Source organism: Primulina tabacum, chromosome 12, assembly GCF_025594145.1.
Source record: "Primulina tabacum isolate GXHZ01 chromosome 12, ASM2559414v2, whole genome shotgun sequence".
NCBI classification, from domain to species: Eukaryota; Viridiplantae; Streptophyta; class Magnoliopsida; order Lamiales; family Gesneriaceae; genus Primulina; species Primulina tabacum.
Window position 1 is genome coordinate 33,465,062 of NC_134561.1, and position 69,039 is coordinate 33,534,100.

Below are 69,039 nucleotides of genomic sequence, written 5' to 3' on the forward strand. Positions count from 1 at the left end.
AAATTCGTTGTACATTCAATACAGCCCAAACCCATTCAAAATCTCAAGGATTGGAGGAGGTGGGGGACATTTGCTCCTTGAGATCATTTTATATATACATTATAATACATTTTGTGTTCCTCATCTTCTGAAACTTCGAATTTTCTGAAAAAATAAGAGCACAATTCATTAGATAAATCAAACTAATTACATCTAACTATTTGACAAGGGATGATTTCCATTCTGATCTCGGATCCAAGAGAACTGTCAAGTGCATACCAGTAGCCCAAAACTTGATGAAAAGTTGCAATCTTTTACTGCTGTCATTGCCAAGAATCAAAAAATTTCTTTTTCATTTTACCATTTTAGACAATATAGTAAGGAGTAGAGCAATCACTTTCACAAGTACTATTTACTGGGATATTGTTTCTTGATGGGATAGATGCATAACATGGCCATACATTGACAATCACGCCACATCCTTGGTGCTCCTATCCTATTATTCCATTTTTAGATCCATTAAAATAATCCATTGGCTTAATTATTTAATCCCTTTGCCACGTTATAAATCCTCTAATTAAATTTTTTTTTTTTAAATTAAGTGTGGCCTTTCATGGACATATACAAACATGGCATTAATGACATCTTTGGATTCCTAAGGCAATGCACATGGCCTTCTTTCACTAAATACAGAAATGGCGATGTCAAACTTGGTTTGGAGAGCAATTATGCACATGGGCTTCCAATAATAGACTCTTAAATTATTTTTTGTAAGCATTTGTTAATGTTTGTATAGTTTTTGTAAGCATTTGTTAAATGTTTGTATTAGCGACTCGAGCACACGCGTATTTAATCAGTATGGATTATGTGGGAATCGACAAGGCCGATGATCAACGAGCTCAAGTAGCTCATGACTAGCTGGTTTACCTGAACTTTTGTTGTGCCAATTGATGTTTATCCTATGACAAATTTTGAAATGATCCATAAATTTGAGGTTTTGCTTTTCTTTTTTCGAGTTTGAGATCTTATGTTACATTCGTTGTCTAAAATTTTTTATTGTGTTGAAAACTGACATCGTTAACTGGGAGATCAAACAAAAGGATGACCATCAGATTGTGTTGAATAATGCACTCTGAACTTGAGACGATTGAATCTTTATCCGCTATCTTTTGGTGTGTATTGGGTAAAACATATTGGCTGACGCAGTAGCTTGCCAACAACGTTAGTCATGTAAATCGCACTACACAATTCACGTGTGACAAGCTTGTCCGAGAATTACTATTACGAAGAATCAAATATGACCCAAATAAGATATCTGTCTAACAAAATATGACCCGTGAGACCGTCTCACACAAGTTTTTGTCTTTATAATAAGATCACTATATGTATAAAATAGTATAAAAAATAACTACAAATTATTTTACCAGCAATGTCTTCTAAAATCAGTACGTGCACCTGCTCAATATAACAACTCCAAATTATTCCACTCTGTACATCTGTGTGTGTGTGTATATATATATATATTTATACATATATATAGCAGACACCGCATTTATCTTTCCAATCCTCTCCATGTGAAGTATCTGAGAAAAAATTATCACAGCTTTCGCTCTCAAAAATTAAAGTGGCCCCCCGAACTGATCCTGACACATTAAATTATCAAATTCTGAATCCCATCCACATGCCACCATCCAATTGGATTCTTGTGTATAATATCCAGCTCTTCAAATACCTGACATTTCCATGCATTTTTTAACTTTTGGTTTAGATTTACGTATTATATTTTGCTTACATGTACACTGATTCGTTTGATTAAATTACTCTGAAACATCTGGAGAAATGACAGACTTGTGACACTAAAATGTTTAGCAGCGATACTGGAACTCTTTCAAAAGATTCCTCTGTGAGTAAAAGATGTCAAGGTGAGTTTGAACCCACCCCAGTGTGGTTTTTCTGCTTTTGGTGACAAAAGGGCTGCTGCGTTTGTTAATTTTGGAGTATTTTATTGTCAAGAATCGAACTTTGTTTCTTACTACCATGCATGTGTTGGCACAGTGGAATTAATTAATGGTTTTTTTTTTTGTTTTTGTTTTGGCAGTAGTCGGTGGATCTGAACTACATTTCCCAAGTCTGCCATCCTCGAAAGTTTCTTGTTTTCTCGAGTTTTTATTCCCTGCACCATTTGCTTTGCCTTGCTGCTTTTCTTAGATGAATCCAATGGGAATATCATATGAATGAATGACTCACAGAATGTGCAGAGTTTGTTCCTTCTTTAATTATTTCTACTTGATTGGTTTTGTTCTTTTTTGGGTTCATCTTGAAGTGTGGAGGTTGTTTTGAGTTAGATTGATTGAGTACTGTGAAAATGAGAGGTGTGGAGGATAAGGGATGCTTGAACAATGGCACTACACAGGAGATATCCGGTGGGAGTTGCATAAGTTTCGATTTTCACAAGAGAAATGGGCATCATCATCGGACGGCATTGGGAAAGCCGACGCCTTCGAAATGGGACGATGCTCAGAAGTGGCTGGTGAATCTGTCCAGGGGGGAGAAGAATCAGGCCAAGGCCTCGCCACGTAATTCGAACGCGGATGACCGGAGATTGATTGTGCCTGTGCCGAAGAAAGACTACTCAAGCGGTGAAGAGGAGGTCGAAAACGACTGCCCTGGCTCGGAGAGCATGAAGCGAGATGAAGTCGAAACCAAAACCATGGACTGCGATGAGTCGGTATGGCGAATCAGCAAGCCTGTTGACAGTTCTAAATCAGTTGTGAGATCTGTGTGTGTCAGAGATATGGGCACAGAAATGACACCGATTGCTAGCCAAGAGCCATCCAGAGCGGGTACCCCGATTCGGGCCAATACCCCGGCTCCAAGGAGTCCTATAGCATCAGAGCCATCCAGTTCTTTGAGGTGTCAAAATGGGGGGGTAATAGTGGCACCCGAAAGTGAGGCTAAAAACGAGCCGAAAAGGGCAGCAAGAAAAGCTAATGTAGAAGAACAAGAACCCGATAACATCGCTGAGAACATGAGCAAGACTACTGATCAATCAAGAAACCTGAATGCTCTGGAAATTCGAGCAACAGCTTGGGACGAGGCCGAACGGGCAAAATACATGGCAAGGTGATGATTGATTTCATGGATTCTGTTCCAAGTTTTAATTGTTTAGCATATTTTTTCACCGATGGATCTTTTTAGGTACAAGCGCGAAGAGGTGAAGATTCAGGCTTGGGAGAATCATCAGAAAAGGATAGCTGAAATGGAAATGAGAAAGACAGAGGTATAATACTAGAATTAACTACTTCTATACAACATGTTATCGCAACACATTCCATAATTAAACTGTTGAAAGATTCACAAATTTCTCGTGTAGTCGAAAGCCGAGAGATTGAAATCTCGAGCCCAAGAGAAGTACACGAACAAGCTTGCAGCAACCAGGAGGATAGCCGAGGAGCAACGAGCAAATGCCGAGGCCAAACTGAACGAAATGGCTGTGAAGACATCAGAAAGAGCAGATTATATACGAAGAACAGGCCATCTTCCCTCTACTTTCTCCTTCAAGTTGCCTTCCTGCTGCTGGTAGCTAGCTAGTAGCACCATAAAGGATGCTCTCTCCGTGTCGAAAAATTTTAAATTTCGTGAATAATTTTCTCAAAATCTAAGTTTCACCCTCTAAAAATATGAAATCAACCTCTAATATTGAGATTTTATGTTTGCCTAGTTCACATCATGCACTTAGTACTTTTCAATTTTCAAGTGTATTTACTTGTTAAGTTGTCCTAACTTTGTGCATGAGAGCCAAATGAATCGAAAGATTCATGTTTGGTTACCAAAAAGGGATCAAGTTATCCGGACAAAATGTTGATTTAAAGTCGAGGCAAGAGTTGAACTCAATTAAATTGCTCGACGCGTAGTGATTATGCAATATAACCACGTCTCTCAAGATATAACGAATTTCCTTTTAATTTAGATGCAATATAAGCCATAAGAAAAGCTCGAACTTTTAGCTGTTTTTGAACACATTTTCAGACACAAAAACTAATGCACAAATGCAATGCAACTGTATGTAATGGAATTGTTCTCAAGAATTCAAGTGTCTTATTTGTAATTTCCAAGTGTTATAGCATCAATCCTTAAATAAATACAAATTTTTAAATCCAATTCAATCTTGTCCATTTTATTGTATTCTAGCAATCCAGATTGCATCTGACTGTGAAGTTCCATGGCCCTTTCGCTGTGACTCCTCAATTTGGAGAAATGTGAACCATTTGTTAACAGCCTTGCGCTATATATCGTGTTCTTTCGCGCATGTCCACGCACTTCCTTCTGATGCATCCCTTCTATCCAGATGAATCTAGTCCATCAAATTGTGATCCGAGGATCCCGATTGTATATATTTGTGAGTGTCATTGTTCTTATGCTCCTTGGATTTGGCACATCATCGAGTCTTATTGCTATGTCACCAAGTCATCCTGGTTCTCATACTGTATTCTGTTTAAAGAAAGGCTCCACCCTTGCCACCAGTTCCTCGCGACAACGAATATGGAAGAAACACGGCTCTATGGCACCCGATGCGACCTTCATGATGTGCGTGACTAAAGCTCAATCGCTAGCTCAAGCTCAGGTTCTGTGTCTGATGGATCATGCAGCATTATCCTTGTAGCTTGTAGAAAGGGTTGCATAACAGCGAATAGGGTGTGTTTGGTTGAGTCGATTAAATAAGGATAGATTAATAGTCAAATATTTATTGTTAAAATTTTAAGATGTTTTAATAATCATTTTGACCCGATTTAAGATCCAATTTTATTAATCAAATAGTTATCCATAAAATTAGATCTTAAACCGGATCAAAATGATTATTGAAACAACTTAAAATTTTAACGATAAATATTTGATTATTAATATATCCTTATTTAATCTACTCAACCAAACACACCTATGGGAATGGGACTTGATTATTTTTGTTACTTTGAAATAGATGAGTCAAAATAGGGCAAGTCCGTCGTTGACCCGGCCCATCATATCATATAAAATAAGTGAGTTGGGTTAACAATTTTCTCCCAAAACAGTAGAGTAACCTGCCCCGCCAGTCCCGTCCCGTCTAATTGTGGATTGAGGCATGTTTCAAAGTAAAATAAATTAGGTCTGTCTGATCGGCCCATCCTGCCGTCTAAATACGCGAGGCCCCTAAGGACTGGTAGCTACGGATTGTGGGACACCCCACCCGCTAACCCGTTTTGACATATCTCATCTGAAACACTAATCTTATTTGTTTTCTATGTAGGATTTCGTGTTCCTAGTGGATTTTCAAAAAAATAGGGGTATTTTGTTTTTTAACCTCGCTCAATTATTTAATTAAGAAAATGACCTTCTCATGTGTATTTCAAATACACACGAAGAGATCATTTTTTTAAATAAATAGTTGACGGAAGTTATTTTGCAAATTATACCATTTTATTATTAACTAGCATGAAAGCACGTGAATTCGCATGTAAATTTATATTCTATATAATAAAAAATTAAATTAATAATAAAAATAAATTTTGCTCCTTGCATAACATGATCTAATCTATCAAACAACATTTGTTCGGAAAAAAGATAGATCAAACAAATTGTAAGAATTGGAGATAATGACTTATCAGATTAAATACAAATACAATAATCTGAATATATTTGAACTGATGAAGTAACATAAGTGTAAATAGAATGATAATGTATTTTAATTAATTAATTAAACAATATAAGCGTGTAAGAAAATATTTTGGTATATAATGTTGATATTTCTATTCAACATCAATTAATCGATAAATATCCTCCTCAAATTAAGAACATTACATCTTAAAGATCTAAAATAGTATTTAATTATAATTCTTAGAATAACTAAGAACATGTGACAATAATTGTTCATTTTATGGTATATTCTAAACTATAACCACATGTATATCGTAAATTTGAAATATTTCAAAAACTTGCATTTTGTTAGTTAATGAGTTATATGAAAAAATTAAAAAAAATATTATATTAACTAAAGAAATCCAATGAACTTAAATTGTATTTTGAGGGGAAAATAATAATAATATATTTAGACATAAGAATTGAAAATAAATTAAAAAATACTTCAAAATACATATTTGTTTAAAAGTAGTGAACTAAAAAAACTTCATTTTCTACAATTTTACTAACGAAGATTCATTTCTTAATAATTGAAATCAACTAATTATTTTATTCAAGTTAATTGAGTTAAATGGTAAATAGACGTTACAAATTTTAATGTAATTGACTTGAATGATGCATAGATATTACAAATACCTAAATTTTTTCTAACAATTATATACTAATCTTATTTTTACATTGTGATGTTTATTGAAATACCATTATTCTATCTCAAAAAAGGAAAAAATACCACCACTCTAAATTAATTTCCAGTGCTAAGTATCATCATAATCATTATCTCCTCATTTTTTTGGAATTACATTTGCTAAGGTTTGAAGCTATAAATAAAAAATTTGAATTCGTTCTCACTATATATTTATATTTTAAGATTTTTTTATTATAATTTTAAAAGTAAAATCATGACACTACCGATTAATTCTATATACATTGGACAATTAAAAATTATTAAATTTGAATTAGAATAAAATATAATTATATAAGTATAATGATATTTTCCAATTCAATTAATTATTATTATAAGGTCATCAATAAATTAAATCCATAGCGTGCCCAATTTCTTCAATTTTTTTTTTTTTTGCTAATTAAAAATAATAAAATTTAACAAGACAAAATGGTGATGTATGAGATAATAAATAATAATGTGATATTAATAACAACGGATAATCAATTTTTATTAATTATTAATCGGGATGGTCAAATTACGACTCATGATCATGAGAAAATATTTGAGTGGTGTCAGATGAATGATGATAATGTCATATTTATAATGGTCTATTTTTTCTCGGGTTTTATAATTTATTATATCATATTACTTTAAGTGATATATATAGTCGACATAACTTAATTTTTTTACGATTGTAAATGATAAAAGTATTTCTTCCCCTATACAAATTCAAAGGTATCACAAGTATAGAATTTTATAATTTTAACATAAAAAAAAAAAAGAAAAGATATATAAAAAATTAGTTTTAGACTATTTTCCTCTTCTCAATTTAGTGAAGGTAACATTATATTAAGAATTTTTTGAGTGAATATTTTGCTCATACTCTTTTTTTTTTTTTTGACTCATTGGTGTCATTTTTAAAACAATTTCACAATAATTTTTACAATGAATTAATATAATTGGTACACTCATGTTTAATATATAATAATATATTTTAAAATTTTCTTTACAGTTCCGAAAGAATTTGTATGAACGGTGCCTTTCTGAAGTGAAGTCCTAAAAAACACACACACATGTTTTGAAATGATCTTGCTTTGTTGCTATCATTCCCTCTAACCCTATCAACTGTGTAATCTAGAATTCAAAAGAAATGTTGCAATAATTGCGAACTCCGATGTAAAAGATAAATCTGCAATAATTTTATCTATATAAAATTAGACTCAACATTTTTTGGCATAGAATAGATACCGTTAATATTTTTTTAGAAAATAAGCCGAAACATTATAAATGATGATTTTTTTGAAATTCATATTTATATCTTTATTATTATTTAAAAAAGACTACTAAAAGCTTGATATTTTATCAATAAACTCTTCAATTTCTTTGTAGTTTGTATATATTTATATCGTTTTAATAATTATTATTTATATTTATATTATAAGTAAAGTTAAAACTTGTTTACTTATGGCTAAAATGAGAAAAAAAAAAAAGAGAAATTAAGGTTACTTATTAATTATTAAATTTCTTAACCATATGTATCAACTAATTTGACATCAACAATTGAAAAAGTATAATTCCATTTAAAGTCGCAATGAAGTTTTACCATATATGTCCGAACACATAAATATATTTACGAAAATATCAGTGTAATGTCTAATGTATTTACATGTATGGAGGGCTAGCTTGGCTAATTCAAAATCGGAAAACATTGTCACTTATTCACACTATTATTATAGGTTTGACATTAGGGAAGGCAACGGGTCAGTTTCGGAACGGGTTTGACCAATCCCGAGACTCGACCCCCCGAATGTTGGACTCGCCCTGCCCCGTGAACTCAGCGGGTCCAATCCAGCTTGGACTCGTGGATCCGCTAAATTTATTTTTTAATATTTTTTCAAATACAAAATAAAAAAATCAGACATTAATTAATCATAAAATTATTTTCAAAAATTTATATTAATAATAGCTAAGAAAAAAGTATAATCACAAATTAAAATATTTTAATTTTTATTCAATTAAAAATTAATTGTCAATTTTTATCTAATTAATAAAAATGTATAATTATATGTTTTTATATTAAATATATTTATTTCAATATTAAAATATTTAAAAATAAAATAATGATTAAAATATTTATTATTAAATATTTGAAAAATTATAATTTTATTCACAATATATATTTATTTTTATATAAATATGTACGAGTCTGGTTCGGGTCAGCTTCGGCCCGCCCCGTTGGGATGGGTTTAATACGGGGACGAGTTTCGACCTGGCCCATCGTCATCCCTATTGGATATGGTTAACAAGTGAAAAACAATAATTTCATTTAAAGGGACAATGATATTTTACCATGTATGTCCCTAGCACATAAATATATTTACAAAAATATCAATATAATGTCTAATGTTTTATACATATGGAGGGCTAGTTTAGCCAATTCACAATTGAAAAACTATGCCCTATATCTATACTTTTATAAATACTAGTAAGCAACATGTGCGTTGCACATAAAACACGTATTATTTGAAATAATCAAATCTTGTTATTTGGTCAAACCATTAATTGAAATATGATAACAAATATTAAAGATTCATGTCTAATTCATTTTTCCCCATAGAACTTATAAATTTGATACATATATCGAGCTATAAGCAAAGATAATTTAAAATATGTTTGTGAAATGCATGTAATTTAAATTAATATAATGTTAATTCATTAGAAATGAATATTTTATCTTAAAATTTCATTATTCCCACATCATTTTCTTATTTCTTGTTTCATATAATCTCTTCCTCTTTTGTTGGAACATTTGAAGTTATAATGATTGAACAAAGTTGCTGATTCAACGGATAATTATAGAATCTAACCGAACTGAATTCAATGAGGAAAACTGAACTTTCATAAGAAGAAGTTTCATAACAAAGCTGGACTGATAAAACATAAGAAGAATAATGATAACCAAACCGATTCAAGGTCGGTTGATGAAGCTCAACTGACAGTTTATCTAATTGATCATTCAGTCCAAATCCATATATTCCCTAAGAATCAGTATACTCAGTGAAATAGTGGATAAAGTTTTTTGTACTAACAGTCACTGTGTGAGAACCCGAATTTCCAGCATTTCAGCAGCAATGCAAAATTCCAGCAGAAGCTGGTATTTTTCCAGCAGACTAGAATCCAGCAGCAGACAACAGATAAATCCAGCAGCATAAGAGTGAGATTCCAGCAGACAGGTACTAATTCAGCTCATGACTTGTAACAAAAGCATTTAACATGGAATAAAGGATGTTAATGGCGGATTATGACCATTAATTGGGAGGCTAACAGTCAGAATTTTGCCTATAAATAACACCCTCAAACCTCTGAATTGGGTTACACAAATCTTGAGATTATTGATAAATAACACCCTCAAACATCTGAATTGGGAGGCTAACAGTCAGAATTTTGCTAAGAGAGTGCTTATTTTCGAGCGGTAGAAACCAGTAGCAAGAACAAGCAGATTCCAGACTTCTACCGAAACTTTATAGCAAATTACTGTAAGTGGGCTTATGTATAAATGTCTTGAAATCAATTTGATAAATTATGTTTAAAAGCAAAGTTCGGTATGTTTGATTTCTGATATCTGATTATGGAAGCACTAAAACCTAGTGAACTAATGGTAGGAATATATATTCTGGACATTTCTGAATTCTGATTCTGATTCTGACCTCACCCATTAGAGGATAGAACATATAGGGGACTAATATCAGTTAGCCATGAAATTCACAAACGTACTCAGTGCTTACCTACTTGCTAATTTTTTATTTTTGTTCTGAATATTGATTCATGTTCTGAAAAGAAGAGTTTTCTGTATATTATTTGTATTATTGTTTCTGTTGAAAATGATTTCGAAAACTGAGAGTTATTCTCGCCCCCGCTTACTGAGTGACAATCATATCACTCACCCACCAAACTCATCTCAGATAAGAACGAGGAAGAATTGTTAGAAGAAGAAGAGCAGAATCAATTTTGGGGCTGGTGAAGAACACTGTTGTTCTCAGTTATTATTTTGTTATTTCCGCTAAATTTGTTAAGACACTGTTATGTCTGGTTTTACATTTCTGCTGTAAAACATTAGTTATTTGAGTTGTAACAGATAATGAATTATTCAATATTATGAATAAAAGACTGGTTTCTGAATTTTGTACTTCTGAGGCTTGTTGTTTTCGAATGTAAATTTGAGAGCAACGCCGGTGACAACCAACCCCCGTCTCAGGGCGTGACACACTGAAACTTAACAGAATGTCAGATTTCGACGCACTACTAGAACATGTCAGAAAGGACGATGACATGACAACAACGATATCTGCATTTGAAACGAATATATTTTGAAAAGATTATCGTGGCAGATTAAGCTATAAATAGATCAGTTCAATAAGCTCTAAATGTTAGATAGTTTACAGCATCTATCTTTGGATTATTTAAAAAAAAACTGATCTTATCTGAAATTGCTTCCCGAGATCCAGATTGAAAATAACCAGTACATGCTGATAAATCATTATCTGATATTTTTGAGTAGAGGATCAAATTTTGCTCAAAATTTCTTTATGAAATCTGTGTAATTGAGAGCAAGAAGCCTTACTACTCAAAGTATTTAGATTGAAGTTTTATTAAGAGTTTCAGTTAAACATTGTTAAGTCCTACCGAAGTGGATGATTTAAATTACTTATAATTACCAAAGTCTTTTTGTGCAAACATTCAGTGATTAAGATGTTAGAGTAGGTGCACGTCGAGCCAAGTGTTGGCCGAGTGTTCACGATGAAACTCTATGTATAAACGATCTTTATTTTAATAATATTTGAATTTATTATATTGGCGCATCTTTATCTGTATACCCATGCTAGTTGCATAGATAAAGTCCTTGAATATACAAATAGTAGAAAGAATATGAGATGCTCATATGATGAGTATCATGAAACTCATATTTGGAATACTGTATATTCTAAACGGTTCCTAGTCGATTCAGCCGCCAATAAGAAGGATATAGGCCTTGAGTTAGAGACTAGTATCTGCGATGTGAGTACCATGTTTCATTGGTAGGGGACATTGTGATGTCCGAGCATGCAGATAGGTGCTCCTGGTAGAGTGCACTGAACAACCCTCCATAAAGGACTTTCCAAGTGGTTCTCACTTATCGAGTGGAAACGTCCTAGTTTATGGTTGTACACCATTAGTCCTTATGACCCGGGACAACATTGAGACTCTATGTGCTAGAATCACACTTTGACTTGTTTACCGACTCTCAAGGGGTCATCAGGTGGCAAGGTTGGGTGTTCTGTCGAAACACATAGGAGTCGATGCATTGTAGTCGGGGATTCACCGCTTACCTTCGGGTATGGATATCCTATGTGTTATCATGTGTATGTAGGTTGAAATCTCTGATCAGAGTATGGTGGTAATTATGAAAGGGGTTTCATAGATTACACCATCGATGCAACTACGACATGACACATAATATCGATTTATTCACAACTCTCGATATACCAATGGTTGTCGAATCGGTCGGGATATATGAGTTGAAGGGACCGTACTGTACGCTAACCATAATTGAATGGTTCTTGCAGGCACTATCATTTGATACCTAGGGAATCATGTAAGCGATGCTGCTAGGCGTTTAACATGATTGGTTGGGTATTATCAGACTTGAGTTCTGACGTTCTTGTTATCAAGGAGTTGATAAGTAAGAATGGAGCAATTGTGGTATGCTCATATAAGGACATGTTTAGTCCGAATCACATGGAGATGTGAACCCACGGCTAGTTGTATCAATGAACCATTGAGGGCCACACAAGTACTTGCTTTCTAAATCCGATGTGAAGTAAAATAGTTCAATGTGTTGAACGGCTTATAAATGAGTTTATAAGCGTAAAGAAAAATAGAAATATGACTTCTATGAGAGAAATATAAATTTTAATTTATGGAAGTGTTCCTAAATTAAAATTTGGCCAAGTGAATAATGTATTTGAAAATTGTGATTTTCATAAACATTATTATGGACTAAATTAAATTAATTCAAGTGTTGAATTAATTAAACACTAGTGGGCCTAGTAGAGTCCAAATAATTAAATTAATTCAAGTGTTGGATTAATTAAATATCATTGGGCCTTGTAGAGCCCAATTGGGAATAATTATTTAACTAGTGGGCTTGAGTAAAATCAAGTAAAGTCTAATTGGGCTCAAATGGGTTTGAGACAATTTAAATAAAAGTCCATGGGCCCTTGTAAATTGTTATAAGCCCACATGCAAAGCATGCATGGGATGTGAACAGTTGGGGAATACTTTTGATTAAAATAATGCATGGCATGCTAGCTTTTTGGATCAACTTTTTGCACTACCAAGACAACTCTTTCCTCCCTCATTCTACACTAGCTTGGTCGAAACATTGAGAGCATTTTTCTCTAAAAAAATTTTCTTTCACTTTTGTGTTCTTCAATTTGTTGAAAACACTATCTTCTCTTTGAAAAATCTTCTTGTTTTTCTAGTGCAAAACAAGAAGGGATTTACCTAACAAGTGGTGGGCCTAATTTTGAAGGAGGAGGAAGCTTGTAAACTTGTCATCCATTGAAGAGCTTTGTTGTTTAACAACGAAGTTGGTGCCATTCATCAACCTCAAGAGGTTGATAGGTAAAACTATTTCTAACACCCTATGTATGACTTGTATGGTGTTTGAATGTAAATATTGCACACAAACATGGTGGCCGAAAATTTGAGCTTAAAATTAAAAATTTTTGACTTCCGTTGCGCTTCCAGCCACCGTAACCGGTCCGCTAACATAAGAAGGGGTGACGTAGGAGTTTTGAAATCTCCGAACTCCAGAAACAACCTTGTGCTTATTTACTTTTCAGTTTACCTACCTTACTACTCTTTAGAAAACCCAAACTGATTTCTTGATAAGCCATTTGTTGAACTACTTTCATGAAGCCTACTTCCGCACATTTCGCACTGGTTAACTTACTGAAAACCCAAATGATAAAATAAAATTTCGATGTTGCTAACCCAATCGAAATATTTTGAAATAAATTTATTCACCTCCCTCTAAATTTATTTTCTATCCTAACATCTTATGTAATTTTTACAATGATATCATTAATATTAATTATAATATATATTTACTCACATGTAAAAAATATTATTTATTAATGTTATTTTGAAATTGATTATTTCAATCATCGATATTTTCCATGATATCGTTAATAAAAATGGTTACTCAATTAGATCTAATTTATTCTCCTTAATCATATTTATCTCTTGTATTTATTTTCAGTTCCATATACATTTACCTAATTATGTTAAAATTATATAATTTGATATGAACTGATCCACTTGAATTTCATATATCCAAATAAGTCAAGAATTGTGAAATCAATAGATTTAAATTTCATCAATCCAAACATAACCTAAGGGTTCAACTCAGAAGGCATAAGACCAAAAAACATTGGAACAAAACATATGCAATAGAAAGACCACATATGAAACATCTTAATGAGCTTTAATCGTAGTTTAATCTTATTAATCAAATTTTTGAACAAAACACTTGCAATAGAAGGACCACATCTAAAACATTTCAATGAAGCTTTTATCGGAGTTTAATCATCAAAAAAATCAAAGTATAATTCAATCTACCTCGAGGATGTTAATTGTACTAAAAAAATTATACCTCACATAGTAGGTCAATAATGACAATTGAACTCGTAATGCAGGCAAAACCTTTAATATATCATTAACTCAGACACAAAGAAAATAAGTTTAGGACATAAGAAAAACATCACATTCCAATAAAAAAAAGTAGCTCACAATTTATCTACTTTGATCGAACTCATACTCTTATCCTCTGAGTTGTCCATTTTAATTATTACATTTAATGCAAATAATAACGATTTATATTTAACGTTGATAGGTATATACTTATTTATTTAGAATTTTTTTGGGAAAAGTATAAATTTAAATGGAAAAATTAAAGTAGATGTTTTAATAATAATATATTCGAATTAAATTATTTATTAAAAATTATAATAAATTATAATAATAATAATATATTCGAATTAAATTAATTATTAAAAATTATAATAAATAAAAATATTAATAATGCTTACGTGGACGAGTAAGCGCGGATTAAATTAGTTTTGTAAAATAATTATTTTTTGAAATATTTTTTTATTTTTATATTAATTATAGAAAAAAAAACCCTCATATGCTTGCATCCTTTATAATTATCTTTTTGTACCAGCAATCACACTGTTCATGTACCTGTGAATGTGGGTGAAAATAGTAAGGAAAGAACAAGCTAACCACATGCTGAAATCAGAAAGAAAAAATGAAAAGTATACTTCATTCAAATTTGAAGGTTTCAGTCCAAAACCAAATGAGAAAATCATAGAAGAAACATATTTAGTACAACTAATACATTTAAAATACTTGAATAGTGAAAATAGATTAGTAAATTCTTCCACTGCTACTTAAACTTACTCTAATGTTCTTACAGTCCTGAATATAATATTGACAAGGTTGTTCCATGTTAATGACTAGCTACATTCATTGGAACGATGCAGAATTTCCATGCTCAAAGTAATACTCGACTCGCTTCCATTGCATTTGGATGATGCTACCGAGAAATCTCACACGACGTTCATTCAGATCTTCAACATATATCAGAGCTGGTGATTTGTTTTAAATCCACATCACAACAACACTTGTAGAAAGCAGGTCCATGAACACTTACAACATGCACGTACGGTGATCAGTGATCACCACCATACACTTAGAAAATGAAGACGAAATCGGCCATGGATTATGTAACGCAGAAGCCTTGGATCATGAAAACGAAGTAAAACCCCAGAGACAGATGTGCAATAAATAACATAGAATGAGAGTGGTATGAAAAACACTCGGCGACGAATACGATGATCGGTAGGAGGCACAACCGGCAGACATGGAACTCACTGTCAATAGCCTCTCTACAGAACAAAGAAAAAACAGTGAAAGGAAGACAAAAAAAAAAAAAAAAAACATGGAAGAAACAAATATATATGAACACATAAATCCAAACTGTAACCTCGGTCCTCTATCTCACATCATGCAATACGATCACGTAAAAGATGGAAGCCCCTAGTGGGGGAGATTAAAAGGCAGAAATAAAAATGTGCAATAAATGACATGGAATTTACCAAATCATTAAATAGCAACACATGATTTCAAATTATCTATACAAATAATATTGACTAACCATATCATTCCAAATAGCAATTATCAAACATTGATTCTTTTATTTAGGTAATAGATTTAGATTGTATTTATATTTATGAATTATTGAATTAATTATAGTAAATCATTAATTAATAAAGAAAAGCAAGCTAAGGACTTAAAAGGACAATTCACAATTCTCAAAATTTTATATAGGTAATAATAAATAAATAATAGATATATAGGTAATAGATTTATATGTATATTTATATAGATATTATATAATTTAATGAAAGGGAATTACATGAATTTATATTTATATGTATAATGAGGAGAATGCCGTGAATTTATATTTATATAGATATTATTTAATTTAATGAAGAAAATGACATTAATTTATATTTATATAGATCATATGTATATTTATATTTATATATTCTTGAATTAATCAAAGTTCATTAATTAATAAAGACAAACAAGCTAAGGACTTGGACAATTCGCAATTCTCAAACATTGACCTTTTTTGTACGACCCGTTGCCTTCATATAAATGTATCAATTTCTCCCAATTTTTTAAGGTAGATTTGCACATATTTATCTTGCTGAAGGTATTCTTGTTCACCGTCTTGTACAATAAGTCCTTGGCAACATTGTACAAGTTGGCTTTTCTTTTCTCTTCACTTGTCCACTCATACCGTTGTTTTTCAATGCGATGAGGTGCTCCATCAGTTAGAGCAACAACATTGTTTGCTTTCATGATCTTCATTGGTCTATCAGTTATGACGTATCACATATCATCATCTTGCACAGCTAAATGAGCATGCATTCTATTTTTCAGTCATCAAATTCTTCTCTGAAAAACATCGGAATTTTTTGAAAGAAATCATGATGAATCGGATATATGTATTTGGGAGTATTCAAGAACAAGATTTAACCGCTTTGATACCACTTATTAGGATCGATTAACTCAAGTAAAGTGTTTAGAAGAGAGGATTGAATAAACACTTAGGATTTTTTAATTCCATTTCGAATGTGAGTCAATTCTTTGAGAAACCGATCTCTAAATCTTGTATGTAAATATAGAACAATTAACTAAAATAGTGCGGAAATAAACCGGCGGATAGATGTGAATATTTTGGCTAAGGTACTGTGAAAACTGAATGGAAAAGAGAAATGAACACACAGATTTTTATGGATGTTCAGAGTCTCCAAGTGCTCCTACATCACCCCTTCTATCTCAGTGATAGATATTTACTAAAAGACATTGATTAATCACAATGAAATGTAATAACCCATTTCAGTTTGGACTTAAACACAACCAAAATAAAACTCTTAGCTTTTCTTGCAAAACTTATCGGTTGATAACTAAATAACTCAAATAGGTAGCTTGAATGCTACGAATAAATCAGTAAAGGATTGCGATTTGCAAATTGGATATTAACTTTAGAATGAATTGCAAATGACTCGATAATTGTTTGCTCTTTGAGTAGTCGTGTAACTGATATTCGCGTAAAATTGTCTCTTGTTATTATCTCAATTCTTTTTCCACAACTAAACTTCTTTGCTATTTATAGTCTTCTATTCCAACGGACACATTGAATGCATTAACGATCACATTGAATGCATTAATTAATGGTGTCTGTTGAATCGTCTTTTTGTCCATGTAGACATCCTTCTGACAGTAGTACGATGTATCAGAATGTTATGCACTGACTGTTCTGCTCAGGTAAGGAATGTCAGTTTTTTTGCTGAATTCAAACTACAACTGATGACATGGCTAACTGATCAAGAGTCAAAATAGTCGACTGATCAGTTTATCTGGTCTATACTTGGTAATCAGTTCTAACTGATATCCTTTTAGTTTGAACGTTCTGTTGGCTTCAATTTGAGTATTTCAATTATGCTTATATCAGTTCTACGAATAATTCATTCAGTTCTGATCTTCAGTTCTGATATCGAATACTTTTTCAATCTTCGAATCATCAGTTTTAGGACTTACTTATATTTTTGAGAACTTTAGTTTATTTACTTCAGTTCTAGTTAGTCTATTTCAGTCCGATAAGTCTTCTTCAATTCTAAAATCAGTTATGTGCTATCAGTTCGGTCTCTGTTTAGTTCGGGTCTTCAGTTCGGCTACTGATTGGTTTGTCAAACTCTGAAACTTATTATTACTCAACAAAAACTAAACCCCGATATGTGAGACCCTTCGAAATCTTGGAGAAGATGGGAACGCTGGAATACAGATTGGCGCTGCCGCCGAAAATGTCAAGGATCCACAATGTTTTTCACGTGTCCCAACTAAGGAAATACATCCCGAACCCAAGCCACGTATTGGAATTAAAACTGCTCATGATCGAAGATAACTTGGGAGAAGAGCTGAAGTACGAAGAAATTCTCATTAGAATCGTAGACACCAAAGACCAAGTGCTAAAACGATAGATCATTCCCTAATCTAACCATACAGAAAGAGAAGTCACGTGAGAGTTAAAAGAAAGGATGAGAAATCAATACCTGTACCTCTTTAAAAACCAAGGCAACCCAAGTTTCGAGGACGAAACTTCCCATAAAGAGAGAGGGATATAAAACCACGAATTCTAAACTCGTGATATTATTTTGTAATTTAAAGTTGTATTAGGTTATCCAAAATTTTATTTAGTTATCTCATTATTTTATTAAGATTGTCAAGTTTATCTAAAGTTGTGTGTGATAATTAAATCGTGTGTACAATATCTATGGAGCTCGAAATTTAAGAGAATATTGTGCACATATTTTGATATCGGGATAAATAAAAATAGGTCATGATTCAAGAAATTAAATAAGGAGATATTTGATATAAACTAGTAAAATTTGAGACATAAATTCGAATTTGGGAAGAAAATACAAGATAAAGATATATGGTTTGAGATAATATTGATACACATGGATTAAGATCAAGCAAGAGGATAATGCAATATGAGAATTTCAAATTTTTCCATTATTTATTTATAATTTTTGAAAATTGGTAAATAGGAGAAGTCTACACGATAAAGAAATGCAGGCATGAGAAATTCAAAAGTTTGTCTACCAAGATTTCAGAAAAAATCAAGAGTATTATTTTTTGGATAAATTACCATTGAATTGAAAATTAAATATGGAAAATTTTGGAATTTAAGGGCAAAGTTGTAATCGTATTGCAAAATAAGAGATCTATCGGATGCTGGAAATTAGACATGAAATTCGAAATTTCAGGCCTGGACAGACGATTATTTTTGAAATTATCCTGGAAGATGGATAAATATTTTCAAATATTATCCAAGAAAATGGATAAAAAAAAAAGGAGAAATTATCTTATATTTAAAGTTTGATTCAAAAGTTCAAACGCGAGGATGATACACGATCAGGATGACAGTCAGCCCTTATAAATAGGAGGACCCTCATATTCGAAAATCACACCTGAATTTCACTATATATTTTCGAAATTCTCTCTAATCCTCTCTAGGAAATTTCGAGATTTTGCTCTACCAAGTTCTGTCGAGTGTCGATGCGTTGCTGCAGTCTAGATCCAAGAAAGGATTAGAAGATCCCTATGCACGGAACCCTCCACGTTTTTTTCTTTCATCAAGATCTAAGGTAAGTGGGCTTGTTTTAAAATAATAATTTCGTTTATTCATTTTCGTTTTTTCGAAAATTCGGTCGTGTGCAATTTTTCTTCTGCCATTTCTTGATATGATTATCATATATTTTATGTGTTGGTACTGAGGATTCAACTGGATATAGGATATGTTATGACTCTTACACAGTGGGATTGTAAGCGTTATACGGCGCTCCCTTAAAGGAGTAAAAATTAGGGACTGATATCAATAAGTCATGAAAAGTAGAAGAATCTCAGTGCCTAGTCAAATATATGTTTATGTTGATGATATGAATCATGTTACGTATGATATGTGTTTTCCGAAAATTATGTACATTTGTTATGTATGTGCTCGAACGGCCCCCACTTGCTGAGTGACAACCATATCACCCACCCCTTACTCTACCCTCCCCAAAATAAGCCTGAAAAACATATCGATGAAGAAGAGTCAGACCAGTTTTAGGGCTGGTGATGGACGCACAAAGATGTTTAATATAAGTTTATGTTTAATTAAGTTGTAAAACGCTTCCGCATAGTTTTAACGTTTTCGATAATTTTCGTTGTAAAGACAATTTTACGTTTGATTATGAGTTATAAACTGATCTTGGTTTATACTGTACTACGATGCTTATTGTTTTCGATTGCATTGTTGTAAAACATCGGTGTCGACTAACCTCGGTCTCGGGACGTGACAATTATCGGAGGGAGATCAATCAAAATACATATCCGAACAGTAGTAGAAAAACCATTAAATTTGGCACTATCAGAGGATTGGGTCGAAGCCTGAGCTTCACTGTGCCACCTAACGGAGAAACTGATGGGGAAAGGCAAACTGTCGATTTAAGGGTGTTAAAGAGTAGTTTGTACCCATTAAAGCACTAAAGAAAGGTGAGCAGGGTGGAATGTCAGCTTATAGATAAGGCATCACTGATCTTCTTGTGATATTGCCAAAAAAAAAAATATTCCGAAGAACCTGGTCATTAACCCCCAAATACAGTTTTAATCATCGTGACCATTGATAAGTTTTTTTTTTGAAATCGTTACCATACCATACCGAATTATCAAACCTGAAAAGAATATGATATGTCAATTGATTCAATATCAAATTTACTCTTATTTTATTCAACACTAGTTATTCAAGATAAATCTATTACCGTAAATCTATCAACCAACAAATCTATTTGAATCTTTAATCGAGCAAGCATCGAACTTTCCACAAATCTCATGCCTTTCAATTTGACAGTGAGCAAGAAGCTGGCACAGGCCACGAGACATCCAGCCTTTTATCTCTGACCGGCGAGCTTACTTCCGAATCAAGTTCTGATTAAAGCATTAAAGAGGGATAAAGATGCTTCAGTAAATGAATACTTGAATACTCTTATATTTTTTATCATGATATGAAAATACGTTTATTGCCAAATCATGTTAGTGCATTCGTGCATTCAAATAAACTTCATGGAGAAAAAGAAAAAAGAGAAGAAAACTTGATCACAAGCGAGGAAACTCTTGAAACCAAAGTTTCACTGTCAACCACCAGTGAAGCCTTGTCTTTCAAGCAAATATTCATCCCCCACCTTATTACAATATATCTATGCTTCACTTTATATAAACTCCTCTAGGATACACAGAATTCAACTTTGTAGCTAAAGAACACACTCTTCTTAAACATATACATCATTTCTCTCCACGGATTGAACTAAACTTTTCACATGGGGTCGTTCCAAGAGTACAACGGAACGGGAAGTTCGGCATTGCTGGAGACATCTTGTGGATATTTACTACAAGAATTAGAGGCGAGTTTTTCAATCAAATGTGACATTTCCATTTATTTAAATGATGTTTGATTATTGACTGATCATTTACCATTTCATGCAGATGATATGGGATGAAGTTGGAGAAGATAACAGTATCAGGGAAAAGATTTTACATGAACTTGAACAGGAATGCCTTGAAGTTTATAGAAGGAAAGTAGACACTGCCAGCATGTCACGAGCTCGACTGCATCAGCAACTTGCAGAATCTGAGGCTGGATATACTCATCTACTTCTGTCACTCGGTGAAAGATCACTCCCTGGAAGAGTAAGATTGGTCGTGTCATCTAACCATAATCTGACATTAAAAAGTTTGGCTGAAGACCAGACGACAATCTGAACATAATACGAAATTTTAAACTAGTATATGCATGCAACACCAATGCTAATTTAATGAATTTTATGTACAGAAACTGCTCTAGAAATACAAATTGCAAAATGATATCGCTAAATGTAAACCACTGGGAAAACCTGTACAACAAAAAAACAAATTTTTAGAAAAAAAAAGGACCATATCATGTTCTACAAACAGTACACAACGATCTTAGCACAAGAATGCTTGTTAAGTGTAAAATACCTTGCATTAATTGAAGCACCTTTCTTGATCACAGCCAGAGAAAATGACTGGAACACTTACGGAACAGCTAAATGCTATAACCCCAGCATTGCGGGAGATGCAGTTAAGAAAAGAAGAGAGAGTAAAGCAATTTCGTGTGGTGCAAGGTCAAACCCATAAAATTTCTGCAGAAATAGCCGGTCGGACAGAGTACAATGATACATCTACTGTCCTGGTAAACGAGAATGATCTTTCTTTGAAGAAACTTGAAGAGTGTCAGGCTGAGCTTCAGAGACTTCACCGTGAAAAGGTATTCACAGATAATGCAAATAAAATTTCCAGAAACGAAAAAATTCGCTCTTTTCCAAATTATCATTCTAAGTTTAATATTCCACCCTTGTTTATGCATCAAAGAGTGACAGGCTTCAGAGAGTAGAAAATTATATATGCAACATCAGAGACTTGTCGGCCACTTTGGGGATGGATTCTTCCCAGATAATAACCAAAGCACATCCAAGCTTGAATGAATTGTCAGGCTTATCAAAGAATATCAGCGACGATATTTTTAAAAAACTTGACAATATAGTGAAGTCTCTTGAAGCAGAAAAACAAATGCGAATTGATAAGGTAATTTTTTTTAACAACCTAGAGAGGTCCCATTCACGTCCTCCAGTAAGAAACATACTGGAAATAGCTGGACACACTGAATAATAACCGCACTAGAGGTAGAAAAGCATATAAATCCTCACAAGAAACCTTAATCACAGCTTTAAACTGATGCGATTAATGCAGCTTCAACAGCTTGGTAAAGCATTGGCTAACTTGTGGAATCTCATGGATACGCCGTTCGAAGACTATCAAAAATTTCTTCATATCACAAGTCTATCATCAATTTCATCAGATGATATATTCACCCCTGGAAGCCTTGATCTGGATTTTGTTCAACAGGTATTCTGCAGTGTTCAATTCTTGCATGATTTAGTCAAACAATTCAATCTGATCCAAAATGTTCCAAGGCTGAGACCGAAGTTAAGAGACTGGATCAGTTAAAAGCAAGCAAGATAAAACAGTTCTTCTTCAAAAAACAAACAGAGCTTGACGAGATATGCAGTCGATCACACATGGAAGTTCCTTCAAAATTCGAAATGGAAAAAATAATCAACCAAATAAATTCTGGTCAGACTGAATAATATTTCAGCTAATGTTATAATTTACAGTTTGTGATTTAAGCATTTTGGCTGATAGCACTGTACAAAAGGGGAAATCGATCATGCCGATCTCCTCACAAGTATGGATGAACAGATATCTAGAGCAAAAGAAGAAGCTTTCAGTCGCAAGGTGATCATGGAGAAAGTGGAAAAATGGATATTAGTCTGTGATGAGGAGAGATGGCTGGAAGACTATATAAGGGTCAGACTTTTATCTTGCTTATGTGACCAGTCGTGGAGCGAGAGAGGGACAGGGTGGGCACAATTGCTCACCCCGACCCTTCCATTTTTTATTGTTTTATATATTCATTTGTTAACGAAAATATGATTTCACCCCCTCTAAACATTTCAAGCTTTAGGGTTTTAGTTTTGCCCCACTATGTGAACAACTTGGCTTTGCAATGTAGTCTGTGAGCATGAACTTTTATCAAAGAAAACTTATGCCATCGACATTTCAGGACGAAAATCGGTACTCAGTCAGCAGGGGGGCACACAAGAACCTTAAAAGAGCAGAACATGCAAGAGTGATGGTCAACAAGATACCAGGTTTTTCACCTAAGTTATCGATTAGCCCAACATATAAAATTCTATCTTCAATCAAGATTACCTCATGCATCCAAATTGAAAATAAATGTTTACACTCCAGTATTAAATACTATTAAATAAGTTCAAAGGAAAATAAGTAAGCATTTCTGTCCATTTTGTTTCCATTGACAGCTTTGGTGGATTTGCTGATATCCAAGACAAAATACTGGGAAGAAGAAAGAAAGAAAGTTTTCCTGTATGATGAGGTATACTGGAACTAAAATAAGCGATTGAAATATAATCAATTTTTATGATTTACAAAGCGTCCAGCCATCCACAACATTATACATCAAATATTTATTATATGATGAGAAACCGACAAGAACCATTGATTATTTGAGTATTGTAACTGCACATGGGCACAGCTAATGAGTATAAATAATTCTTAATGGGGACACAAATGCTGAATAGCAGATCCCAAAAAGTTCATAACAGGTATCAAGAAGCATCCGGATTGAAGTAATCATCTAACAGAAACCAAAGAATGTTTGTGCTTCATGTCTAATTGTCACTAAAAATTATTTGATCAAGGAAATTTACTGTAATCCGCTCACCAAAGATTTTTTCCCCCTGCTACTAGGTTCCTCTACTAGAAATGCTGGAAGAATACAATATTTTGAGGAAGGAAAGGGAAGAGGAAAAACAAAGACAAAGGGTGACAGCATATGCAAATTTTCAACATCTCACACACATATATGCACATTCCTCTAACTCTAATGCTTATCTTTAATGGACGAGGTTATTTCTCTTCCTACAGGAACTGAAGAAGGCACAAAGTAAAGTAATAATTGAACAAGATAGCCCTTTTGGAACAAGGCCAAGTACCAGTAGTTGGCGCAATCCAGATGGAAACTTGAATGGAGGTTTTAGCAATGGTACCCCTGTGAATAGAAAGCTTTCAATGGGTTTACAGCAGATGGGACCAAACATCATGAACTCACCAGGACAAGGCATATCTTTTAGAAAAGGAGGAAAGAAGACATATAAACCAAGAATAAGTCCTCGAAAAGGCTTCGCTTCACATCTTAGAGAAGATACAGTTTCTGTTGTCTCATCATATTCTGGCCCCTTTTCACCCTAGGCGCGAATAGAGAAAAAATGGCTGATTTTCCCCGAGGAACTACACAGTAGGAGAAATAAGTTAATAGATGTCTTTGGTGAAACAAACTTTCTCCTCGTGTGAATGATTATATTTTCCGATTTCATAAGAACATAAAAATTGATGTGATAGATCAAATTTTATCATACCAAGATTATCATTCCTCTCACAAAGCCAGAACAGCACTCATGAATGTCAAACCCCTCCCAAATGAAGTTATTTTGAGCGAAAGAAATTAGTAAACCAAGCAATGAATTGGGTATATGACAATTTGAATTCATGAAAAGGAAACCATCTAATAGATAGCTAACTAAATAACCACATAGAAAGGTTGAAGTCTCGTTAATATGCAAAATTAACAAGAAGCTACATAAAGCACGGTAAATCACCAATATTGGTATATTTAACCATTCTGAACAGATGATGAAAGATCCTTGTCCAACTTACAAAAGATTGATGCTTCATCTTAATCAATATCAATAGTCCCTGTGATGTGCTTCTCAAATCTTAGCATCAAACATATAAATATTTCAGATACCTCCACTATGCTAGGATGGAATTCACAAAAGCTTGATAACTTAAACACGTTGCCCCAACTTTCATGGACGAATCACCACAAAATCCTAACAAATCAACATTTCACCACTGTTCCAGAATGTGAAAAACAAATGGAAAATCCAGAAAGAGCATTAAGTACATTTCTGAAAGAAAGCGTCAATTCTACGCGTGGAAAAAGGAACCGGCTTTCCAGAGGGTCCAGTTTTCACCCGATCCTTCGGAAGCTGCTGATCATAAGGCATAGAAGGCTTCGGGAGAGAACTGAGGAGAAAATCCCCGGTCGGCTGGTGTCTTTTCACCGCAACTCGCAAGTGTTCCAACCGTATGGTCTTCTTCTTCTTCTCCAACGCGACGCGTGCCGATTTTTCGGCGAGGAATTCGATGAAAAGCTCGGTAGAGCAGGCGATAAGATGCAAGGCTTCGGAGTTGACCTTGTTGATATCCTTATCAAGTTTCATGATGTTCTTCACTCGGCGAGTCGGGATCTCGAGCTGGTGCGGATCCATAGCCATGCTATCTTCTTCCTCCCGTGCTGCCATTACTGTGAAGATGAAGGAATTAGGTTTACAATTTGGGAAACTCGATTTATCAGGGGCGGGGGATTCGGCGGGAATGTGTACGTCTTTGAGAGCGGGAACAGGCGGAAAAACAATACGGAGTAGAAAGACAGATATTGCACTTTTCCCCTTATATTTTTACATTATACAAATTACCCCTATAAATGTACCACATGATAAATAAATTTACATATTATTACCTCTTAAAAAAATTACAAATTATTTATGAAACAAATCAAAATCTTTAATCTTGTCACATTTTTTGCACTGGATTTTTTTTAGGTTGCGATAAATTCATGGATTTCAAATATATCTAAATATATTTTATTTTTTTAAAAAATAAAGAGTAGGTCTCTTGTGAGACGGTCTCACGAATGTTTATCTGTAAGACGAGTAAATCTTACCGATATTCACAATAAAAAGTAATACTCTTAGCAGAAAAAGTAATATTTTTTCGTGGATGATCCAAATAAGAGATTTGTCATACAAAATACGATCTGTGAGACCAATAATAATGTCATTTGGAATTAATTCTACTTTGTATTACTAGTGTGCAGATAAGTACATGTATATTTAAGATTTAATATATTGTTTCGAAATCAAATAATTTAAAATTCATATCTCCAAATATACCCTCGACATATTTGGATGTTTTGTTTGATTGATTTTGTTAATAAACATTGTTTTGTACGTTATATGAGATGATCGAAAGATATGTGTAAATTAATGGTGGATTGAGTAATCACTAAATTTCTTGTCAACCACAACATATGATAGAGGTCTAATACAATTTAGTTTTGGTAAAAACCTATGTGATACGGTTTTACGGGCTGTATTTTGTGAGATATATATCTTATTTGGGTCATCCATGAAAAAAGTACTTTTTATGCTAAGAGTATTACTTTTTATTGTGAATATCGGTAGGGTTGACTCATCTCATAGATAAAGATTCATGAGACCGTCTCACAAAAGACATACCCATTAATTTAGACATCGTTTTGTAAAATAATAGAAGATTACACATTTTTATTTCTTTTAAAGTTTAATCAAATTACACAAATGAATAAGATTATAATTATTATGTTAGTAATACATATTTATTTACAATTGAAATATTATATATTTTTCACTATCACATATGATACCCCATGGATGGGTCCATTACCCTTGGCCCATCCCCAGCCCAAATGGAAGACAGGCCCACCAAGGGCCCATGTATTCTCCGATAAATACCAGGTTTGAGCGTATGATATTCATTCACTATATTGTTTTCAGCAGCACCCTTAGCTGCTCACCTCATATATCCTCAGTCTCTGACTTGAGCGTCGGAGGGGCTACGCCAGGACACCCTCCTGGCCCCCTCCTAACGATCTTATTTGTGATTTCAAGCTCAGGATAATTTCAAAACCTGCATCTGGACTAGTGACACTTGCTGGAACCGGACCCTAAATTTTCCGTGACTATCACTTGGCGCCGTCTGTGGGAAAATTTGAGTTGAGACGTAGAGATGGTAGGGAAGAGAGGGAGTAAAAGAGCTACCTCAGCATCATCGCGTCCTCAGAGGGGACCCGAACAGTCTCATGCTGAGGCAAGGCAGGAACAACCCCATCAGGAGGCGAGAACAGAACAACCTCGTCAAGAGAACAGGGTCGAGCAACCCCGTCCTAATGAAAATGTGGGAAACTTGACCCTGTAGCAGTTGGGTCAATTTATCACTCGGACCGTGGATGAGGCTATGAAGAAGAACCAAGAATCTACGTTCGTTGAAGAGCAGGCCACTCACCAGGAGCGAGTGGAAAATGTTGAAGTCCACCAGAGCAGGGTTGAAGAGACGCATCCCCTCCAAAGTGGGGAGATTAGTGAGATGGGGGAGATGTGGAAGGAGATACGGAGGTTGAGGGAGCAGGTAGGAAGCAGGGCGCCGGTACCCAAGAAAAGAAGCCCTTTTTCACTATCCATCTTGGAAGAAAGGCTTCCCCCAAATTTCCGACAATCGAACGTTGGAGAATATGACAGACATACAGACCCCGAAGAACACTTGGGAAGATTTGAGAATGCGGCTCTGTTGCACCAGTATTCGGATGGAGTTAGGTGCAGGGTGTTTCTGGGCACGTTGATAAGGTCAGCCCAACAATGGTTTAATACCCTGCAGCCCAACTCCATACAATCTTTCGAAGATTTTGCTGCAGCTTTCTTGCACCGATATGCCAGCAGCAAGAGGCACCAGAAAAACTACTTGAGTTTGTTTGTAATGAAAGAGGCTGAAACTTTACGGGAGTTTGTCCAGCGCTTCAACAGCGCAGCGTTGGAAATACCAGCGGCTACCCCCGACATCATGATAAGTGCCTTTACCCAAGAGCTAAGGGGGGGAGAATTCTTCAAGTCGCTGGTCAAGAAACCTCCGTCGAGCTATGATGACTTGTTAGCTCGGGCGGAAAAATATGTAAACTTGGAAGACGCCCAATGGTATAGAAGGATGGAAAACCGACCCGGAGGGAGTAGGGTGGAGGGAGCCGAGAGAGGCGGTAAGAAGAGAGGTGCAGGTGAGAGGGAGGAGGACAGAACCAGAAGTAGAGAACAATTCTCATCACATATTCCTCTGAATAGGAGTCGGGATAAGGTGATGGAGGTGAGGGAGTCAGGGGAGAGGGGGGAGAAGTCGCAGAGGGTTGAGAGCAGTGCTCGACCTCCGCCACAGGGTAGACAAGAAGGATCCTCGTCCAGGAGTGAACTGAGATCTCGCCCCATCTTCTAGGCGGGGTCGAGGCCCTCCGTGGATACATCAGAGGATCGAGGAGCCGAGGAGAGAAGGTCGAGGTCATGAAGTCCCTCGGGAGCCCGCTGAACCAAAGAGGGGAACGAATGAGGATAACCACCCTACGAGATGAATGATTCACATGATCTCGGGGGGTGCTACTGATGGGGATTCCGGGCGAGCGCGAAAGGCACATGGCAGGAGGTTGGAGAATTTTGAAATATCTAAGGGTGCGGACTTACCCCAGGATCCTGTCATCAGTTTTGGACCAGATGACCTCCGAGGCATTGTGGCTCCTCATAACGATGCCTTGGTGGTAACGGCCACCGTTGCCAATTACGATGTGGCACGAATCTTTATTGATAATGGAAGCTCTGTTAATATCCTGTTCAAGAGCACTCTGGATCAGATGAAGGTGGAGGGATTCGAGTTCGAGCCAATATCTATTCCTCTATATGGATTTGCTGGACATGCCATCCCTCCACTCGGGCAGATTTTCCTTCCTCTATCTTTGGGACATGAGCCTCGGCGGGTAACAAAGATGACAACATTTACAGTGGTGGACACCCCATCCGCTTACAATGGAATTCTGGGGCGACCAACCCTAAAGGATTTCAGAGCTGTAGCGTCCACGTATCATCAGAAGTTGAAGTTTCCTGTAGGGAAGGAGGTTGGAGTCTTATGCGGGGACCAGAGGGTCGTGCGTCGGTGTTATGAGGGGATAGTGAAAGAAGAGGGGAAGAGGGCGCGTGTGGAGGTCAATATGATTAGAAGGGAGCGAAGCGGGTTGCCCGTAGTAGTAAGGGAGTTTCATGAGGTGATAGATGAGAAGCCGAAGATCGTGACATTGAGGCCCGACAAGAAGACGCTAAGAATAGCCCCTGACCTTGACCCAGAGGTCAGAGATGAACTCATTACTTGTTTACAGGCTAATCTCAGCGGGTTCGCTTGGTCAGCCCAAGAGCTCACAGGGACGAGCCCAGATGTAGCAGAACACCGATTAAACATCTTGCCAAATTCCCGTCCTGTGAAGCATAAGAAAAGACACTTCGGGCCCGAGAAAGATATAGTTATAAAGAAGGAGGTGGGAGAGTTGCTCAATGCTGGGCACATTCGAGAGGTGCAATTTCCTACTTGGATCTCGAATGTCGTTCTTGTTCTGAAGAGTTCATGGAAATGGAGGATGTGTGTGGATTTCAGAGAGCTCAATTAGGCATGCCCTAAAGATTGTTATCCTCTGCCTCGGATAGATCAGTTGGTGGACTCCACAGCGGGACATCAATATTTATGTATGTTGGATGCTTATCAGGGATATCATCAAATTCCCTTGGCTGTGGAGGACCAAGATAAAGTGAGTTTCATCACGTCTGAAGGAACTTTCTGCTACGTGGTCATGCCCTTCGGACTCAAAATAGCCGGAGCCACGTATCAGCGATTGATAGATAGAGTCTTTTTTGAACAGGTGGGAAGGAATGTCGAAGTGTATGTGGACGACATCATGGTAAAGTCTAAGGATTCAACCCAGCTCGTACCTGACTTAGTGGAGACCTTTTCCACCCTCAGGTCTTATGGGCAGAAGTTGAATCCTCAGAAGTGTATCTTTGGGGTGAAGAGTGGGAAGTTTCTGGGTTATATGGTGACAGAGAGGGGGATTGAAGCTAACCCTGAGAAAGTTCAAGCTATCCAAAATATGGTCTCTCCCCGAGGACCCAAAGAGGTTCAGCAGTTGACAGGGAGGATTGCTGCATTAGCGCGTTTTATCTCGAGGTCCGCCCAAAGAAGCTTACCGTTCTTTCGGACTTTGAGAAAGGCGAAAAAATTTGAATGGGATCCGGCTTGCGAGAAAGCGTTTGAAGAGTTGAAAAAATACCTTGCTGAGCTGCCTGTCCTGGCCAAACCGGCGGCAGGTGAGCCTTTGTGGGTATATTTATCTGCCACCGAGGAAGCTGTAAGTTCGGTCCTTGTCAAGTTGGAGGGATCAACTCAACAGCTAGTATATTATATTTCGCATGCACTCAAGGGGGCAGAGATCAGATACTCAGGGTTGGAAAAATTGGCTTTGGCTTTAGTGATGACAGCGAGACGCTTGAAACCCTACTTCCTATCTCATCCAATTGTGGTGCTAACTAACAGTCCATTGGGCAGAATCCTCACTCATTCCGATATGTCTGGCCGTTTGGTAAAATGGACTACTGAGCTGGGAGAGTATGACATCCAGTATGAACCAAGAACAGCTATCAAAGCACAAGCCTTAGCAGATTTTCTGGCTGAGACTGTGCATCAGGAGAATGAAGACCCTTGGAAGGTGTATGTGGATAGTTCCTCGTCGAAGGATGGAAGTGGGGTGGGAGTAGTACTGATTTCACCAGCTGGGGAGGAAGTGAAGTTGGCTGTAAGGTTGGACTTTCGAGCATCCAACAATGAGGCAGAGTATGAGGCTGTGTTGGCAGGACTTCGAGCAGCCATAAATGTGGGAGCTACCCGGGTACTTATTTTTTCTGACTCACAGTTGGTAGCACAACAGACGAAGGGGATGTATGAGGTGAAGGATGAGAAGCTTATTGAGTATGCTCAAGAGGTGAACAGAATTAGAGAGAAATTCACAGAGATTACATTTGAACAGATTCCCAGGAAGGAAAATGAAAAGGCAGACACTCTAGCCAAAATGGCTGGAACAATGGGAAGTTGGAAGACTAGAGATGTGGTATTTCAAGTTGAACTCACACCTCACACGAGTTCACCCGCAGTTGAACAGAAGGATGAGGATTGGAGGACTGGCATAGTTGATTACTTGAAAGAGGGAAAGCTTCCTGATAACCCTCGCGAAGCTCGTAAGTTGAAGACACAGTGTTTGCGTTATGTGATGATCGGAGAAGTATTGTATAGAACGTCTTTTGCAGGGCCGCTTCTTCGATGCTTGAGTTATCAAGAGGCTGATTATGTGCTCCGAGAAGTTCACGAGGGATGTTGTGGAAATCATTTAGGGGCTTATGCGTTGGCAAGGAAGGTGCTACTCGCCGGTTATTCTTGGCCCTCCGTGCTGCGTGATGCTCAAGAGTTAGTGATGTCTTGTGATAGTTGTCAACGCCATAACCGGTTACATCACCGACCGGCCACGGCAATGAAGGCTGTCACGGCCGCCTGTCCTTTTGACCAGTGGGGAATAGATATTGTGGGGCCTTTTCCTATAGCTCCTGCTCAGAAGAAGTTCCTATTGGTAGCATTTGACTATTTTTCAAAATGGGTGGAAGCAGAGCCTCTGGCCAGAATCACTGAAAATGACGTCCTGAAGTTCTTGTGGAAGAGTATAGTATGCAGATACGGAGTACCTAGGAAACTGATATCCGATAATGGGAGACAGTTCCAGGGGACCAGGATCCAAGCTTGGTGTAAAGAGATGAAAATCCAACAAGTCTTTACCTCTGTAGCTTACCCGCAGAGTAATAGTCAGGTGGAGGTGACTAATCAGACGCTGGTGCAGGGTCTGAAGGTTCGACTTGGCAAAGCTTAGGGCAATTGGGTGGATGAGCTACCAAGTGTCTTATGGGCATACCGAACCACTCCGAGGGAAGGAACCAAAGAAACTCCTTTCAGTTTGGTCTACGGTAATGAGGCAGTGCTCCCGGCTGAGATTGGGCTGGAATCGGCAAGGGTAGTGCTTTATGACGAGGACAATGATGCGAGACGCGCTACTGACCTTGATCTTTTGGAAGAAAAGAGAGAGGCTGCCAGCATTCACATGGAAGCTTATAAGAACCGCATTGCACAGTCTTATAATTGGAGGGTTATTCAGAGAAACTTCCAGGTAGGTGACTTGGTCCTGAGGAAGGTGTAAGAAGAGCAGAGAGGAAAGTTGGACCCAAAGTGGGAGGGTCCCTTCAAAGTTATCGAAAGACTGAGCTCGGGAGCCTATTACTTGGAGAATGCGCAGGGCAAGGCATTGAAGAGGCCCTGGAACGCTTACCATCTTAGAAAATATTATCCTTGATTTGATTGCTAATGTATTTCATTTTGAATTTTCCTATGTAATCATTTGGAATTCAATAAAATCCGGTTCTTCTTTTTAATTCATGAATGTTGTTGTATTGGAAGAAGAGAAAAAATTTTATTTTCCTACTTAGGTTGTGCCTAGTAGAGGAGCAGAGTGGAGGCGAGGAGAAATTTTATTTTCCTACTAAGGCATCGCCTAGTAGAGGAGCAGAGTTGGGGCGTGGAGAAATTTTATTTTCCTACTAAGGCATCGCCTAGTAGAGGAGCAGAGTTGGGGCGCGGAAAAATTTATTTTCCTACTAAGGCATCGCCTAGTAGAGGAGCAGCGTGAAAAATTAAATTTTCCTGCTAAGATATCACCTAGCAGAGGAGTTAGAGGGTGGGGAGGTGTTGAATTTTTATTTTCCTGCTAAGGTATCACCTAGCAGAGGAGTTAGAGGGTGAGAGTGTTGAATTTTTATTTTCCTGCTAAGGTATCACCTAGCAGAAGAGTTAGAGGGTGGGGATGTTGATTTTTATTTTTCTGCTAAGGTATCACCTAGCAGAGGAGTTAGAGGGTAGGGAGGTGTTGAATTTTTATTTTCCTGCTAAGGTATCACCTAGCAGAGGAGTTAGAGGGTGGGGATGTTGATTTTTATTTTCCTGCTAAGGTATCACCTAGCAGAGGAGTTAGAGGATGAAGATGTTGATTTTTATTTTCCTGCTAAGGTATCACCTAGTAGAGGAGTTAGAGGGTGGGGATGTTGAATTTTTATTTTCCTGTTAAGGTATCACCTAGCAGAGGAGTTAGAGGGTGGGGAGGTTGAATTTTTATTTTCCTGCTAAGGTATCAGCTAGCAGAGAAGTTAGAGGATGTAGATGTTGAATTTTTATTTTCCTGCTAAGGTATCACCTAGTAGAGGAGTTAGAGGGTGGGGGTGTTGAATTTTTATTTCCCTACTAAGGCATCGCCTAGTAGAAGAGCTGCGTGAAAAATTGAATTTTTCTGCTAAAATATCACCTAGCAGAGTATTTAAAGGGTGGGGATTTTATTTGCCATAGCAGGTTAATAATAGCATATACAAACTCCGAAGAAGCCATAAATTCAAATGTAAAATACTCAATGTTGCGTAAAGCGAGTTCGTACATGCCAAAAGCGTGCAAAAGAAAGTAATCGAATGTAAACATCGCAAAAGTTGCATAGTACTACGGAAAGTAAACCAGTGCAGAAAATAACAGAATATGGCCCGGAGGCATACAATGTCTGCGTAAATGAAAAATAACACAAGTAAATGAGCTCGGCCTAAGAATCGGGGGGTAGACTCGCTACGAAAGCCTCAATGTCGATGAAGTCAGTAGGGGCGCCTGGCGGAGGATAGCAGCCCTGAGCCTTGAAGAGACCGACTGCACCCTCGAAACCCACCTCCAGAAAATGACAAGCTTTAGGAGCGCAGATATCGTTGAACTCCTCAGACTTGAGGAATTCTTCCTTGAATGAAGAGGCTTCGAAAGCGTGTTGCGCCTTAGCATCCTTGAGGTCCCTATGGATTTGTGCTGCCTCAGCTTGAGCAGTCTTTAACTCTTCCTTCAGCCTCTAATTCTCCCTCACACTGTCCTCTGTCAGTCGCTTAAGCTCGTGTTTCTCTTTCAGAAGCTCTTGTTTTTCCTTCAGAAGCTCGTCACCTCGAGCTGGGGACTCCGAAAGCTCCTTAGCATGTGTCGCTTTCATCTTATCGATAGTAGCTTGGAGCTGTTCACGAAGAGCCATGCCCTCGCGCAAGTCTTGGCAGGCAGTAGATCGAGTGGTGTTGGCACGCTCCATCAACTCCCCTATGTACATCATGCCCTGGATAAGTAGACAAGAGTGAAAAGATGACAAGAAAATCATACATGTATTGGACATCAATCTAGAGACTAGAAGGAGAAATATACCTCAGTGATACTGCTGCATGTCCGGCGAGTGAGGTCAGACCACCCCAGTGAATTCATGAACGCTGCATCCGCGTCAGAAGGAAGCTGATACATTATCTTCTGAGCCAGCTGAGTAGGACACCGCCCCACGATGGCCGTATCCGATGTGTATAGAGGATGTAACCCCGATTCAGGGGGAGGCCCCTCATCCGACCCTGACCCTTCTGGAGAAGAGACCGACATGGCTGATATCTCAGAAATCTTGCGCTTACCAGGACGCGGGACTGACGGGCTAGGATCAATGGACGCCTTCTTCTTACCAGGCGGAGGAGGTAGAGGTGAAGTTCGCTTTGGGGCGAAGGAGGAGGAGCATGCCTTCTTCTTGACAGCCGTAGGGGAGCTAGCAGATCTCTTCGCAGTAGTAGAGCCAGAACCTGTTTTCTTCTTCTCAGCAGCATTGCAATCTTCCTTTGTGCCCGTCGTGACTGCTGGAACGATTGACTTATGTGGGGCAGAGGACGAACTCCCAACTTTCTTCTTCGCAATCTCGCGAAGCACTGCGGCATTCATGATTCTAACACCTGCAAATAAAAACAGTGAATCGAGTTAGAATATCATCAAAGAACACAATAAGAAAAAGAGATAAAAAGGGTGAAGAAATGAGAATATCTACCGGCATCCTCCTTCAGTTTAATTTTTGCGGGACTTAACCCGGCGTGACACAAGAGATCTTCAGATAGAAGTTGGGGAATGTTAAAGCATTTATCTCCTAGTACACTCATTATCTGCAGATAGTCATTATCTTTTTTGTAACCCTTGGAAAGGTCGGGCTTGGTAAAAGTGGGGTACCAATCGGTATAACATGTCAATTCTTTGGGTGGTTGAATAAAGAAGAAGTATTTTTTCCAATCCTTAACATGACTAGGAGCCCACTCGAAAAACTTATGGCTAGATCGACAAGTCACATAAAAAGGTCCTTCTTTTGACCTGGACAGAACAAAGAAGTAAGAGAAAGTGGTGCAATTCAAAGGGAGGTCTAAGGCCCGGAATAGCACAACAAAATAGCTTATCAAGCGAAAAGCATTGGGGGTGAGCAGACCTAGATGCACCTGATAGTACTTGCTCAATTCTTGGAAGAAATCGCACAAGGGAAAACGAAGGCCGACATCAAGGTGGTGCTGAAAGAAGGCGTAGTAGCCCTTGGGGGCTAGGTAGGTTCGGTCCTTAGCGGTAGGAATGATGATCTGATGGGAGGGAGGAATGTGCCAAAAAGTTCTAAGTTTTGACTCGCTACCAGGAGGGATGTGGGATGACAAATGACCGTACTATAAATTATCTGCCTCAGATATGTTCATTTGTTGGGTCACTTGACGAACTTCCTTACCCGGACGACTATGAGGGGTGACTTCCTCCTCAGAAGGATCAAGGGTAAAATCAGGATCGGCTAGGGAAGTCCTACCCTGGCTAGACTCGCTGGACCTGCTAGACTTGCTAGACTCGCTAAACCTCTCGAAGTCACTCGAGGAATTAAACTCGGAATCAGACGAAAACATGGGTGCTAAGGATAATCAAACAGCAAAAAGAGAGAACTGACCCGGAAGAGACGTGACAAAATACTCAAAAAGCCGCAAGGATGAGCTGGTGACGATCACAAGTGTGTGCACGCTCGTGCGAGCGCTCGGGCGAGCGTGCGGATAGGGCAAGCGTGGCGAGGGGCGAGCTCGCGCAGGGGTGTGGCGTTCTGGACGAACACTCGTGCGGGGCGAGAGGCGCACCGGGTGAGCGTGGCAAGGGGCGAGCTCGTGGTGAGGGGCGAGCGTGGGGTGAGGCGCGCTTGGGCGCGAAGGGCGAGCGAGGCAGGAGGCGAGCGTGGCGAGGGGCGAGCTCGCGCAGGGGTGTGGCGTGCTGGGAGAACACTCGTGCGGGAGGCGCACCGGGCGAGCGTGGCAAGGGGTGAGCTCGTGGTGAGGGGCGAGCGTGGGGTGAGGCGCCCTTGGGCGAAGGGCGAGCGTGGCACGGCGCTCGGGCGATCGTGGCAGAGGGCGAGCTCGGGATGCTCGGGCAGGCGCGCTGGTACGAGGGGCGCTCGGTGGGCTGGCGAGGACGAGAAGGCGCGCTGGGGCGAGGCGCGCTCGGCGGGCTGGCGAGGGCGAGTAGGCGCGCTCGACGAGGGCGGGCAGGCGCGCTGGGCAAGACGCACTCAGCGAGCCAGCGAGGGCGAGTAGGCGGCCCAGCGAGCTGGCGAGGGCAGGGTGACTAGGCGAGGCGTGGCGCGCTGGGCGAGCGTGAGGCGGGCCCGGGCGAAGGTGAGGCGCGCTGGGCGAGCGTGAGGCGGGCCCGGGCGAAGGTGAGGCGCGCTTGGGCGAGCTCGGCGAGGGCTTGGCACGGTGCACGCAGGCGAGACGTACCTAGGCGAGCGGCGAGGGCTGGACTGTGCTCGGGTGATGCCACGCGAGAGGGGCTGTGCTCGGCTTGGGCGAGCCGTGGGTAAGGTGCGGCCGGCGCGGGCTAGGGCGCAGCGATGGGGAAGCAGCACTAGGGTTTACGTATGGGAGAGAACTAGCAACCGAAGGGAGTAGGAAATTTTGTGGAAGAGAAGTGAGAATGAAGCAAGGAGGGGACCTCTATTTATAGGGGGAGCCTGGACCAAATGTTTTCATGCAAAACAAGATTGCGATTTGATTTGATATCTTTCTCTTTGGAACAGGATTACGATTTGATTTGTTTTCAAATCTTTGGAGACTGACGAACAGGACACCCTCCTGGCTCCCTCCTAACGATCTTATTTGTGATTTCAGGCTCAGGATAATTTCAAAACCTGCGTCTGAACTAGTGACACTTGCTGGAATCGGACCCTAAATTTTCCGTGAATATCAACATACTTCATAGTTCATATCAAACTATGTCTGGTTTGTTGACGTCACTGACATATTTGAGAAATAATTTTTTTTTTTTAAATTAAATTACCTATTTTTCATTTTCGCACATTAACCCATTCCAGAAGCAACATTCGGGAAAAGCAAAACGGGAAAACAACACACACAGCCTCCATCGGATAACACGGCGCAGGTCGGCGGAGCGAGATTTGTGGCAGACTACTGCCCTCTTTGAGTCTTCCGATCCAAATGTAAGAAAATTTCGCCTTTTCCTGAAGAACAAGTGTAACATTCGGTGAGAACATTGGTTTCGGTTTAATTTTGTTTTGTTGAAAAATAGGAGGGCGTCAGTTAAACGTCCGCCAACTCCGGATGCTGAAATCGAGCCGGATCGTGAACCATCCCTGCAGGAAATCGTCAACATGAAGGTAATTAATGTTTTCAGTTGGTTGTATGAGTATCTGTTTGAAATTTTAATTCCACGAAACAGTTCCAAATTTTAGTAGAGAGAAGTATTATTGATGGAAATCAGAGGCTTTGGTTTTATCAGTTTATGTAATTGTTTTATCTAGTTGATTGAGAGCGGGGAAAAGGAACGGCTGAAGGATCTACTCAGGGAAAGGCTCGTCGAGTGCGGCTGGAAGGATGAGATGAAAGCTCTTTGCAGGTTTCTTTCTCTTTTCTGCCTGTAATTGTAGAGAAGTGGTCGTTTTTGTTAAAAGCATGAGAAGGAAATAGTTGGTGGTGTGATTAAGTCAACACTTGTTAATTTTGTTATCAATTGGATGATTTTTACCCCGTATTTTGTCCTCTGTTAAATTTCAAGCTTATCTTGTGCTACAAATGAATTGATTTCTTGGGAAACTTTTTACCATTTGATCAAAAAGGGAATTTGCGAGGAAGAAGGGAAGGAATAATGTAACTGTTGATGACCTTATCAATGCCATAACCCCAAAAGGAAGAGGTGGGTCTCTGAGCTAATTGCTAATACCTCCATGCGTTAGCTTATGTCTTTCTTTTATCTCTTTGTATGCTCCAGATATTAGTCATATACTTTATTCTTTTTTACCTGATTATCTATAAATTTGCGTAGATGTTTGCACTTGTACAATGCATTGCATCTTCTGTCTCACGTGCATGACATAGTAACTGAAATCCATGATCCATTTGGGTACGTCATAGTTGGTTGTCACAAGTAAATTATTTCCTTGGCTAAATCCGTTCTTTTGATTTCTGTTTCTGTGCTGTCTTACCGTCATAAGATATTTTTTCTTGAGTCTTGAATATCGGCATACGTAATTATCTGTTCCACTTTCTCAGTAATGGAGTTTTTCATTTTTCTCCCCTTTTTTATGAAGAACTTAGAAATTTTTGGTAAACACACTATGACTTCTCCATCCCGTTAAATATTATAAATTAACTTTGTGGTTTAAATTTGGACATAAAGATTCTGAAATTATGTTTAAAAGTCATTGGTTGACTATTCTGACGCCTTCAACCATCTCGTATATGCAACTTTCAAAACATAAAATGATACACCAAAACAGTTGAGATTTGGGGACATGAAAGATTATCTTTCAGGTGCTCAAGTGCTGATGTGGCTGCTTCTTCGTTTTTGTGAGATCCAATAATTGTGGCATTGTGAATTTTTCTTTTGCTTTTGATCCTGAGGGAATATGGGTTGTTTTTGCTTGCAGCATCTGTCCCCGACACGGTTAAAGCAGAAATGTTGCAGCGAATCCGTTCATTTCTTGCATCAATTGCTCTGTAACATCGTGATAAAACTTGTCATGGTATGATAGCAAATGTTTGAAGGAAAATGTTTTGTTGACAGAGGTTATGAAGGCGTGCTCTGCCTTGAGGAGTTCACAAGATCAGTACTACTTTCAGGCAGATACATCTCGCCACACACTTTGAATCCCTATAATTTGCGGTTGCATTTGAGGCTGAGTCGCTTTTTGTAAACTAAAATATTGGGTTTGTTTTATATCCTAGACAAGGAATTCATTTTCAGGACTTCAAAATTTCACACAAATATGTGTCGTTTGACCAAAATGCTGTAGTTTTTTTCTTCCGAACGAAATGTTCACAAAGCTTCTTCTATTGGCCAAGAAGTTTCACTCTCTTTTGCCCACACATGGGTTTTTGCCTATACTCCGTGTGCGTCGACTTGCCGTTGAAAATACGAGTATTATTGTCGAAAAATATTATATTTACTCCTGTCACGTCTCTTCCTCGTCATTTCTTAATTCAATCCATTCTGTAAGTTGTTTCCTCTAGATATCACACAGGCGATATTGCTTATGTCAAATCACGTGTTCTATGTATGGGGAACGTTGGAAAATTGCAGTGTAGCGTGTAATATATTTCGATGGCGACACAGTATCGAGCGCTGTAAAACCCACAAGTTCATTTGATTCAACTTCTCGTACAAAATATGCTTTAAGATTCGATGGATGTCCCCCCCCTTTTTTTTTTTCAAGACAACGATTAAAATTAAGGTAATTACTTAAGAATGGTGTTTTCAAGTCCACGGAACGTAAAGGGCATTCCGAGACAATTTTATATGGAATTTCTTGCAATTCAACGTAGGCATGCTTAACGGTTCTGACCGGTTCCGGATCCACCGATGCTAGAACCGGTTAGAGTCGGTTCAAAACTGGTTCTGAAGAGGTTCCGCTTCCAAGGTATTCGAGCCGTTTCCAAAGTATTTTGAGCTAAATATTGATGCTAGGCAGAATGAGACGCGCTAGAGCGGTGATTTTCAACCGCCCCAGTGCAAGACGGAATGAAAGAAATGGGAGATCAGAGTAGATTGCGTCGGACGGTAAAAAATCATCTCCCCAGTGCGATGTGAATATGGAAAATTCTTTTTAGATGGTAGAAATAATATTATTTTTATTAAGTACTTTGAGTTGAGAAAATATATTATATTATACAAAAAGATAAATATAAATGAAAAATTAATGTCTATGTTAAACATTTAAAATTTGTCACGATTTACTAAAATATATTTAGAATACTCTGGATCTTCCTAGGAGCTTGAGCTTGCAAATTCGTTTATCACTTCGGCATTCCTTTTTTTTTTTTTTGTGTCACAAACCAATCTTGTAGACATGCTAGAATGTTCAACGTTTACGGCTTTAATTATTTTTCTGTTCGCCAATGATTTTTCCGCATGTTGAAAATATTGATTCGGATGCAACGCTTGAATTTTAAACTGATACTACATCTTTTGCAATTGCTCCTAAGACTAAATAAAATTGCGAATTTATTCTCCACCATTTTGTAACATCAAAATTTTCTCGAGTGTGAAAATACTATTTTAAATAGATCTATATTTCATTAAACTTAATTGTTGCAACAGATTTTCCTTTCAACTTTGATCGTTTCAAACTTTGAAAGAAGTTGATTGCTCTCATTTTAGTTTTTTCTATACTATTAATTTTAATGAAAAATACTAGTTTATATAAATGGTAGTAACTGGAAAGAATTTGGAGGGATGGGGAAAATTTGTAATTTGGCCCCCAATTCATATTTATACTTGAGCAAATCCCAAAAAAAAAAAAGGCCCTAGCCGTACGGTCAACGGCTCTCACCAGTCTGGATCGGATCCGGAAGCAGTTTTTTTTAAAACCGCCACAATCCATATATAATAATGGATTCGGGTGGTTCCGAACCAGTACGCCGAAACATTTTTGGTACCGGGCTTAGTGGGCTGGTTTCGGTTCCGGGTCAAACCTGCCAATTAAACATATATATTTCAACGTGTGAAATATTAAATATGTATTTACATAAATATACTGAATAAACTAAAAATATATAAATACTAAATAATAATAAAATTAAGTGATAATTATTAGAGTACAAAATTGTATAACTAAATTATTTGAATGAATTATGTCATATGTACATTCAATTTTTTTACTTACTTTACTGTGAATTTATTTTAAAAGTTCATTATTATAAATGATATTTATCACGTCTCTTGATATATTAAATTCTTAAGATGATTTTTAAAATTTATCTAGTTCATATTATACAAAATATAACCAAAAAAATTAAAAAAATATCTTAAATAATATTTATATTTTCAATGTCCATCTTACCATATTTTAAAATTTTAGCTACGCCGCTTGACTACACTCCTTGTGCATTCTGCCGCGGCATAAATCAGTTGCTGATTTGAATTCAATGATCTTCACACTACAACATACATGAGGATTAAAAAGCTTATGCCAATGATTGGATGGAGAAAGGTATGTTAAACTATCCACAGATGCTTTAGATTTTTCTCGATAAAAAAATTATTAACCCAACCTCTTTAGCTCATCCATTTTCTTTATTTTCCTTTTTTGATAGGTGCGGTTTTTGCTACCGTCACAGGCGACGGTTATGCCAAACCGTAGCTACTTAGCGACGGTTTCGACAAAATTATCGTTAATTAGTGACCGCTATGGACAACTGTCGCTATAATTAACGATTTTTTTTTTCAAAAAACCGTCGTAACTTGTCTATAAATTTGGGCGTTCCGGTCTATTTTATCACACCTCTTCACCTTTGTAATATATTTTTCTCTCTTAAATTAATTTGTTGTTTACTTATTATCGGAATATTTAATTGTTTCATCGTACCATTATTTATAAATTTGAAAATCATCAATTTAGATGAGTTGAGTAGATTATTTAAAAATTTGTATAAATAATTTTGAAAAGAAATTTTATTTTAAGTAATTAATAAACAACATTTTTTTTATAAAAACGAAACAATTAGCGGCAGTTTTGGTCTTTATTTAGCGACGGTTTAGACAAAATAGGCGACGGTTATTTTTAAAACCGTCACTAATTTAGCGACGGTTTTTCCGTCGCAATATTTAGCGACATTATTAAAAACCGTCGCTACAAATTTTTTTTTTTTGTAGTGTACATGACGGAGAGAATAATTTCACATTAAGATGGTCTGAAGAATCATATTATGTTATTGAACAGTTAACAATTGTTGATCTTCAGGGTGTATTTGGTTCGTCAATATTGATTGTTCTCTCCAAAACATAAAAGAGTGTTAAACTAATGCTGATGCTTGAACTTCTTTTTCCGGTTTATCGACTTCCAACGTACATGAGATCAAATAATTCGACATTATTTTTTGTTTATGCGATAGCTGTTCATACACTGATAAGAGACGTATGGTTTCTGGAGAAGAGAGGGCTATCTCCGAGAGTTTCACTGGCATGGACTTTTAGAATTCACTTCGCTGCTGATATTGGCAATTTTTAAAAAGCTAATTCTATGCACTCCATTCTTTCAGCGAACTGTATCGATGAAGCTCCTATATTATGACGATGTTACGGTAGGACTTTTTACTTATAGACCATGGGGAGTTTTATTTCTTGTCCTAACGTTGATATTTAGAAACTTACTCCTTGTACTTGATATTTCAGCCTTCGGACTATGAGCCCCCATTTTTTAGAGGCTGCACGGAAGAGGAAGCTCATAATCCATGGACTAGAAATCCCTTGAGGATGGAAGTTGGCAGGGTCAACAGTAAACATCTAGTATTAGCTCTGAAAGTAGGAAATCTCACAAAGGAGTATGATTCCACATTGTTTTAGAAATCTTATAATATCCTACACTCATTGACTCAACAGGTTAAAAGTGTGCTCGATCCTTGTGAATATGAGAATAATGACGATCCCGATGATGAGGTAAGCAGCGGCGCTGATTCTCCCCGAGAAGGTGAATATGGTGAATCTGAGAATGAGGTAATGAACTAAATGCCTTTTCTCCTTCTATTTTGAAGTTACAAGTTCTTGGAAACTCAACCCTTTTTATTTTTTGACAACAAACTTGCTATTCTACCTGTTTCTTCAGATTAGTGATTCATACGAAGATCGATATATTGTTGCACCTATTGGTAAATCTACCTCTACTTTTACAATCTTGTCAGTTAAATGTATCGTACTCTCCATGTAACCAGATATACATGACATTTTGTTGATAGGAAAACAACAATGTCAAGAAAATGGTTCAAGTGATGAAGGTTCTATACAAATTGCCAGAAGAAATTAAAATGAACCTCCATATCATTCAAGTTTAAATAGAATAATGATGATGCTTTCTATCAGAAGATACTCAGGATCCATCTGAAGAAGAAAACAACTTTGGAAGGGTGAAGTACTGGATAATCTCGCACCACCTTGATATTGTTGAGCTCACTAACATTCTCTCAAATTTTCCAGATATCTCTGTGGTGAGGATATTTTTACGATTCAATGATGTTACGTAGATGGAAATAGTTCTTTTTATAATTCAATACAGTTCTTGGCGACGGCCAAGAAGCCTACTGATGATGCCCCGAGATATCCCGGGTCATGGATAATATCCATGGTTAATGCCCGGGTCAGGAGAATAAAAGGTTCTGACCATACCAATAAAGTAATCGGACGGATCGGCACCCGAGTCATGAAATTACCCGGGATAACGAGAAGGTGGCTGGAAGAACCCACGGAGGGGCCGGTCAATCAGAGGCCAGGCCACGAGAGCACCCGAAGCCGAACCTCCCTGAGAAGTTATACATTTATGTTCTTATAAGGAATCCCGAGGAATACCTCACCATGATCATTTCGATATGAGTGAAGTATTTAGTGCCGCCGATCAACAGTGTTTATAGCCGATTTATCTCTGACATTATTACAAGTGGTCAATAAATCAAGTGGCCTGGATGTGACAAGTGTGCGATTTGACATGTCAGAACAATAGGGTATAATCAGCCACCCTATTATAATTAATGCTCTCACACGAAGAACGAGGTCATCATTGAATCCTCTACTATAAATATCAGGTTTTTTACTTGCATTTACTATCTTTCAGATATTAATTCACATTTAATACTCTCATTTGCTACACAACAATTATCACAGCCATCACTTGGCTACATTGGTTTTGTTGCTCGAGTGCCCTGCTGACTTAAGCATCGGAGTGGCCACGCCGGACTCCTCTCCGGTGCCCATTCACGTGGTTATTTTCTTATTCGCAGATCCTTCAAGGAGCTCGAGAGTTTACAATCCAAGTCCAGCGTCTAACTCCTATTTCCTCCAATATCCTGATAGTTTACCCGGCAGAGTTCCTGACCCGACTCGTCCATTTCGCCCGGGTTGCATCATTGGCGCCGTCTGTTGGAATTTGTGAGTTCTAAGACGTTGATATGGCTCCTACCAGAAGAACAGCAAATCAAAACAACACTCATGTTCAAGGAGAAAACAACACTCGTATCTCTGGTGCTGATGGTCCTCCCCCTAATGGTTCTCAGCCTACCATTCATTTAACCCCCGAGGAGTTACAGAAGATTATAACTGATGCTGTTAAGATGGCCACGGCAAAGAAGGCCACTTCTCACCATGCCAGTCAGCAACAACATGAACAGCCGCGAAGGGAAGAGGAGGGGGAATCAAGCGCGGGTTCTAAGTCTCCCACTGTTGCGGAAGAATTGGAAGAATTGAGGAAAAAAGTGAAAGTGTTAGAAGGGCATGTTGGTTCTAAAGGCAGCGCTCCAGTTGCAAAAGGATGCCCATTTTCTGACATCATTGTTCGGGAACCATTACCCGGGCATTTCAAGTCGGCTAAAATCAAGGACTACGATGGGAGTTCTGACCCCGAAGAGCACCTTGCTCGTTTCGAAAACATGGCTATGTTGCATTGTTATGGGGACCAAATTAAATGCAAAGTGTTTCTAACCACTCTGATTGACTCGGCACAAAGGTGGTTCGAGGGTTTAGCTCCTCAGAGTATTCTCTCTTTCGAAGATTTTCAGAAGGTGTTCTTACATCAGTTTAGCAGTAGCAAGAAATATAAAAGAACCGCATTTAGCCTATTCGAGGTAAAGCAGCGCTCGGAGGAAACTCTAAGAGCTTATATCAAAAGATTCAATCGAGTAGCCTTAGACGTACCTGCTTGCGCGCCCGAGACAAAAACTACTGCTTTCACGCAAGGATTGCTAGAAGGGGATCTCTTCCGCTCCCTCACCAAAAAACTACCCGGAGATTTCGAAGACCTTTTGTCCCGGGCAGAAAAGTACATCAATATGGAAGAAGCCCAGCACCAGAAGAGAGAAGCATTGAAGAGAGCAAGGGGAGACAGGGCTGTCAGGCCTGAGGAAAGAAGTAACAAGAGGAATGGTTCCGGGCATCTTTCTCATGTTCCCTTGAGAAATGCCCGGGATATGGAAGTTCAAGAATGCAGCTCGGATGTGGCCCCACTCTCTAATCTCACAGTCCGGCCGATCCGATCAGAAAAGGTCAGATATTGCACCCTACATAAAGAATGCTCCCACAACACGAATGAATGCCGATCCCTAAGGAAGGGGTTTAAGAAGCACACTGAGCCGGAATCTCGCCCTACTCGGGAGGAGCCCAGGTCGCCGCCCTGGGTATCACCACGACCTGGACCGAATGTTCCTAGGAGATCGGCTAACATCCCCAGTGGAAGCAGGAGAACAGAAGGGAACTTTAGGGAAGAAAAAAGCAGACAAGTGGAACGAAAAGACCTTCCCCCTATCCGGGGAGTGATCAAAATGATTTCGGGAGGATCTACTGATGGTGATTCCAACCGAGCCAGGAAAGCAAGGGGTAGAAGAGTGTGCTTAGAAGTTGATGGGAGGGATCGAAGTGAGCCGGTTATTAGTTTTGGCCCGGAAGACCTCAGAGGAGTCAGCCTACCTCATAATGATGCTCTGGTTATTCAGGCCCGGGTCGCTAATTATGACGTGTTGAGAGTTTTTGTGGATAATGGGAGTTCTGTTAATGTTATTTTCAAGGAAGCCCTGGTCCAGATGGATTTACATGAATATCCCCTGGAAGTAGTTGCGACTGCTCTGTTCGGCTTTGCCGGTCATGCTGTGTACCCTGAAGGGGAAATCACTCTACCCCTAACACTTGGAAGTGGAGATTTGAAGAAGACAGTTATGACAGTTTTCACCATAGTAGATGCCCCATCTTCGTATAACATAATCCTTGGAAGGCCAGCTATGAACGAGATGAGAGCTATAGCCTCCACTTATCACCAGAAGATCAAGTTCCCGATACGAGGGCAGGTGGGAGAGGTTAAGGGAGACCAACCCTCATCCCGGAAATGCTATAGTGAAACAATCCGAGTAGATCAGAAAAGGGTGAGAAGGGAGGACAGGGGAAAGAAAGTGGCTCAGGGAGCAAAGGAGGTAGAAGGGAATGAAGTAAATTTTGTTGCAGAAGACGAGCAAGAGGTGGTCGAAATAAAACCCGGAAAAAGTATCCGAGTGGCCCGAGACCTGGAAGACTCCACCCGGGTAAAACTTCTAGCCTGTTTAAGAGCTAATATCTCTATTTTTGCATGGTCCCAACAGGAACTTGTGGGAATATCACCCAAAGTAGCCGAGCACAAATTAAACATCATCCCTGGATCCCGACCTATAAAACAAAAGAAAAGGCACTTCAGGCACGAAAAAGACAAAATCATAGAAGAACAGGTGAAGGAAATGTTGGGAGCCGGCCACATCAGGGAAGTCCAATTTCCCACATGGCTCTCTAATGTGGTCCTTGTTCCTAAGGCCACATGGAAGTGGAGAATGTGTGTAGATTTCCGGGATCTGAACAAAGCTTGCCCGAAGGATTGTTACCCACTTCCTCGAATCGATCAGTTGGTGGATTCAACTTCCGGCTTTGAGTTACTAAGTTTCATGGATGCATATCAGGGTTATCACCAAATCCCCATGGCCCGAGAAGATCAAGATAAGGCCAGCTTCATCACTTCTGGGGGCACCTTTTGCTATGTGGTCATGCCATTTGGATTAAAGAATGCCGGGGCCACATATCAACGCCTAATGAGTCAAGTCTTCCAAAAGCAGATATGCAGGAATATTGAGGTATATGTGGATGATATCTTGATTAAGACTCGAGAAATGTCTTGTTTTATTGCTGATCTGACAGAGACTTTTGCCACATTGGAAAAGTATGAGATTAAGCTCAACCCGGCCAAATGTGTGTTCGGGGTCAAGAGTGGAAAGTTTCTGGGTATCATGGTTACAGACAGAGGAATTGAAGAACCCGGAAAAGATAAAAGCTGTGATTGACATGCCCTCCCCTCAATCTACCCGAGATGTACAGAAATTGACTGGGAGGATTGCTGCTTTGTCCCGATTCATCTCTCGATCTGCTCACCGGAGCTATCCTTTTTTTCAAATCCTCAGAAAGGTCCAGAAGTTTTGTTGGAATGAAGGGTGCGAACAAGCTTTCCAAGACTTGAAAAAACACTTATCCGAGTTACCTGTTTTGGTAAAGCCGGAGCCGGGGGAAAAGTTGTGGATTTATTTGTCTGCCACTGAACATGCTGTCAGTTCTGTTCTCATCAAGAAAGAAGGGACAGATCAGAGGCCCGTGTATTATGTTAGTCACGCCCTCCGAGGAGCAGAGTTGAAATATAGTGAAATGGAAAAAATAGCTCTAGCCTTGGTAATGACTGCCCGAAAATTAAGGCCATACTTTTTGTCTCATCCGATAGTGGTCCTCACCAATTCCCCACTCGGAAGAATAATGACACATTCGGAAGTCTCAGGAAGAATGGTGAAATGGACAATAGAGCTGGGGGAATACGACATTGAGTATCAACCCCGGACCGCCATCAAAGCTCAGGCTCTGACAGACTTCTTGATAGAAATGATCCAACCGACAGAGGAGGAGGTATGGAGAGTCTTCGTTGATGGTGCTTCAAATCTATCCGGATGCGAAGTTGGAGTGGTCATAGTAGCCCCATTCGGAGAAAAGATAAAATTGGCCCTGAGAATCGATTCCCGGATTACAAATAACGAAGCTGAATATGAAGCTGTTTTGTCAGGATTACAAGCCGCCCAAGAAGTCGGAGCCTCCCGAGTAATTATTTACTCTGATTCTCAGTTAGTGGCACAACAAATTAAGGGTGCTTACGAGGCCAAAGATGAAAAAATGCTCAAATACTTGAAACTCATAGCAGCCCGAGCTGCCTCTTTTACCGACTGGAGCATCGAGCAAATCCCCCGGGAAGAGAATGAGGAAGCTGATAGTCTGGCCAAGTTAGCTGCTTCTATGTTCGAAGTAAGTACCCGGGAAATCATGTGTTTTACCCGATTGGTACTATCTGTTGATGAGGCATCACCTACCCAGATAAATTCATGGATGACTCCCATGATTGAATACATAGTCCATGCCAAGCTTCCGATTGACCGAGTTCAGGCTTTAAAGATAAAGAAGCAAGCACTCAGGTTCACTCTATTGAACAACACTCTTTACAGGCGATCATACATGGGTCCTCTATTGAAATGTATCTCAGAAAGCGAAGTAGAATACATCCTCCGGGAAATTCATGAAGGATGCTGTGGAGAACACTTGGGAGGGATGCCCCTGTCTCGGAAAGCCCTATTAGCAGGATTTTGGTGGCCCCGGATGGATCAAGATGCCCCCAAACTAGTCCAAAAATGCCAGGGTTGCCAACACCATTCCAATTTTCACCATCGCCCAACTGCAAGTATGCAACCAATCTCCGTCTCATGCCCTTTTGATCAATGGGGTCTAGATATAGTGGGCCCCTTCCCCATGGCCCGGCCACAAAAAAGATTTCTTCTAGTGGCTATTGATTATTTCTCCAAGTGGGTGGAAGCTGAGCCATTAGCCAGGATTACTGAAGACGAAGTTATGAAATTTCTTTGGAAAAACATTGTTTGCAGATACGGCATCCCTAGGAAGCTAATTTCCGACAATGGAAGACAATTCCAGGGAAAAAAGATTACCTCCTGGTGTCATGAAATGAAGATTATTCAATCCTTCACCTCAGTAGCCTACCCTCAGGCTAATGGCCAGACGTAAGTAACTAACAGGATCCTCGTGCAAGCACTGAAGGCCCGGCTCCATGGGAAAGGAAAAGATTGGGTGGAGGAATTGCCAAGTGTCTTATGGGCTTACCGAACTACTCCTCGATCATCTACTCGGGAAACACCCTATAGCCTTGTCTATGGGTCAGAAGCAGTCCTGCCAGTGGAGATCGGGCAATCTTCTATTCGGATAGAGTCCTACCCAAATCACAATGATCAGTCCCGGGCCATTGAACTTGATCTGGTTGAAGAAAGGCGAGACAGAGCTAACATTCGAATGGAAGCTTATCGTAGCCGGGTAATGAAATCCTATAATAAGAATGTTCGGGCGCGAAACTTTCAGATAGGGGACTTGGTCATGAAAAAGGTGAAACCGGTGGGCGATGTAGGGAAATTGGAAGCAAAATGGGAAGGACCCTTCAAAATAATTCAAAGAATCAGTTCTGGTGCAGCTTATTATCTTGAAGATTCTCTGGGACAAACTCTCAAGAGGCCATGGAATGCTTTTCATTTAAAGAGATATTATGTGTAGAAAATACTTGTACCTACTGATTTCTACATCAAATAAAAAGATTGTTCGAGAAAGCGTTCAAATACTTTCAAGTCCAGGGACCCGTACCCTGGCCCGGTGGACCCGTACCCCGGTTATACTTTCAAGTCCAGGGACCCGTACCCTGGCCCGGTGGACCCGTACCCCAGTTATACTTTCAAGTCCAGGGACCCGTACCCTGGCCCGGTGGACCCGTACCCCGGATATACTTTCAAGTCCAGGGACCCGTACCCTGGCCCGGTGGACCCGTACCCCGGTTATACTTTCAAGTCCAGGGACCCGTACCCTGGCCTGGTGGACCCGTACCCCGGTTATACTTTCAAGTCCAGGGACCCGTACCCTGGCCCGGTGGACCCGTACCCCGGTTATACTTTCAAATCTAGGAATATCGGGGAAGCCGTTATCAAATGCGATGAAGAGATCTCATTAACAAAGAAGATATTTACAAAGTACCCGAAACCCAGGAGTAAAAAAAAAAAAAACTAGTTTTATTTGGGATCCTGCTCCTTGTTCTGCTCCTCATCCTCGTCTGGGAGAGAGGCTGCTGCCTTCTCTAAATCTGGAAAATCTTCCCGGTCAGCTGGGACCAAACTCGCCTCCTCGAATTGTTCCAGGCACTTGTTGAAGCCCTGTTCAAAGTACGGGAAGGCTTTCTTAGCCAACATCAGCTTAAACTCAGGAGATTTTAAAAAGTTGGTCATCTGCTCCTCCTGAGCAGTCTTAAGAAGGGATACGGTAGCCTGGAGACCATCAGCTCGAGCACGGGAGGACTCGGCTTCCTCCCTTAACGCTTGTGTCTCTGCTCGGGCCACTGTCAGCTCCGCCCGTATCAAATCCATTTGTTGCTCCCAGACAGCCCTCTCCAGAGCCAACACATGCTCGTGAAGCTCGCTCAAACGGTCCACCTCCTCTCGGAGTTTAGCATGCGTCTCCTGGGCCGAGGTAGCCCGAGCATTGGTCCCTTTAGCTACGTTAGCTATTCGCTCATAAGAATAAACGAGCATCTGCAGGCCCTGAAAATATTGTTCAAACTTGGGGATAAAGCAAGAAAAGAGAAAGAAAGGGAGAGAAGAGAAAGGGGGGGGAGGGGGGGGGTTACAATTTCCTGAACTTACAGAAAAAACCCGGGACGTTCCTTCGCAGAGAAGCATGTTGGGATGGAGTCCCTGAAGGTGTGCCACCTCGTCAGGATGAAGAAGGCCCCAGATCATTTTAAGAAGGTCCGCACTGATATCTTCCCCGAAGATGTTGGGGATAACCCAAGGCCTTCCCCTAGAGGGCCCGGTAGAAGAACCTGTCATAGGAGGAGACCGGACGACCTCCTCGACGTCATCCTCTACTGCCACCACCGGCTCTTGGATGGCTTTCCTCTTTCGTTGATTAAGAGGAGCTGGATCCTCTTCGGTAGTTGGGATGGTGGATTCTTCTGGGGGAAGAATGGGTTCCTCACGAACCATCATTTCTGCTTCGTCCCTCTGACCTTCAGTTTCCCGGGCTTCAGCCAATGCCCGGACTTGGCGTTCTTCCTCCTCTTGAGTTTCCCGAGCTTTTTTCTCAGCCCGGGCTCTTTTTTGTTCGGCTTTTCTCTTAGCCGCGGCCTCCTGGAAACTCGCCCTGATCATGTCCTCGGCTGCATTACAAAAACAGCATGTCAGATAACCAAGCAAGTGAAGGATACATAAAGGGAAATAATGGTAAGATAATACTTTACCAGCCTGCGACCCGGGGTGACTGAACTCATCTATTATCTTGTCCACGGGGTCTTCAGGCCGGGACCCAATCCCATAATGAATCAAGTTGTCCCCCCAATCAATACAGAGGAAAGATAAGATTGTTTTTCTAGGGCCCCCCAGGCTTGGATAAAAGGGGGAGGAGTTTGTAATCCCGGGGAAGCTCGGGTTGGGAGGGCATAGCAGAAAGAAAGCCCAAAGCAGTGGTGGGGAGAGTCAGGAATTGAAGAAAGAAAAATTTTGTCTTCCATCCCTTCAAAGAGGAAGGGATATCAGTTAAGAACCGGTTATGCATCCGGGCCATAAAAGAAAAGACCCCATCATTAAACCGGCAAGAATAAAAATAATGAAAAATTGAAGAATTGATGAGAAGTTGTTTCATACGGAGACCACTCTTGAGCTGCTCAAGAAAGAAAGCATGATAGCCGAGGGGAGGGGTATCTGGGTGATCGTTCGGTCCGGGAATTTTGATGTCATAAGTAGAAGGGATGGAGCCCAAAGATTTCAACTCCTCTATACTACCCGGACGAAGGGTAGAAGTCATAGTGAAAAACCATGGGAGACTTGTGGCCTTCTCTTTTCCCTTGCCCTGGGTACCAGCAGGCTGAGTAGAAGAAGTTTTGGATTTTTTAAGGGGTCGAGAATGGGAAATGGGAATGCCTACCGGAAGGCGAACGGAGGTCTCAGAAGGGGTCGGGGAGTTATCCTCCGATCGGTTCCTGACATTTTTGCCGGACGTGGAAGATGTGGAGTTTGACATAATGAAAAGGGTAAATGAGGAAAGGAGACTTACTAGGAAGAAATGGAGATGGTGACCGGTTGTCGATGAACGGAAAGATCGCCGGAATAACACCCACGTGACGGAAAAGCTCGAGAAAAGAATTTGGCAGAGCTTCGCTACAAGGGAATTTGCAAGTGAATGCTGAAAACCAGTCATATACTATATATAGGGGAAGAGGGTGATCTATACCGTTGATCTAAAGCAGATCGAAAGGACCAGATCAGCCTCGAAAATTGAGCGGCATCATTGGGCGGGATATTTGAAAAGACGTGAGCACAAATCGAGAAATTATAGTCATTCACTTGCTTGGAATACGGACAGTTCCTGACAGCTTGTCAGAGGGGGATGCGTCATTCTGACATCGCATTAAATGATCAGGGAAGACGAAGTCCCGGCGTATTATCCTAAGCCCGGGTGGCACGAAGCCCCGGCGTATTATCCTAAGCCCGGGTGATACGAAGTCCCGGCGTATTATCCTAAGCCCGGGTGATGCGAAGTCCCGGCGTATTATCTTAAGCACGGGTGGCACGAGGATCCTGCGATCAATTAATAGCTTATGGTTTTCTTGTTTATTGATTCTTAATCTATGCCGGCTTGTTCACAAAAGATATAAAGTAGCAAGATACATTAAAATTTTTATTAAGGAAATGGTCGGCGTCGTATTACAGCTATTCTAGAAGATACATAATCTTGCCATTCATTCATCCAATCAGTCAACTCTTGAAAATAGAGATTGGTGACTCGGCGGTTGAAATCTTGTTCAAATGATGCCACTCCTTCCACAGCATAGCATGCAACAGAGCTTGGTCGGTGGCTAGGTCTGCAGGTCGAGCTATTTCAAGCTCTCGCCTATATTTCCTCGCCACTGCTCTCTGTGCACGAGTAAGAGCCAGGCCATTCTGGTAAGCGATGGTAATATCTTGAATCTTGTACCAAGTGGACATAACCTTTACCTCGATATACTCTTCGACAGTTTTTTTTAGATTCTCCGTGTAAGGACGTAGCTCGGCTGGTATTTGGCTATGTGCACCAATGGAAGAGACTGTACTGCTGCAGACACTGGAATCACTTGAGCTCGACATGATGAACTAATACTCATTTCATCCGTATCGTCTTATTTATAGGAAGGTGACATTTAATGTTGAAGAAGGTAAAGAGGCCCTAGGCAGTCGAAGCGCCTTCCTATTTACCCAAAAAGAAAGTTGATCACCATCATTAACTGAATACACAAACGGTCAGGATTAGTCTTGAATATAGAGCAGAATAGACGGAAAGACATACAGGAATATCTAGGTGTTATAACCTTGGAATATGAAACGATTTTCGTCGACATAAATAAGCATGCATCATAATAATCCTTATGGATTGACCGGTTACACTAACCAACAAAGCATATTAGTCCGGGAAACGCAAGGTCCCGGTACTATCTACATGCTCGAATAATGTGCGGCCCCGGTATATTCTTATAAGCCCGGATGGTACGAAGACCCGACATTTGATTTCGAGACCAGGATACTATTGTTTATTGGTTATTTGTACCTATTTGCGTGCAGGAGATAAAGAAACATAAGACACGATAATTAATACTTTTTTATTATTAAAGAAAGATCCGGCGAACTGTTACATTATCCATTATTGAAGATACAGAAATTTGCCATTCAGTTAGCCAGTCGGTCAATTCATGAATCCGAAGATTGATGAAGGATTCAGCAGTTAAGATCTTTTCCAATTGATGCCATTCTTTCCACAGCATCATGTGTAACAGAACCTGGTCGGTAGCCAGATCTGTAACTATACCCACTTCAAATTCTCGGGTGTACTTCCTTGCTCTTGCTCTCAGTGCTCGAGTAGGAGCCAAACCGTTCCGGTAGGTATCATTCAGGTCTTGAACCTTGTACCAGGTAGACATGACCTTCACCTAGATTAATTCTTCAATCGTCTTCTTCAAATCCTCCAGATGAGGACGCATTGTGTTGGTTACTAAGACGTGTGTGCTACTGCAATTAGTGGAGTCACTTGAAGACATGTTGAACGGATGTTCACCTTTCATTTATATTCTCTTATTTATAGGCACATTACATTTAATGGAGGCACCTCATAAATGGTATCAGGTAAGATGAGAGGACGTTCACGGTTATCGAAGCATCATTCTTATCCATCTCAAAATATGGAACGTTTTTCGACAGAAATTTAATATTGATACATGGGTCATTATGATTCTACATCATAGCCCGGGAGGTTTGAGGCCCCGGCATCTTATTCTGTAGCACGAGGAATTTTAGCTCCCGGCATCTCAGTTAGGGAGATTTATTTTTTTCAGTTCCTAGTACATATACAATATCTAGAAAAACTGAAATTCTCGACAGAATTAGAAATGGACAAGCATTTTTATTCCGAAAAGGGTGCTGGGAAAGTAACGGAAATATAAAACAAAAATAACTTTTATTCAGAAAAAGAAATTCTTGCGGACTACATCATAATATGCTTCCTCTACAAACATCATCCACAGGGTCATCCAGCCATTTACTTCTCCAGTAGACGATTTGAGGAAGCTGTCGGAGTCGACAATGTCCGTCAGAATTTTCCTTTCCTTGTAGAGCATCAACTCGTAGACATAATCGTCCTTGAAGAGATCAGCTGTCTCAGAAACGTGCAGACGTTCCCGATACTCCTTCAGCTTTACCACCAGTCTAGGAGTATTAGCTTCCCCAATCTCGTAGAGAAACTTCAATCTCTGAAGCTTTTCCCAATAGTGGATAATTTTATGGAAGACTTCATCCTCCAGTTCCAACTTTCGTTTCTCCCGGGCTGTTTTCATGAATTCTTTCGCCATATCAGGAGTCTTGGAGCCGCTTGCACCTGCCATTATATTCTCTAGAAGATAAATGTTGGTGTCATTGAACAAAGGAAGGGTTGTTATATATATAGGAGAATGAAGCCAATCCACACCATTAATCCATAATGGACCCAACGGCTCAGCTATCCATCGGAAATAGTGCAAAGATATTCATACAGACGAGAAGATATTCGAAAAGACAGGTCCAGGAATCAATGCGTCATAATAATTCATTTTCTTGGATAAAGAAGAGTCTCTGACAAATCCTACGGCCTATGTCAGCTATAATCCACGTGTTCGTATAATACGATCAGCTAAATATATATATATATATATATAATAATGATAATAAGCGAGTAAGCAAACAATTTTCCTGACCGGGCACACGAGACTAATCGGGACAACAAGTGGACTCTAGCCCGACTAATTAAGGTAGGAGTGATGATGCCCCGAGATATCCTGGGTCATGGATAATATCCATGGTTAATGCCCGGGTCAGGAGAATAAAAGGTTCTGACCATACCAATAAAGTAATCGGACGGATCGGCACCCGAGTCATGAAATTACCCGGGATAACGAGAAGGTGGCTGGAAGAACCCACGGAAGGGCCGGTCAATCAGAGGCCAGGCCACGAGAGCACCCGAAGCCGAACCTCCCTGAGAAGTTATACATTTATGTTCTTATAAGGAATCCCGAGGAATACCTCACCATGATCATTTCGATATGAGTGAAGTATTTAATGCCGCCGATCAATAGTGTTTATAGCCGATTTATCTATGACATTATTACAAGTGGTCAATAAATCAAGTGGCCTGGATGTGACAAGTGTGCGATTTGACATGTCAGAACAATAGGGTATAATCAGCCACCCTATTATAATTAATGCTCTCACACGAAGAACGAGGTCATCATTGAATCCTCTACTATAAATATCAGGTTTTTTACTTGCATTTACTATCTTTCAGATATTAATTCACATTTAATACTCTCATTTGCTACACAACAATTATCACAGCCATCACTTGGCTACATTGGTTTTGTTGCTCGAGTGCCCTGCTGACTTAAGCATCGGAGTGGCCACGCCGGACTCCCCTCCGGCGCCCATTCACGTGGTTATTTTCTTATTCGCAGATCCTTCAAGGAGCTCGAGAGTTTATAATCCAAGTCCAGCGTCTAACTCCTATTTCCTCCAATATCCTGATAGTTTACCCGGCAGAGTTCCTGACCCGCCTCGTCCGTTTCGCCCGGGTTGCATCACCTACCATTTTTGACGAACAGTACATGCAACCTCAAATTTTTTAAAATTGAGACGGCATGCGTCTCTTCTTTTGACATTCAGACTCCCGACTTTTCTCGTTGATGGTATGAGAAACGCCTATAAATAGAGGTTATTGAGTTCACTAAGCACACATCTCATAAGAAATATACACCATCTACAGAGAGTGTGAAGTGTTTAGAAGGCTTCAACCGGAGGAAAATCAAAAGAATTACAAATTATTTAATGGCCGGAGGTAATGCTCGATCTATTTCAGCATACTGAATATCATGTTTATATATGAGCAGAAACATGATTTTGAGAAAAATCTCTAACACGGAATTCTTTTTCCATAGAGTCCCTTAACGAGTCTGTGTGTTACAAACTGCTGAATACATGGTTCTTATAGTTGAGAACTGATGAGTGTAAAGTATCGATAGATATAATTTTTCATGACTAGAACAACAAAAAGTTTGAGTTTTCACACTTTTGAAATATAGAACACCTTTGATCTTGAAATCAAGAGGAGGACTGTGTATCAATTTTGATTGTTTGTTCCACAAATTAATGATGCACGAGATATCCTGCATACAAGCATTCATGTTCATCTGTAATTTCATGATCAGTGTACTAATTGTGGCTTTTTGCTTCAGGCTTTGTATCATGCTCTTCCAATGAACTATGTAAGTATCTCAAAACTTCAGAGTAAACTTGAGGGCGAAGCCAACCAGGCTGCAGTCCGCAAGCTTATTGACAAAACGATCCAAGATGGCTTTGTTGAATTCAGTAACAACCGTAGACTAGGTAAATGTGTTATTCCCATTGCATTTTCTAACCAAAGGAAAGACATTTCAATTGACGCACATGTTGTCTATGTCATAGGCAAACGTGTGATCCATTCTGATCTTACTAAGAAAAAGTTGAATGAAGTGAAGAAGATATTAGACGCGGATCCTATGGTGAATATTAATAAATTCAATTTCATTCCATATCTCAAAATGTCTTTAGATTGTCTGTGTTGTCGCCATTTTGATCCATCAATTTGTTCAGGATTTGGAGATGAAGGAGCCATTTAACAAGTCCATTCATCCAGAGGCTGAGACTATCGGTGCTCAATCCTATACTAATTCCCGAGATTTCGATCAATGTCTTACACCCTTGATTACATCGATGCAGTGGATACTAATAAAAAAAAATTCATTCGCTATTAGGCAAGAATCACAAGGACTCGTCCACCTGCGGTGGCCTCCACTCAATTAGCTCAGATGTCACTCGCACAAGGGGCAGATCCGATGCATACCAGAATGGCTTGAGTAGGATTGAATCAGGCGCAACAAGGAGACGGCCGCAACATGCAAATACTCCTGCTAGCAGGATTGAGGTAAGTCGATTGTTACGGAACCTGTACTTTCTGCTGTTAAGATGTTTTATTCTATCTTTTGAAACATCAATCACCCTATTGAGATATTTAGTTATAGCTCAATTTAGAGTTCGTGATATGGTTACAGCCAGCAACTTCTCAAGAGAGCTTTGTGCCTGGGGCTGAAGATGGCTGAGCTAATGAAAAAATAAGAGTAGGTCTCTTGTGAGACGGTCTCACGAATTTTTATCTGTGAGACGGGTCAACCCTATCGATATTCACACTAAACAGTAATAAACCACGTCATTGGTAGCAAGTCTACTCAGGACAAGCGTTTCAGGAAATCAAGCACCGCATGCTCCAAACCAATGAGCTAATTATACCAAATATTATAGTTCAAAATATTCTACAACTGATTACTAAATTCTTAATCTCCTAGTTAATTTACGGCAACTCGATAATTTCAGGTCCATGAGCCCATCCTCCAGCACGCAAAGCGCCAGAAATCTCAAGCTGCGTAAAGCTTATCAAGTTAGAACCAAGTGGACGGACGTCAACTTTGCAGTCATTTTGTGGGTTTTTTCGATTACCTCTCTTTTTCAATTACTTGTCTTTATAACAATCACCAGCTATCAAAATCTGCGGGCCGTGTATTCTAATATGTGCTGGCTATAAAGTACATTTAAACAAGCACTGCCAGCAGATGGGACATGTGTTATTTCAAGATTGCTGTAAATTTGCTGCCTTATCTTGTCATCTGTAGATGTCAAGCTTTGGTTTCGGAGCAAATGCCCATTTTGGGAAAATGAGATGCAGTTTGACCAGTCAGTTGTGGCTTTTGTTTTGAGTCACTTCACTTCATGGACATGTTCATTTACCTAAAGAACTAGTGTATATTGTTGGAGTAGGAATACATGTAGTTAAAGTAATATTGTAGTATCTTTGACGGATAAAAATAGAAGGCAACAACTTGTATGAGACGGTCTCACGGGTCGTATTTTATGAGAGAGATCTCTTATTTGGGTCATCAATGAAAAAGAATTACTCTTTATGCTTAAACGTGCTACTTTTTATTGTGAATATCGGTAGAGTTGATCTGTCTCACAGATAAAGACTCGTGAGACCGTCTCACAAGAGATCTACTCAAAATAGAAATAATTTTTATGTTTGGGACGGATGGAGTATTATAATATGGTAGAAGTTGTCTTATTAGGTGTAACCATTTTGAAAGAAAGTTCTTGTTTAGAATGCAACAAGGAATATGGTGGTGTAGTCCAAAAGAAAAGTAAAAAGGAAAAGGAAAACCCGTGGAGATGGGTTTGGAAAAGGTTTGAATTTAAAGTTGGAGTCTTGGAGAGAATTGATAGGTGAACTTATTTTTATTATGATTAATTCTGTGTGCGCACATAATTCTTTGTTTACCAATAAACTAAATTGAATAAACTATCGATAATTGATAAAGTAGGTCTCTTGTAAGACAATCTCACGAATCTTTATCTGTGAAACGAGTCAACCTTACCGATATTCACAATAAAAAATAATATTATTAGCATAAAAAGTAATATTTTTTCATGGATGACCCAAATAAGATATTTGTCTCACAAAATACGACCCGTAAAACCATCTCACACAAGTTTTTGCCTAGTTGATATACAATGTATTCAAAATTTAATTCAATTTATTATTCACAAATTAAGAAATTCGAAATCAATCAATCTCAAATTCATCCATCCCAACGCAACTCATATATATTAACCGACTTTGTCTATTTAATATTTATGTGACACCATTACGTATATACATTTTTTTTTATTTCAACTCAAATACAAACAAATATTAATAAGAAATATAGAAAAACTTACTACCATAGAGTTGAAAAAGCTTCTTCCCATATATCTATTTGCAATACCAAAATTCACCTAACATGTATCAAATAATAGTAAACAATAAAATGTAGGCAAAAATTTATGTGAAACGGTCTCATGGGTCGTATTTTGTGATACAGATCTTTTATTTGGGTCATCCATGAAAAAATATTACTTTTTGTACTAAAAAATTACTTTTCATCGTGAATATCGATATGATTGACATGTCTCACAAATAAAGATTTGTGAGACCGTTTCAGAAGAGACCTACTCAAAAATATAAAATATACAACTTGTTAAAAAAAATTCTTTCCAAAACAATACAAATCAAATTCACTATATTAAAGATTATCTCTTTTGTCATCTTCCATTAACCAACCAAAAAGAGAGCAAAATCAAATAATAAAACAGTTCCAGACGCTTCAAGAATATAATAATAATAATAAATACTAGTAAAATTGATTGCCCCCCTCATTCACATTTGGAAAGTTCAACGGTTCCTTCCGCCTGCAGTTATATCACCGATACCACGTGGCTTCACGTCCACCGTCGATTAAACGAATTCTCGAAATTGCCCTTCCCTGTCCATAACTCTCCCGGGCTCCACCAACAATATAAAGTTCACCATTTTCCCAACTGCGAATGATCCGAAGAAATTCAAAGAATTCTGTGTACAAGATATGGCTTCAGCTCAGGTAATTTAATTAAAATATAATATAATTCATAAGCATGAATGTTTCTTCTCTTTTTTTTTTCTGAATCTTTTGATTCTAATATTGTTCGATTTTTTTTTTGGGTTTTCTTTAGGTCGAATCGGAGAGGAGTACTGAAGGACAGCTGAAGCACCTGGGTTTCGTGAGGATTGTGGCGATAAACGCCGTCGTAGTGTTGTCTAATGTCTACGGTTACGTTAAACTGAACTCCGGGCCGCTGAAATCCACCGTCGTGACGGTGGAGAACGCCGTGACGTCCATCGTGACCCCGGTTTACGAGAGGTTTAAGGGCGTTCCCGGTGATCTACTAGTCTTTGTTGACGAGAAGGTTCGTCGTAATCCTTGTTGAGATTCCCTCGGTCTTTTGTTTTCGATTGTTTTTTTTTTTTTTACCGATTAGTGGCTTTTCTGGTAAATCGTCATGGGATTTCTATCTATTTCTGTGATTCTTTCCGTGTTTGTCATGGGTAGTCATACCATATCTTCCTAATGCTATGTTTACCTCGATAAGGTAGCCTACAAATTTTTTCTCTCGAGGCAAGTGTACGTATGATCCTTTCAGCCTCTACTGAGATTGTCTTGTTTCTTAAACAGCTGAAATTCATTGCAAGTTGAAATTCATTGCTTCAACTTTAGGCAGTGTCCGGAGAACAGAGGGTTTGTTTTGTTGTGTTATACCGTACTAGTAATTACTTCCAGAGGACGGGATATTTAGTCATTTATATTTCAAGTTGTCAAAAACTTGTGAGAGACGGTCTCACGGCTAAAAGTATTATTTTTTATTGTGAATATTGGTAGGGTTCACCGGTCTCACATATAAAGATTCGTAAGACCGTTTATTACTCTTCCAAGTTTTATGTAAATATTGTAAATGATAAAATAAAATCGAGGAACTCGTGGATTCCAAATTACATTTCTATGTTAAGATTTATTTTTTATAGTTAAAACTTGATAGTCAAATAAATCTTATTGAAACCCAGAGAGCGGCAGTGTCTTAAGTTTAACCTTCCTTTCAATTTACACATAAGTGCGACGTGTTTCTTGATAAATATGGAAAATGGTATTCACATAGAGAACCCAGTTCTATATATATCTCGTTCTTGTTGGTTACAGCCAACAGATCGTTTTCTTTTGCTAGGTTGATAAAGTGATTCACAAATTTGACGAGTGTGCTCCAACTGCCGCCAAGAACGCTGTCTCGAATGGCCAATTGATTGTGAAAAAGGCATCCCAAGTAGCACAAGATTTGGTGAAGGAAGCTCAGTTTTCCGGTCCCTTTGCTGCCATTTCTCACGCTGGTGTAATGTCCAAGCATTTTGCTTTGAGTCAACTAGCAGTTGTGTGGTACAAAGTTAACCAGTATCCACCTTTGCATGGAGTGTCTGAAACAGCTGTTGCTACAGCGGCACATTGGTCTGAAAAGTACAACAAATTGGTCATAGATATGGCAGCCAAAGGTAATAATCTCTTCAACTATGTTCCATTAGTGCCTGTTGACGAAATGGCCAGAGCTTATAAGCAAGTAGTGGCAGCTGCAAATAAGAAAGTCGATGCAAGCAGCTCGAGTGCAAGTGATTCGGATAAGGAATGAGGCGGTCATTGTTTCATTTCAAGCTTATTTGTAAATGTTGGTGTGTTCCAACGCATGTTATGATATGTGAAATTGAAGCTTAAAGGGGGCTTTTAGAGCCTGTGTGCTGTGCTCTATGCACACTAGTGTTTTTATTGTACATACTGTGTAAAGCTTTTCGAATATTGGGTATTTTTAGGGTTCTTATCTATGCTTTTGAATAATCCCAAGTCAATTCAAGAATCAAATGTAATGGCTCATAACGTCCAGAATTTTCGAAGGTAAACCAGTACTTTGTTTTGTGCAAATCAATGGAAGAATAACCGAAAGGCGACGCAAATATTTACGTGGTTCGGTCTTTGTGAAGACCTATCCGCAGGAGAGCAACGAACAAAATTACTTTGTAAATAAGTTTAATAAATCAATGATCCAACTTCCAAAATGAACTTTTTGCTTTCCTTGAATTTGAAATTAATGATTTATGTGTGTGCGAGTGTGAAATTTGTGTTATTATTGACTTGTTGTTTATTGTTTTTTTATTATGTGCATGAATAATAAAATAAAGGACTCAAAGACACCGAGATTTTAACATAGTTTAGTCGACAAACTTACATCTACGGAGTCACACTCAGATATCAAGTAAATCCATTAAAATTTAAATAATATTACAATCACACAAAGACTTAAACAAATCAAAAGACTCCCTCCTTTTATAATGCATATATGATGAACATTTTCGGCATACTTCAATTGGTGAGCATTAATCGTCTTTGATTTCGCTTCACTCGAACTCAATTCGAAACCGCGAAAGGTTCTCTCTCGAGAACGTCACATTTCGCTCCCGAATAATGAATGATCAATCAATGAATATTTGTGCACCACCAACAATAGAAATGGTCTCAAAATATAATGATAAAATGGAGCTGATTGAAACTTGTTGTAACAGTTATCGTGACAAAAAATGAAAAGTATGTGTTTTTCTTTACACAAATCACTCACAACAATTGATCCCGCTAAAAATAATATAGTTGTCCGAATGTTTATCCCACCACGAAATCTACACCTCAAATTGTAATAGATCTTGGCTAATTTTATTATTATCAAATCTAGAGTTTTCATTTGAAACTTACCATAAAAACCTGGACAATTATTCATCACATGTTCATAGTTAATTAGTAAGCATAAGAGTTCAAGATATAATTTGAATAATATCACTCTTATCATACTTTTTCACTTTTTAGAAAATAAAGACAAACCAACCACTCGATATCAAATAAAAATCAACAATCATATCTACTTATTAATCTATCAACAATCTAAAAATGTTGAAACAAGCCAATACACAAAACACGACTAGCAATATGTACTGGCAAAAAATAAAATTCTTGAGTATGTACTAAGTGAAACAAATCGAAGACCGACTACGATAAATTAGATGACGAAAATAGAAAATATGTCAACTTACATAACTAAATTAATTATTTTCCCCTCATATTTTTACGGACTTTCCATGCAGGGCGATTCTAACAGTGTGTTCGGTTATTTCAAAATATGGATTTGGAATTGGATTTGGAAATTCAAATATTTGAAATTACGTTTGGTGTTTGGTTTAAAATTTAAAAATGGTATTTACAAATCCATTTCTTGTTTGGAAAAAAAAATATTCGAATTTGAAATTTTAAAATTTTACTAAGTTACCCTTAGAAATCATCTAAACATAAATAACCCAAAGAAGTTTAGAAATTAATAATTATTCTCTGTTATTTGTGTATGTAAATTCAAAAATTATTTATTATTTATTAATCATAGTGCACATAAAATAATAATTAAAAAATTATCAAACAAATTCAAAATATGAGAAAATTTAAATCCAGAAAAATTATCAACAAAGAAACCAAAACAATAGAAAATATCAGTAAATAAGACACGAAACTTATAAAATTTAAACGAAAGCTTTCAACTTCTAAAAGAAGTTAAAAAGAAAAAAAAGTTTAACCATGTAGAAACTTTTGGTGGAGAAAGTTGGCTGATGAGAATGATGTGTTGGTGAATAATGATGAAGAGAGGAAACAAGATTTCTATATAAGTTCTCAAAAATAAAAACGAAAACATTATATATATAAGGGATAAATATATATATTTTTTTAAGGGTAATTAACTATTTTAAAAATATTGAAATTTGAAATCAGAAGGTTTCTTGAATTTTTCAAAAAAAAAAAAAAACAGAGAGAGAGAGGTCGGGTGGTGGAGCAAAGAAGCATATTAATAAAACCATCGAAAGTGTTTTCCAAAAAAAAAAAAAAAAACGAGAGAGAGGTCTGGTGGTGGAGCAAAGAAGATATTAACAAAACCACCGAAAGTGCAGTGAAGTTTGCGTGAATCATACTGACTTCCTCAAATCAATTTCATTTAGATAAAAAAGTAATTGTATGCTTTTAAAATTCAAATCTCACCAAATCTTATCAAATTTGATGAGATTTTGATATATTCATTGAAATACATGAAATCTCATAAAATTCTAAACAAATCTGAATTTTTTTTAATCACCTTGCCAAACAGTAAAAATAGTATTTTGAAATCCAAATCCCATGAAATCCTTCCAAATCCTGGTTACCAAACACAACAATTTTGTGTAGAGTCCAACTTTTTTTAAGAAATCTCCTAAATATGCTTTCATATTCTTTTAGTTTCATGAAAACTTTTTCGAATTAAATCAATACATTAAAAATTAAAAAGCCAAACAATAAACAATAATTCAAAAGATTTATATTTTAATTGAATCATAAGATCAAACATGTCCAAAATTATCACTAAAAAATCGACTTACAATTTTAACTAAAAATACCAATCAACATTGTATAATCAAGCTGTTAAATAGTTTATTTCTCAATTTATAATAAAATCAATTCATTTAATATAAGCTCTTTCAATTCATTTATTATTTATTATAAAAATTATAATTTAATTATAGTATTTATTATCATTATTATTTTTTTATTACATGAATAATAATTAATAATATTATTATTTTACTATTAATAATACTATTATGCGAATCATACTATAATAAATTATTATTTTGATTATATTATTTAATTATATTTTTATTACATGAATAATAATTAATAATAATATTCTTTTACTGTTAAAAATACTATTATGCGAATAATACTATAAGCAATTATTATTTTGATTATATTATTTAATGATAATAATTAACAATTTTTGCTATTATTATTGTCAACAAAAATTATATCATTATTATTATCATAGTAATATTAATATTATTATATTCATAACAATTATTATTATATTAATCAAAAATATAATACTATATATTATTTGCATGTGTTAAAAATAATAAAGTATGTTATAATATTTCAAGTACCCTTAAGTTTTGATAACTGATAAATAACAATATCGAGCTGTTTTAGATCCAGCCGCTTTTAAATGTATTTTAGGTTTCAGACCGTTTTGACCAGATCAAATCGTTCATACAGTGCTTAAGAAAATCAAGTCAATCGATCAAAGAAGTCAAGGCGCAAAAGTATCTTAACTTAAGCTTCAAAGTTATGATTTGTCAAAACTGATCGACAGTTTAAAATATTCAAACTTGTGAAAATAAAGTCGCACTGCCACTGGTTAGAAAAAGTTAAATCTAAAAGGATACTAAAGTTAAGTCGTTCAATCAGTTGCCTCATTTGGAAATATTACATAATATCCTACTAACTCCCGAATGATTGAAAGCTACCTAATTCAGACATATTGTGTCAGTTTTAGGGGAAGCAAATGACTTGAAGTCGCAAAAGCACAAGGAGCATTAATGAGTATTTAATAATATGAAGTGACATGTCTATTCTATCGGAAAACAATACAGATGATCGCTGAAAAAAAATATGATCGTTGGAGCTTTTCAAATGTAAATACGCAAATTTCAAACATGAAGAATTCTCTCGACCAATCACAACTATTCTTAAGCCTGTATAATTCAAATATTTCGAGCATACTTAATCTTTCGATTTTTAGCTGCTCATTTAAGCATACACTTATCAGAATCATATTAAATCATCAATGATCAATCTATGCTACACCAACAACTCAAGCCATGAAGTCTAATTGTTGTGTTTGTTGTATGGAGAATCAATGGTTCTTAAATATCTAGAATTGTAAATTGATCACTAAGAGTTTCAGTTAGGCAGTGTTAAGTACTAATTGAAGTAAGTTGTTAGAAGACGTGTATCAATCCGAAACACGACCAAATGGAGGACACAAAAGATTTTTGGGACTTGATTAAATAATTATGTAATCAATATGATGATTTTTGGGTTCACTTATGGGCGGGTAGACCAAATACATCCTACCCACAACCGACCCGAATATCTGATTAAATTATAATTGTATATATATTTTATACATATTTATTTATATTAAAAATAATTAGTTCTAACATGTTTTTGTTGTATGATAGTAGTTGGATGAAGTGAAGAAAACAATTAGTATATAGTTGATGTTTTTTGTAGAATAATGGTGTTGTGATAAACAATTTCTAATATTTTGTTATTTTTTCTATGATATTTATTTTGAATTTTTATCTTTAACTTTTTCCTTATTGTTATCTTAAGAATTTGATAAATATCAACAACTTCATCAAAATAATTTAAATTTGAAAAATTCAATTGTAGATGATAATATGATTTTTGGGTGGAGTATGAATATCTGATCTTCCGAAGAATATGAGAACGAGAATGAAATTTGAATACCTAACAGGCATGGATATGCATGTTATGAATGTAAACGAACCAAATCGATAAGAATATCTTAAAAAATTTAAGGCTCAAATTCTGCTAAAAATTATATATATTTGAGCTCGAGCTCGATTTGAATATCAAAAAATTAAAATTTTTTGGTTTGACTTCGATTCAAATCATGGCTCGATTTCTAGTTCGACTCCAAAGATTCAAATATATTTGCAAATTATTCAAACCATTACTAAAAAATAAATACTCGAAATACTTTAAATATATTTATTTAATATATATTTATATTATATTAATAAAATATCAAGGCTCATGAGTGACTCACGAATTGTCGGATGATATAATTTGAGCTCAAGTTCAACTGAAAAATATTCGAATATATATAAATTAGGCTCGAGTTCTGTGAATTATCCAGACAATGTACGGATCGAAAAACATTAAAGCAACCAACTGATTTTGGGTAGTGGGTTAAACGGGTTAACCCATATAATTTTTTCTTCAAAAAAAATAAGAAAAAACAATCATATTTATATTTGGCGATTCATATATTATTCATTACATTTAAAAAAATACATATATACTTCATTCACATTTAACCATAAAAAAACTAAGAAAAAACAATCATATTTATATTTCATGATTCATATATTATTCATTAAATATTTTAAAATAAAAATATATTTCATTCACATTCAACCAGGAATAATTGACATAAGAAATGTTGAGTGTAAAGTTTAACGAACTCTGTAGACAACTAAAATAAATAATATAAATTTCTTCAATAATTCCGTATTTTTATATATTATTCATTACATTTAATAAAATATTTCGACATTGAATATCATTGGCATGCATAAATCTGAGCGTAAAAAGTTTAACTCAACAAAATAAACAAGAGTAGTTATTTTGTAAAACGATCTCACATATTTTTATCTGGGAGGTGGATCAACCCTACTGATATTCACAATAAAAAATAATACTTTTAGTATAAAAAGTAATATTTTTTCATGGATGAACCAAATAAGAGATTCGTCTCACAAAATACGATCCATGAGATCGTCTCACATAAATTTTTACCAAATAAATAATACAAAGCTCTTCAATATTCATTAACCATTACATAATTTCTTAATATCTTCTCCTCTCTTTGCACTTTTTTAATCTCTCGAGGATACGATCTTCGTTATATCATTCGACGGATCGAACCCAAATTGAAAGCTCTAGACTTGGTAGATATTTAATTACACAAAATAAATTTATTTGTTGGAAGGTTCAGCACACGCGGAGATGCAATCTAGAGGTTGGCCGTGATGAGTTGCATATTTCATGTTTGGAGTCTTGAAATTATTGTCAAGTGAGCCGCGGGGGCTCGACGGTCGGTCAGTTCGCCCTGGGACGAGCTGCGGCGGAATCACCTTCTATGGCTGCGGCCACATTGTCCCAGTTGAAACATTTTTAGTGGGGAAAATGATATTTGTCCATTCAAACCCCAAACTCAGTCCAAACACATAGGGGAAGATATGTTGTTGGGTAGCATCCAACTTTCCATCTACACAATCGCTTCGTTTAAATTAATCAAAGCGTTCAAATCTCCGTAACGGTTAACTGCTACTCCGTTGCCGATAGCTCCTTGGGGTCTACACACCGCCTTGTGCCGGTATTTCCAATCAAGCGCCTGGCAAGCACGAGAGCAGTAGTTCACGGTTCCGCAAACAGAGCACCGGCGGAACTCATGCATCCTCGTTTCTGGTCTGCCGCAGCCAGAGTGGGAGCATAAAAGGAGCCCTGGACCTGGACCTGGATCCCTACCACGACTCGAGAACCAATCGTACAAAAACTGGTTAGCCGGGTGAGTTTGCGCGGCGGGGATGTTACACCCGAAGTCACTCATCAAGGGGCCCTGCAGGTGGGGGTGAGGGCTCCAACCCAGCCACGCCCGGGGGACCACAGCGCCTGGAGTGGCAGTTATGACCAAGGCTAGCTCTCGTGCGTTGGCTTGAAGGAGGAAGCGCCGCCCTTCCATGACGTTTCGGTTCACGCCGTAGCCGTCCTGGAAGCAGTGGCCCAGTTCCCTCATCGCATCGACGTGGCCGAGGAAGGCCGCGCGCGAGCAGAGAGCAACTCCGGCGCGGAGGTCCTTGTGGTTCTTCGAGCCGCCGCTGCCGTTGAACTGGATCACTGCCAGGGAGTAGAGTGCAGGGGCGTGGGAGCTAATCGCCGCCCTCGCAATCAATGCCACCCCGTCTCGTCGGTTTTGAAAACAATAGAACACAATCTGTAACAAACAACAAAAAAAATCAAATCTTTTTATCACCAAATTTGATTCAAACAAACAAACACACACACACACACACAACAAATTTTCTTCAATCCAATGGAATGCGTGGACTCACCATGCCCAGAACGAAACATGCCTCCACACTTCCAGAACCCACACTCCGTACGAGGAATCGGTGGGCGGATTCCGACCAGTTCTTCGCTTTTATCGCCAGCATGTTGTGAGAGGCTTTCGATAACACCACCGGCTGGAGGCCTAAACTGTTCAGTCTCTTGCATCTGCAAACGAACAACAAAAAAACGACAAAATCAGCCCAACTTTTAATTTCAAACCTTTTTTTCAAAAAACAAAAGAAGGAAATCTCATGAAACTGAGAGTCGAACACATACGTTATCAAGACATTGATGAAATCCAGGGGGCATCCCGCGGTGGAACTGAGTTTAC

The 69,039-nt window shown here is 38.2% G+C and overlaps 9 protein-coding genes and 1 long non-coding RNA gene across 16 annotated transcripts in view; 7 read left to right on the forward strand and 3 right to left on the reverse strand.

The window, feature by feature from the left end:
• Positions 1-1,665: 1,665 nt before the first annotated feature.
• On the forward strand, positions 1,666-3,702 carry LOC142520831 (uncharacterized). 3 transcript variants are annotated; one of them, XM_075623986.1, is made up of 4 exons: positions 1,666-1,905; positions 2,078-3,102; positions 3,178-3,259; positions 3,353-3,702. In XM_075623986.1, exons 2-4 carry the CDS (start codon positions 2,345-2,347, stop codon positions 3,560-3,562), a joined length of 1,050 nt encoding a protein of 349 aa, XP_075480101.1. In that variant the 5' UTR covers positions 1,666-1,905; positions 2,078-2,344; the 3' UTR covers positions 3,563-3,702. The 3 variants fall into 3 exon arrangements, with proteins under 3 accessions (XP_075480101.1, XP_075480099.1, XP_075480100.1); XM_075623984.1 differs by having other exon boundaries at positions 1,666-1,901; XM_075623985.1 differs by having other exon boundaries at positions 1,666-1,901; positions 2,081-3,102.
• Positions 3,703-20,628: 16,926 nt separating this feature from the next.
• LOC142520932 (uncharacterized) lies at positions 20,629-22,005 on the reverse strand. The gene is made up of 4 exons (XR_012814031.1): positions 21,870-22,005; positions 21,533-21,765; positions 21,008-21,215; positions 20,629-20,922 (listed from the first exon to the last, which is right to left on the reverse strand). It is a non-coding gene; the product is annotated as an uncharacterized LOC142520932 (long non-coding RNA).
• Positions 20,798-24,385, forward strand: LOC142520929 (65-kDa microtubule-associated protein 8). The gene is made up of 11 exons (XM_075624089.1): positions 20,798-20,937; positions 21,020-21,223; positions 21,567-21,821; positions 21,926-22,138; positions 22,304-22,459; positions 22,528-22,687; positions 22,770-22,921; positions 23,178-23,265; positions 23,437-23,510; positions 23,885-23,959; positions 24,062-24,385. Exons 1-11 carry the CDS (start codon positions 20,854-20,856, stop codon positions 24,383-24,385), a joined length of 1,785 nt encoding a protein of 594 aa, XP_075480204.1. The 5' UTR covers positions 20,798-20,853.
• On the reverse strand, positions 22,392-25,598 carry LOC142520931 (uncharacterized). 3 transcript variants are annotated; one of them, XM_075624091.1, is made up of 2 exons: positions 24,851-25,598; positions 22,392-22,528 (listed from the first exon to the last, which is right to left on the reverse strand). In XM_075624091.1, exon 1 carries the CDS (start codon positions 25,498-25,500, stop codon positions 25,093-25,095), a length of 408 nt encoding a protein of 135 aa, XP_075480206.1. In that variant the 5' UTR covers positions 25,501-25,598; the 3' UTR covers positions 22,392-22,528; positions 24,851-25,092. The 3 variants fall into 3 exon arrangements, with proteins under 3 accessions (XP_075480206.1, XP_075480207.1, XP_075480205.1); XM_075624092.1 differs by having other exon boundaries at positions 22,520-22,642; positions 25,101-25,598; XM_075624090.1 differs by lacking the exon at positions 22,392-22,528 and adding an exon at positions 24,286-24,424 and having other exon boundaries at positions 24,553-25,598.
• An 11,509-nt stretch (positions 25,599-37,107) lies between these two features.
• On the forward strand, positions 37,108-39,143 carry LOC142521127 (transcription and mRNA export factor ENY2). 2 transcript variants are annotated; one of them, XM_075624336.1, is made up of 5 exons: positions 37,108-37,280; positions 37,370-37,457; positions 37,602-37,696; positions 37,917-37,993; positions 38,727-39,143. In XM_075624336.1, coding segments are annotated over exons 1-5 (336 nt in total). In that variant the 5' UTR covers positions 37,108-37,278; the 3' UTR covers positions 38,801-39,143. The 2 variants fall into 2 exon arrangements, with proteins under 2 accessions (XP_075480451.1, XP_075480449.1); XM_075624334.1 differs by having other exon boundaries at positions 38,864-39,143.
• A 3,107-nt stretch (positions 39,144-42,250) lies between these two features.
• On the forward strand, positions 42,251-43,314 carry LOC142520366 (meiosis-specific protein ASY1-like). The gene is made up of 6 exons (XM_075623359.1): positions 42,251-42,378; positions 42,470-42,598; positions 42,677-42,790; positions 42,900-42,942; positions 43,030-43,068; positions 43,154-43,314. Exons 1-6 carry the CDS (start codon positions 42,349-42,351, stop codon positions 43,312-43,314), a joined length of 516 nt encoding a protein of 171 aa, XP_075479474.1. The 5' UTR covers positions 42,251-42,348.
• Positions 43,315-44,232: 918 nt separating this feature from the next.
• Positions 44,233-47,130, forward strand: LOC142520367 (uncharacterized). Its single transcript, XM_075623360.1, has one exon. It carries the CDS (start codon positions 44,233-44,235, stop codon positions 47,128-47,130), a length of 2,898 nt encoding a protein of 965 aa, XP_075479475.1.
• A 9,400-nt stretch (positions 47,131-56,530) lies between these two features.
• Positions 56,531-57,621, forward strand: LOC142521126 (meiosis-specific protein ASY1-like). Of its 2 annotated transcripts, XM_075624333.1 has the most exons (5): positions 56,531-56,856; positions 56,935-57,011; positions 57,103-57,160; positions 57,264-57,433; positions 57,561-57,621. In XM_075624333.1, exons 1-5 carry the CDS (start codon positions 56,727-56,729, stop codon positions 57,606-57,608), a joined length of 483 nt encoding a protein of 160 aa, XP_075480448.1. In that variant the 5' UTR covers positions 56,531-56,726; the 3' UTR covers positions 57,609-57,621. The 2 variants fall into 2 exon arrangements, with proteins under 2 accessions (XP_075480448.1, XP_075480447.1); XM_075624332.1 differs by having other exon boundaries at positions 56,531-57,011.
• A 2,195-nt stretch (positions 57,622-59,816) lies between these two features.
• Positions 59,817-61,767, forward strand: LOC142521194 (REF/SRPP-like protein At1g67360). Its single transcript, XM_075624420.1, has 3 exons — positions 59,817-59,972; positions 60,085-60,318; positions 61,129-61,767. Exons 1-3 carry the CDS (start codon positions 59,958-59,960, stop codon positions 61,579-61,581), a joined length of 702 nt encoding a protein of 233 aa, XP_075480535.1. The 5' UTR covers positions 59,817-59,957; the 3' UTR covers positions 61,582-61,767.
• A 5,584-nt stretch (positions 61,768-67,351) lies between these two features.
• LOC142521476 (F-box protein At1g67340-like) overlaps positions 67,352-69,039 on the reverse strand; it is a 2,016-nt gene continuing 328 nt past the window's right edge. The window contains exons 1-3 of the mRNA XM_075624684.1: positions 68,985-69,039; positions 68,711-68,873; positions 67,352-68,592 (exon numbers count right to left, since the gene is read on the reverse strand). The exon at positions 68,985-69,039 is cut by the window's right edge and continues 328 nt beyond it. Of these exons, the coding sequence (XP_075480799.1) occupies positions 67,867-68,592; positions 68,711-68,873; positions 68,985-69,039 (944 nt within the window). The 3' untranslated portion in view covers positions 67,352-67,866. The remainder of the gene's footprint in view (positions 68,593-68,710; positions 68,874-68,984) is intronic.

What these genes read in the sequence shown, in the direction of transcription:
- LOC142521126 (XM_075624332.1), top strand. Translation starts at nt 56,727, where the DNA reads ATGAACTATGTAAGTATCTCAAAACTTCAGAGTAAACTTGAGGGCGAA. An exon ending in TATTAGACGCGGATCCTATG is followed by an intron (nt 57,012 to 57,102) that starts GTGAATATTAAT and finishes CAATTTGTTCAG; the next exon opens with GATTTGGAGATGAAGGAGCC. An exon ending in TCCAGAGGCTGAGACTATCG is followed by an intron (nt 57,161 to 57,263) that starts GTGCTCAATCCT and finishes ATTCGCTATTAG; the next exon opens with GCAAGAATCACAAGGACTCG.
- LOC142520929 (XM_075624089.1), top strand. Translation starts at nt 20,854, where the DNA reads ATGGGGTCGTTCCAAGAGTACAACGGAACGGGAAGTTCGGCATTGCTG. An exon ending in ATTTACTACAAGAATTAGAG is followed by an intron (nt 20,938 to 21,019) that starts GCGAGTTTTTCA and finishes CATTTCATGCAG; the next exon opens with ATGATATGGGATGAAGTTGG. An exon ending in AGGAAAAACAAAGACAAAGG is followed by an intron (nt 23,960 to 24,061) that starts GTGACAGCATAT and finishes CTCTTCCTACAG; the next exon opens with GAACTGAAGAAGGCACAAAG.
- LOC142521127 (XM_075624334.1), top strand. An exon ending in GAGATGAAAGCTCTTTGCAG is followed by an intron (nt 37,697 to 37,916) that starts GTTTCTTTCTCT and finishes TTGATCAAAAAG; the next exon opens with GGAATTTGCGAGGAAGAAGG. An exon ending in CATAACCCCAAAAGGAAGAG is followed by an intron (nt 37,994 to 38,863) that starts GTGGGTCTCTGA and finishes TTTTGTTGACAG; the next exon opens with AGGTTATGAAGGCGTGCTCT.
- LOC142520366 (XM_075623359.1), top strand. Translation starts at nt 42,349, where the DNA reads ATGAAGCTCCTATATTATGACGATGTTACG. An exon ending in TATATTATGACGATGTTACG is followed by an intron (nt 42,379 to 42,469) that starts GTAGGACTTTTT and finishes TTGATATTTCAG; the next exon opens with CCTTCGGACTATGAGCCCCC. An exon ending in ATCTAGTATTAGCTCTGAAA is followed by an intron (nt 42,599 to 42,676) that starts GTAGGAAATCTC and finishes TTGACTCAACAG; the next exon opens with GTTAAAAGTGTGCTCGATCC.
- LOC142520931 (XM_075624091.1), bottom strand. Translation starts at nt 25,500, where the DNA reads ATGGCAGCACGGGAGGAAGAAGATAGCATGGCTATGGATCCGCACCAG.
- LOC142520831 (XM_075623986.1), top strand. Translation starts at nt 2,345, where the DNA reads ATGAGAGGTGTGGAGGATAAGGGATGCTTGAACAATGGCACTACACAG. An exon ending in CGGGCAAAATACATGGCAAG is followed by an intron (nt 3,103 to 3,177) that starts GTGATGATTGAT and finishes GGATCTTTTTAG; the next exon opens with GTACAAGCGCGAAGAGGTGA. An exon ending in TGGAAATGAGAAAGACAGAG is followed by an intron (nt 3,260 to 3,352) that starts GTATAATACTAG and finishes TTTCTCGTGTAG; the next exon opens with TCGAAAGCCGAGAGATTGAA.
- LOC142521194 (XM_075624420.1), top strand. An exon ending in TAGTCTTTGTTGACGAGAAG is followed by an intron (nt 60,319 to 61,128) that starts GTTCGTCGTAAT and finishes TTCTTTTGCTAG; the next exon opens with GTTGATAAAGTGATTCACAA.
- LOC142520367 (XM_075623360.1), top strand. Translation starts at nt 44,233, where the DNA reads ATGGCTCCTACCAGAAGAACAGCAAATCAAAACAACACTCATGTTCAA.